Genomic DNA, 72089 nt, shown 5'->3' with positions numbered 1-72089 from the left:
TATATGGTAGGAGGTCCCTTTAGGCCCTGCTTCAGGATCGTAGAATGTCTGAAAAGATTGGTGATTGAACCCCATCTCCTTTAATGGGGACACAAAGATAGCCTCTGACTGGTCCAGGTTGGTAACAAATGTATGGTAGATGAGAGAGATCATTTTTGGGGAAAATAAAAAAGTACTTAGGAAAAGATCGAAAATTTGAAGTGCTATTCTTTGGCTTCCTGGTTAGAAACTGGTGTTGATTATATTAAAGTTTATTTATTAGAAGATAAATCATATATGAGTTCTTTTTGGTGTAAGAAAGAAAAAGCTGACCACCTTTTAGGACTTGATGTCATTAGGGAATTTTGACTTGCACTTATTGAATATTTTAAGGCAGGGTAGAGCCTTGTATTTTAAAATGGAAATGGCTGATGAGAGCTGCCGCAAATTACTCTTGTACAGGTGGTACAAGACGTAAGATCTGAGGCCTCATAATAATAATAATGTTGGTATTTGTTAAGCGCTTACTATGGGCAGAGCACTGTTCTAAGCGCTGGGGTAGATACAGGGTAATCAGATTGTCCGACATGAGGCTCACAGTCTTAATCCACATTTTACAGATGAGGTAACTGAGGCCCAGAGAAGTTAAGTGACTTGCCCACAGTCACACAGCTGACAAGTGGCAGAGTTAGGATTCGAACCCATGACCTGTGACTCCCAAGCCCGTGCTCTTTCCACTGAGCCAAGCTGCTTCCCTCATCCAGTGTCCTTTACCCAACATGCACAACACTGGAAAGAAATATTTGTGAACCTGGCCCATTTCTTCTTTCTCTTGATCAACCTAGTTTACTTCCCTTATTGTGGAAGGTAAATAGGACGCATGGCTTCTCTGTTGTGATTGTAGCAGGATAAGCAGGAAATACTTTGCTATCTCTGATTGATTGCAATACCCAGGCAAGGCCCCACTGTACTGTGACCGTGAAATGTGAGTCAACAGCCTCATGGTGGCGCTTGGGCACGTCATGTAATTTTTTGCTGCATCCAATGAGGTCAAGTCATGATTTTCCTTCATCCATAGATCAACCGGTCCTCCACCAAGGACAATCCTTTGATATTTCACGGGCCCTTAGAGATGGAGCAATCAGTTTACAGTGCATCCTGGAAGCCACTGACTTGTAGAAAGTGTATATGCCTTTCACCTAATTGGGCTGAAATGCAAAAATTAAAGGTATATTTCTCTCTCTGGATCAAAGAGAAGCTGCTTCTGCTACATTTAAACACACATAGCCCACTGTTTATTATTCACAGCAGTTCATTTTATTCTAAGTCACACTTAATGAGCCATGCATAATTCTTTGATTGGTTTCCACTTCCCACTTAATGATACCCGCAAAGCCTTGGACATAATGGCTTTCTTATTTAACAAAAGAGTAATCATCCCACTTTACTGGTTTATTCACCATTTTTTAAAATGGGGTTTTTTAAGCACTTACTATGTGACAGGCACTGTACTAAGTGCTGTGGTAGAAACAAGATAATCAGGTTGGACACAGTCTTTGGGCCTAAGTCTAATTTCCACCTGTCTATGCTTTCTCAGCATTTAGTACAGTGCTCTGCACACATTAGGTGCTCAATAAATAAGATTGGTTATTTGATAGTGAATATATTACTCCTACTCCTACTATTGAGAAGCAGCGTGGCTCAGTGGAAAGAGCACGGGCTTTGGAGTCAGGGCTCATGAGTTCGAATCCCAGCTCTGCCACTTGTCGGCTGTGTGACTGTGGGCAAGTCACTTCACTTCTCTGCGCCTCAGTTCCCTCATCTGTAAAATGGGGATGAAGACTGTGAGCCCCACGTGGGACAACCTGATTCCCCTATGTCTACCCCAGTGCTTAGAACAGTGCTCGGCACATAGTAAGCGCTTAACAAATACCAACATTATTATTATTATTATTATTGCCCAGATACCGGGCTGTACCAGAGCTAGCTCCTCTTGGTTGACAGTAAGAGTTTCAAAACATGGCTGGTTAATGCATTTCTGAAAACTCTAGAAACTCCCATCACTAGTCTGGAAAGGCCACGGCAGCTCAGTGGTTCTCTCTCACCACCTTGGTCCAAGTTAGAGAACACTTTTCTGATCCCACCTTAAGGCTTCTGGGCATCAACAAAAGCTCAAAAAGCATGACTTTCCAACCCAAGTCCAGATGTCTGGTCACCATAGCCTTGGTTGGGACCCATTGGTATGGAGAGAGTGAGGATCAATACTGATATGACTGATGGTGGTCACTTTCCCACAAGTTAACTGATAATTTTCTCTTGTTCATGTGGGAATTTAGGAATTTTGAATCCATTGAATTAAAAGGATATTTTCTATATACCTACCCATACCCAGGGGTAGGAATGGAAATTATGGAATTTGAAATGCCTCCGTTCATAAATTTGTGTGCTGTTGGGCCTGGGAGGACCTAGAACCTCACTGCCATATATTCTTCCCCATTTATAGCCTGCTTCCACACTGTCCCCAGTTCAGTTCTCAGACGTTTATAATTACACTATGGGGATGGAGTTCCTGCAACAACAGCTAGTTTTGAAGTCCACATTTTGGCTACTTTAAGGAGAAAAACATACTTGCAGGATCAGTTTAAGGTTCTGGTTGGCCTAGATTCTGCTGAGGAGTGAGGTGATGGAGAGAAGGCTCAGACTAAAATTAACCCCTTCCTATATGGTAAGACTTACACTCCTCCACGCACTTCAGGACAATTTTCGACCAAACTGTGTGTTCAGTGGAGATGAGATCATGGGGACAGGAAGTGGCCTGTTTGTTAGACGATCTGCTACAAATCACTTTATCTTCTGTGACTCAGCTGTAAAACTGGAAAAATATCCCTGCCTTTGTTCGATGGTGGGGATGTTGTGAGCCTGAAATTAGAAATGGCTGAAGTGCTCTGAATAATAAATAACTACAAATTGAAGCTATTATTATTATTATTACTAGTGCTACTATTCGGCTGCCAAAGGCCCATTATGAGTTGCAAAGTTCTCTGAAGGACACAGGCCTTGGAAATTTCCAGTTTCTCCAGCATTTAAAGTGACACTGCTTACATTTAACAAAATGTATATTTGCCTATACATGTCCCTAGTCATGCATGCATCTATTCTACAAAATGGAATTTATTTGTTTTGCCGAAGAAAATTAAAGAGGTGTTTTTGAAATAATTTAATTATTGACTGTGGAATTTCTGATTATCTTCACTTTTGGGGCACTCATACAGAGAAGTGAAGTTCTTGGCCAGGAAGATGTGGAAACATATGACATTTGAGCCTGATTACCTCTTCCCCTTGTGCTCATGCCCACCATGGAGAGAAGAGCCTGTAATAAACTGACCAAGAAGCACTCCCACCCCCCACCTATTTACATCCGGGCAAGGGGATTGAATGTCTCTTTCCATCCTGCATGGTTGCTATATGCGGACATTGGGTTTGCTGATCTATTTGCTTTGGGGTGTGGCTGGGGTTCGGGAAGAGAAAGTAGGCAAAGAGTACACAGGAAAGCACAAGGTGCTGCTGTGATTCTATTCTAGTACCCCTGACTCCTTAGGTTGTCTCTGAGCTGGGTTTTCAGAATCGCTCCTCAGAGTGTGGCTGTGATGGGTTGAGGAACTCTCCAGGGGAGAACAGAGCTGTCTCCCCCCAAAACCTGAAGATAGAATAGTATTTGTTAAGCACTTACTGGGAATGCATCTGCCAAACTCATAGTGTACTTCTCAAGCACTTACGTGTCAATTCAGTTGATTGATTACTATGTTCAAGTGCTGTTACTAAGCATGCGGTTAGATCCATGATAATCAGGTTGGGCACAACCCCCTGTCCCACATAGGGTTCATAGCCTACGCAGATGACACGCAGATCTACATCTCCGCCCCTGTCCTCTCCCCCTCCCTTCAGGCTCGCATCTCTCCTGCCTCCAGGTTGTCTCACCTGGATGTCGGCCCGCCACCTAAAACTCAACATGAGCAAGACGAGCTCCTCATCTCCCTCCCAACCCGGTCCTCTCCCGACTTCTCTATCACCGTGGATGGCATGACCATCCTTCCCGTCTCTCGGGCCCGCATCTCGGTGTCATCCTTGGACTCGTCCCTCTCGTTCACCCCACACATCCTATCCGTTTCCGAGACCTGCCGGTTTCACTCTACAATATCGCCAAGATCCGCCCTTTCCTCTCCACCCAAACGCCTACCTTACTGTTACGGGCTCTCGTTATATCCCGGCTAGACTACTGTGTCAGCCTTCTCTCTGACCTCCCTTCCTCCTCTCTCGCCCCCGCTCCGGTCTATTCTTCACTCCGCTGCCCGGCTCATCTTCCTGCAGAAATGATCTGGCATGTCACTCCCCTTCTTAACAACTCCAAGTGTTGCCTTATCGACCTCCGCTCCAAACAAAAACTCCTCACTCTAGGCTTCAAGGCTCTCCATCACCTTGCCCCTTCCTACCTCTCCCTCCCTTCTCTTTCTACCCCCCACCCCGCACGCTCCGCTCCTCTGCCGCCCACCTCCTCACGCGTCCCTCGGTCTCGCCTATCCCGCCGTCGACCCCTGGGTCACGTCCTCCCCGCGGGTCCTGGAACGCCCTCCCTCCTCACCTCCGCCAAACTGATTCTCTTTCCCTCTTCAAAACCCTACTTAAAATCACCTCCTCCAAGAGGCGTTCCCAGACTGAGCTCCTCTTCCCCCTCTACTCCCTCTGCCATCCCCCCTTTACCTCTCCACAGCTAAAGCCTCATTTTCCCCTTTTTCTCTCTGCTCCTCCACCTCTCCCTTCCCATCCCCCAAGCACTGTACTCGTCCGCTCAACTGTATATATTTTCGTTACCCTATTATTTTGTTAATGAATTGTACATCGCCTTGATTCTTATTTAGTTGCCATTGTTTTTACGAGATGTTCTTCCCCTTGACGCTGTTTATTGCCATTGTTCTTGTCTGTCCGTCTCCCCCGATTAGACTGTAAGCCCGTCAAACGGCAGGGACCGTCTCTATCTGTTGCTGACTTGTTCATCCCAAGCGCTTAGTACAGTGCTCTGCACATAGTAACGCGCTCAATAAATACTATTGAATGAATGAATGAATAAGTAGGGAGAAAAAACAGGTTTAAATTCCCATTTTACACAGAGGAGAGAATTGAAGTAGAGAGAAGTTAGGTGACTGGCCTAAGGTCACACAACAGGCAAGTGGTGGAGCCAGTATAAGAACCCAGGTTCTCTCACGCCAAGGCTCATGCTCTCACTACTAGACCACAGTGCTTTTTCCATTCTGTAGCTGTCAAATTCCAAAGTGAACACAGAAGGGAAATCCCAATGTCCAGTAATAAACTTTGTGTGACTGACAAGTATTTTTTAAATCTAATTCATACTGCAATGATTTCTAATGAATAGATTGGGTTCTGTCACAGCTGTGTAAATGAGACCAGTGCTTTACAGTGGTTTCTGAATCTCCTCATCTTCCCATCTAAACCCTGCCTTTCCCATCACTGTAAGACAATGCCACTATCCTCCATATTTCACAAATCTGCAACTTTATGCATTCAATCAGCTCACCCCATCCTACCTCAACTGACTGATCCCCTACTACAGTCCAGCTTGCTCACACCACTACTCTAGCCAGCTTACTCACTGTACCCAGTCTCATCTATCTCACTGAAGACCCCTTTTCCCATGTCCATAATGTTGGTATTTGTTAAGTGCTTACTATGTACCGAGCACTGTTCTAAGCGCTGGGGTAGACACTGGGGAATCAGGATGGTCCCACGTGGGGCTCACCAGTCTTAATCCCCATTTTACAGATGAGGTAACTGAGGCACAGAGAAGTTAAGTGACTTGCCCACAGTCACACAGCTGACAAGTGGCAGAGCTGGGATTCAAACTCATGACCTCTGACTCCAAAGCCCGTGCTCTTTCCACTGAGCCACGCTGCTTCTCTTAGATCTGAGCACTGTACTAAGTGCTCAGTACATAGTAAACAGTAAGTACAATTGATTATGATTTTCCTTTCTTAGGACAGCTTCCCTCACTTGCTTTGTCGAGAAGTTTCTGTGCCTCTACTCCATTTCTTATCTGCGGTTTTCCTGTGAGATATCCAGGGTTTTTCCAGTGGAGGCTGATGACATGCCGATTTTTATTTGGAAAAGATGGATAAGACAATCTAGCTGGGTGATAGCTGATCACTATGTCTGCCCAGACTTCCTGTTAAGCAGGTAGAGGAAAAGGGAGGGAGACTGCAGACAGTGAAAGAAAGAGACAGAGAGAAAGAGACAGAGTGATGGATGCAAAGAGAGAAGTTCTTTCCTTAACCTCCTTCATAAATCTTGCAGGCCTGTTGCTTCATCACTGAGTGCACTATCACCTCTCTGGCACTCCATTCCTGTGGAAATTCTGGCTTTTGTAAGCCATCTCATGGCTGTGACAGTGAAACAATAGCAACCGTAATGACAAGAATCTCCTGAATATGCTTTGGGTAGCTTGTGGAGCACGGGCCCCCCCCCCCCCCCCCCCCCACCCCCCCGGCCATTGGATTGGAGAATATGCTCCCCCAATCTGTTCCCTCTAAAAGTGATGATTTTGGAACATTTTGAAAGGATGACCCACTGCCAAGACTGGGCCTCTCAAGCATTTGTTACCTCACTTCTTAGATATTTCAGCAAGTTATTAAGCAATTTCATTTTATTTTTTGCAAGAAAATTTGTGTTTTCCACTCCTGTGTCTGTTTACACATGTTACTGGATAACAGCATTTTTCACTTAATAACTTGAGTGCCACTGCATTTTATGCTGCGCTTTAGCGAGGAGAAGCCTGACGGAAAAAAAGAAGAAATGAAACAAGACCTTATTAATCTGAATCGATGACCTACCTAACCAAGCATTTGTTCTATTCATTTCTCCAAAGGCCCCTGGAGGAATGGGGTGATGACTGCCTTCCTTCACTTTCAGCCTCCTCTTAGGAGACACAGCTTCTAATTAACAATCCTTCACTTCCTCTACTAACCATGGTAACTCACAGCTGAATTGAGCTGACCTGTGTCCTCAGGTCTATGGAACATACTCCTGACATTGGTTCCAAGTTTAGTTTGCTTAGGGATTAGTGACTGCCTCTTCGACTTGCTAATATTGGAGAGATTTGTGGTTTCCTTCTGTCACTTTCTGGACTGGTAGATAATATCCAGAAGGATGGCCCCAAAAGATCATATGCCACAGAGTGTTTGTGATCTTCATTGGCTCCCAGCTATTCTCTGTGCCCCTGGAAGTAGCTTGCCGAGGAACTGGTTATAGATGGAATAATAGAGATTACTGATCCCTGCATCCTCAGCTGAGAGAGACCTCTGTCATAAATGTAGCTAATCTGGCCTTCCCTGACTAAGCCCTCCTTTCCTCTTCTTCCACTGGCTTCTGTGTCGCCCTGACTGGTTCCCTTTATTCATCCCCTCCCAGCCCCACGACACTTATGTATATATCTATAATTTATTTATATTAATCTCTGTCTCCCACTCTAGACTGTAGCTCATTGTGGGCAGGGAATGTGTCTGTTTATTGTTATACTGTACTCTCCCAAGTGATTAGTTGGGTGCTGTGCACACAGTAAGCTCTCATTAATACGACTGAATGAATGATGTGAAATCCAGCATTTGAAATCCATAACATCACCTTCAAGATCTTCTTTCCATAAAGAAATGCCTGATAACCTAAATATATTTGATATAAGGTGTCCTTTTCCCTTGTGGTAGGTACACGCCTTATTCCAATATATTTCACACCTCGCATAATACAAAAAGGACATCATAATGGAAATCTTCAGAAATCCTTAATAGATTTGGTTTGGGAACTGTCTAAATCCACTGCTGGGCAGAATTTGTACGAGAATTCATAAGTAGTATTAATAGGATATGAAAAATGAGACTCTAAGTATGCTTTGCATTTCCTGATAATGCACATATTGTTTTTAACCCAGCACTTGAGCAGAAGGCATTCTTGATAAGATGTTTAATACATTTCCTTGGTCTTAGCTCTTAGGATCATGCCACTGTAGATGAACATTTTTGCTTCTTTTGGAAATACTTTACCAGTTTGTAAAATTTGGTCCAATGGTGGCTACCAAGCTCAGATAGATGAGATGTTTATGGGAGTGTTTTGAATTATGGTAGGCAATCCAGGATACTTTATTGTTACTTTTCATTTCCCTCTAATTGACTGGAAACACCACGTTCTGACAAAACCACATCTCCCCCACCTCCAAAAAAACTGTACATAGGTTTTAGGTGGTATTAGTATTAAAAAGAATAGGGACAGCACTCTTTTTTGACATAATAATAATTGTGGTATTTTTTATGGTATTAAGCACTTACTAGAGGTTAGGCATTGTACTAGGAGCCAGAGTAGATACAAGATAATTAGATTCCACATGAGGCTCACAGTCTAAGTAGGAGCAAACTGTAGATGAGAAAATTGAGGCACAGAGATTTTAAGTGACTTGCCCAAGGTCACACAGCAGACAAGAGGCATAGCCGGAATGAGGACCCAGGTCATCTGTCTCCCAGGCCTGTGCTCTTTACACTAGATCACACTGCTCCTCATATGTGAATCAAATACTTGCAAGAGCAGGGTAGGAGGTGTGTAGGAGAAGGTTGAGAGGTGTAGTAAACTATCAGATTAGAGTACTGTTTAGCTCTTACAGCATCTTTCTTCTTCTCTGGAAAGGACTGGGGGTTGAATTTTCTATTACTGATTAACAAAATTAATCTTGACAATGTTGCCAGAAGAGAGGTGGTGAGAGATATGTAGTGAAAAGAAAAACAAGCCCTTCTACGAACTCTTTGCTTTCTGATGTCTTTTTCATGAACTTTGAAATGGGACTTTCTCTATTTTATCTTCAGTGCTTTCCTTGCACTTCTCACATGTCACACAAGTTTATACAAATTTCAGCAAGCAGAACGATTACTTTGGAAACCCTTTCAATGGGAATGTGAGCCCAGATCTATATATATACACACACGCCCATGGGAGGTTTCCTGACCTCACCAAATTTCTCTGTGACCCAGAGAATATGGTCTCCAAATGTGATCCTCAGGAAGGGTGAGGATTATACATAATTCTCCTCCTGGTTGTACTTTCATTTCATTTTTGAGGTGTAAAAGGGTGGAGTGCTACTCTTGAGAGAATGAGGAAAGCCTTGATTTTGACCTGAGCCTGTTAGAAAAGATAGCATTCCTATGCCCAGTGGGTAATTTATACTGTGTCTATATCTGGTGTGCAACATTGCCTACTGAATGCACACTGCAAGCAAAGCCCTGTAGGGAGACAGAAAGAAATCAGAAGGTGACAATCCCCTCCTTAAAGCTTTAATCAAATGGACTGATACTCAGAAATCTTGGTGCCTTCAGGTGGGAATCCAGTCTGAAGATTCACCTAAACTAGTTAGGATCACTTCACTTGTTCTAACAGAATGGCAGCTGCAAGTCAAAGGGCAGTCTTTATATACAAGCCATGTGTAAAGGACCAGGGTCCACTCATGGTCTTTGCAGCCATACTTATGCACTCAAGTAGTCATCATTTAGTAGTCACCAGTGGTCCTTGATCGTTGAACACCCAAGGGGGTAACAGTGTTTGCCTTGGCTCTGCATTCTCAATCATCTCTCACTATTAGCTTGTCTTGGACTAACATGGGGTATAAATTAATGAGTACTTTTAGACTGGTTTTCTTTCCCAGGATGCAGAGGATTTTTCTTCAGTTGCTCCACTGGTAATCTTCAATTATGTGTATGATTATGTATTATCCAGTATACATGCAGTTATGTATTCCAGGCTTATCAAGTCCAAAAGAAACAGATAGAAGCAAACTATGTATTGCATTTTTAAAATTGGTATTTGTTAAGCATTTGCTTTGTTCCAGGGACCTTACTAAACACTGGGCAGATATCCAAAAACAGTCAGGGTGGACACAACCCCTGTCCCACGTGGGGTTTACAGTCTTAATCTCATTTTATAGATGAGGAACTAAGGCACAGAAGCCAAGTGACTTGCCCAGGGTCAGAGAGCAGACAAGTGGTAAGATGGGATTAGAATACAGATCCTTTGATTTCCAGGCCTATGCTCAATTCTGTCCTTGGTGCTGGATAATATGTATTTCCTAGGTGAGGAGGGAAGCCCCTTCCACTAGGTTTACTATCTTTCTAAGAGAATGAATTAGTCTTCAGTTGCTGATGGTCTGAAAGGTGAGGGTAGGAGATCGTCTAAGATTCCCTTCTAAAAGGAATCAGCAAACTGTTTTCAGGGAGTGCACTGGCACTGCCACTGCTCTTCAACCTCCCAGCCACACTTCTGTGAGCCACCCTCCCTCACCCCTGGCAGATAAGGTGGAATGTCCATTGGTACTGCAGGTGAGCAGATTTGTCCTGATGCAGAATCTCTCTCTATTTGTGTTGGAAAGGGAGGTTATTCTCCTAACCCTCCAGGTTTGGTGAACCACCTGGTAATCCAGCTCATCTCCCCAGTTAAGCCCAGATGAGGTAACTGAGGCACAGAGAGAAGTCAAGGGTAACACAGCCAAGTGGCAGAGCCAGAATTAGAACCGAACTTCTCTGACTCCCAGGCCTGTGCTCTTTCCACTAGGCCATGCTTCTTCTTTAATTGACTGATGCCAGTGCCTTCATTTAATTCTAGATGATTGTCTTCAGCTGAAAACTAGCAGCTATATGCCCAGAGGGTCTCCTAAGTGCCGCTGGCTGTCACTATGCAACTGGTCAAGTTGTCTTTTACTATCTGCTTCTCCAAAATGTCTTTCAAGACTAGGATGAGTTTGAAGTTGAGGCATGACTATTATCAATCAATCATATTTATTGAGCATGAGCACTGTACTAGGTACTTGGGAGAGTACAGTATAACAGAGTTGGTAGATATGTTTCCTGCCCTTAAGGAGCTTACAGTCTAGAGGGAAAGACAGGCATGAAAATAAATCATAGATACATGCGTACTGTGAAGCTGAGGGTGCGGTGAATATTGAACCTTTTCCTATTTTTGGAGAAATAGAGGTTTAGCACCATGGTGGGCATTTGGATGAAAGCAGCTGAAGCTGGTCAGCCTGGCATATGGAAATCAGAAATGGGATAATTTGTCTTGGAAAATTGGCTTTGGGAAGATTGTGACCCAAAGAGGGAAGAAGAAAAAACGGTGCCTGGAACTGACGGTAAAAAGTGCAACAGTGCATCAAGTGGGAAGTCGGGGTTCATGTAGCAGGAGGGATTGTACGTCAGGCTCTGATCCTTTTTCACCATAGTACAGTGATTGTTAGATTTGATCCTAGAAGGGAGATAGATCTCTCTCTCTCTCTCTCTCTCTCTCTGTTGCTCTCTCCCTTTTGTGCACTCTCTCACTGTCACACTCCTTTACTCACTCTCCTCTAAAGTATCGTTTTTATTCTTTGGCAAAATTTTAGCAGTTACTCATTTTTCATGTTTTGGTTCAGAAGTGACCTCTCCTCCCTCTCATGATCCAAAAGTAGTTGACCCTGCTGGAAAGAGACGTGCAAGAACATTCTCTCTTGATGAAGACCAGTATCTTTAACATTAGGGGTGACTCTCGGACTTAAATGGTTTGTACTTCAGAATTTAAATGTGTTTGTTGTATTTAATGTGGCATTTTGGGACCCTCATGGTCTGGCTCTCTCTCTCACACTGGCACATGTCTCAGTGAAAGGACTGGGCTCATAAAGGAGTGTCTCAGCCAGATTTAGTGCATACTGGACGGTTGGGGCCCTCCTGAACTCCTGGAACTCAGGTTGGTTCTTGGATTTGGAGGCCTCCAAGGAGGAGAGGCTTTGAATGAAGGGGACCCTGCCCAGCGGGCCTGGGATGACCCTATTTTAGTCACAATCCAAGGGTGCTAGGGGAGCTTGGCTTGGCTCTGTATTAATATATGTCTCAGCTGCATTAGATGCCAAATATAATAATAATTCTGGTATTTGTTAAGTGCACACTATGTGCCAGGCACTATACTAAGTCCTAGAGTGGGTACAAGCAAATTGGGTTGGACACAGTCCCTGTCCCACATGGGGCTCACAGTCTTAATCCCCATTTTACAGATGAGGGAACTGAGGCACAGAGAAGTGAAGCAACTTGCCCAAGGTCACACAGCAGACAGGTGGCAGAGCCAGGATTAGAACCTATGAACTTCTGACTCCCAGATCTATGCTCTAACCACTATACCATGTTCAAAACGTGTATGTTCAAGTCTGTGATGTGATTCCCATCCTCTGTGGTTATATAATAAGGGTATTTATTATGCACTTAATCACCGTCCCGCATGGGGCTCACAGTCTAAGAGGTAGGCGGAGCACGTAACTGATGTCCAATCTACGGTTAAGAAAAGTGAGGCCCAGAGAGTTAAATGAGGTCACAAAGCGGGCTAGTACAGAGCTGGGCCTAGAACTCTGGACCTCTTGACTTCCAGGCCAGTGGTCTTTCCACTAGGTCACACTAACTCTGACATTTTATACATGGCACTATTCTGGTAACATCCACAGGAAATAACACTGAAATGGCTTTTCACAGAACAGTGTACTAGCTCTCTTTTTAAATTTATGTGTGAGTGCAATAGCTTATAAACTACTAAAGGGAAGGGACCATGCTTTTTACTCTGGGGTTAGAGAAGCAGCGTGGCTCAGTGTAAAGAGCATGGGCTTTGGAGTCAGAGTTCATGGGTTCGAATCCCAGCTCGGCCACTTGTCAGCTGTGTGACTTTGGGCAAGTCACTTAACTTCTCTGTGCCTCAGTTACCTCATCTGTAAAATGGGGATTAAGACTGTGAGCCCCATGTGGGACAACCTGATTCTCCTGTGACTACCCCAGCGCTTAGAACAGTGCTCGGCACATAGTAAGCGCTTAACAAATACCAACATTATTGTTCCCAAGTGAATAGTTGAGTGTCCTGCCCACAGGAGGTGCTCAGTAAACTCTACTGATGATCTGTGCATCCCTTGCAAGAGTAAGATTTTTCTACTCTCAAGAACAGAATATAAGAATTGGGCCATCACTTAGGAATCATAGCTGCTCAAGAAGTAACTACTTGAACTCTTCATTCTTGACCTGGCACTGCTGTCAGTTCTTTGTTCAAGGGTAAAGACAGGGAAATTTATTCACTTTCATGTTCAACCACAGAGCATTTACACCCTCTTCTCTTCCATCCCAGAGAGCTATTTTGCAGGCTGGAGGCCATGTGAATTTGTATGTATTTCCCTTTAAAATCCTCTCATTTATAATAGTACTGGAGTGTAGCTCTTTTATTTGTGAAATATTTATGAGCTCCATAACATTTGAAATTAATTTCTATCTAAATATTTTGTAAACATTAAGCAAAATTGCTGCTTGTGAAATGGACCCCATCTAAGAAGAGGCGAGGTTTCCCAGTTCTAAGCATCACTGATCTAGCTGTTTATCCTCTGAGTCTGGAAGTGATCCAGCAGAATTTAGTTTTATGAGGCTTAATGTAAAGGTGTTGTATTTCATGAGATGAAATCATAACACAGTGGGTTTGCAAGAATTTTGAAAGATTATTTTTTCTGAGTGTTGGCAAGCACCGTTCTCTGGAGAATTATTCTTCTAAAAGAGAAATATAGATCTTCTTTCATTGGACTGAAATGATAACTAATCCTTAAGGCTACCTAGATGGCCCGGTGACTGGGTTGATTTGGAATGTTTGCAGCAGGTACAAATAGGACTTATCTTGTTTAACATGTATATATAGTTTTTGGTTTTCAAAGTGTTTCCCATCAGTTTGGGGGTATCTGGATTTGAGTTTCTCTTAGACTCCACTCTTCTAGAAGGATCGGCACTTTGATAAAAGGTCTCTTCTGACCACTTTATCAATAGTGGGCTCACCGGCATTTCCATTTCCTGTGTACAGAATGATGAAAATCGAAGAGGAGGGAAATGTGACCAAGCTGTATCTCAAGTTTCTCTCTTCCTCTGATCAAGTTATACTTTAAGCAGACCAGTTTCCCTGCCCGAGTTTTGCAGAAAGCAGATCCATTTCACTCACTGTTGTTGAACATTTTTCTTTGTCCTGAGAGATATATAACTATCCTCAGGCTAAAAGTCTCTCTGCTCTTGTGACCACTTCCTCTACATTGATTCCACAATGCAAAATCTTGGATCAGGTCTGTTGTGACACGTAGGCAGCAAATAGTTGAAAGTTGAATAGTTCAAAGAATCTGACATTCCTTCTGCTTTCAGCTTCTGCCCTAAATTATATGTATATTCCATTAAGATGACCAAAATTGCCAAATTCAGAGGGACTGTCTTAGTCTGGTAGTCTAGCCCACTGTCTCCCAGGGCTTGGAAGGCAGGCTCTCCCTGTCACATGTGGGAGTCAGTCTGATCTTCCTTATCTGTTGCGTGCCTGATGGGCAGAGAGTTTCAAAGATGATATGGTGTGTGAGTGCTCTCCTAGTCCTTCCCTGAAGAGGGAGAAATCCAAATTGTCACTCCCTGGAACAGGGATGGCAGGAACAACTGGTGCATAAGGAGTTGTGGAGCAGGGGCCGGGGAGTAGGTAAGGCGGTCTGGTCATGGGGGGATGTAGGGTAACAGAGCTGGGAAGACAGTTGGGTGACATGAATGTGCTAGGGCCATGAAGTGGGGAAAGAGAGCTGAGGAACATGGGGAGCATCTGAACCTATGGGCCTCCTCTTTCCTCATTCCCCCTGCTTATATTTGGACAATTGAACCCTGACCTTTGAAACTCTTCCCTGTGAGGAAGCGGTTCTATCTTTGATGTGGAGCAAATGCGTTCCCTATTATATTATCTTTCAAAGATTAATGCTCTCGAAAGTGGTTGTTACCAGGGGATGGTTGGAAAGACTAATGTTTGATCAACCACTGTTTCTATATCATGATGGATTGAGAGTGATGGATGAGCCCCGATCCTGAGAATTCAGGACTGAGAACCAACGGAGAGGAATTGATTTTAGCGCTAGTGGTTTATGCGGTGTCACTAACATTGTCTTGTCTCTGCTGGCAGTGTTCCCTCTGGGGACTGGAGTGCAACAAGTGACCTGGCAGGCAGGAGTGCCACCTATAATAATAATTATAATAATATGGTACTTATTAAGGACTTACTACATGCCAAGCACTGTTCTCAGCACTGGTGTTGTTAGAAAATAATCAGGTTGGACACAGTCCCTGTCCCACATGGAACTCCGTCTTAATCCCCATTTTGCAGATGAGGCCATTGAGGCCCAGAGAAGTTAAGTGACTTGCCCAAGGTCAAACAGCAGACATGTAGCAGAGCCTAGATTAGAACCCAGGTCCTTCTGACTCCCAACCCTTGCTCTATCCACTAAGCCATGCTGCTTCTTGCTCTATCCAGTAAGCCATGCTTCCTATTTGTGCTGTTTGTGACTCTGCCTGTCTGAAGCAGTTTATTCCCCAGACTCCCTTTAAAAAATGAGTCCCCCATTTCTGATTGATGCACACCAAAACTCTAAATTACTGCAAAGAAAAGGCTAACTTACTTCTGGTTCCTAGGCCTGAGTCTCTTCTCCACAAGCAGCGGGAGAGTGGAAATCCTTTAGATGCTCAGTGTGGAAAGGTGGCAGTTTTTCCAGGGGTAGTGAGAGAGTGGACAAGACAGGCAATGGCCTTGGGCACCCCCAGCCAGGCTTCTGGCCTAGAAACTTTCTGGTTTAGAAGCAGCATGGCCTCACGGCAAGAGAATGAGTTTGGGAGTCAGAGATTGTGGTTTCTAATCTTGACCCCGCCGCTTCTCTGCTGTGTGACCTTGGGTGATGATGGCATTTGTTAAGCGCTTATTATGTACAAAGCACTGTTTTAAGCACTGGGGAGGATACAAGGTGAGCAGGTTGTCCCTCGTAGGGCTCACAGTCTTAATCCCAATTTTACAGATGAGGTAACTGAGGGCCAGATAAGTTAAGTGACTTGCCCAAAGTCACACAGCTGACAAGCGGCGGAGCCGGGATTTGAATCCGTGACCTCTGACTCCCAAGCCCGTGCTCTTTCCACTGAGCCTCGCTGCTTCTCTAGGCTTCAGTTACCTCATCTGTAAAGTGAGGATTAAGACTGTGAGTCCAGCCTGATTACCTTGTATCTACTCCAGTGCATAGAACAGTGTTTGGCACATAGTAAGCACTTAACAAATACCATAGTAGTAGTTGTTGTTATCATCATTTTATTATTCTCGGGAAGCTCCCCCCTGCTAGCAGCCTCTCACCCTCATGCTGTAGTGGGAGCTGACCGTAAGAGGCCTCTGCCATTCAGTCAACCATATTTACTGAGCACTTACTGTGTGCAGAGCACTGTGCCAAGTGCTTGGGAGAGTACAATACAACAATAAACAGATCCCCTGCCCACAACAAGCTTACAGTCCAGAGGTTTGTGAGCCCCCTCACGTAGGGGTTCCATGCCTAATTCCTCCTTGTGTATTCTTTCCTAGTGCTTAGTACAATGCTCTGCACACAGTAAGTGCTTAATAAATATTATTACTATGCTACTTTGCAGTACTGCAAGGGTACTGGGAGGGACAGAGCTCCTTGAGGCAGCTAGTTGGGGCTGACCTTGCCTGGAGCACAGGAGCCCTTTCTGCTGACATGGTCAGGGTGGCCTCTTTTCTCTCCCAGGAGAATCATTCCCCTTTTACACCCCCACACCTAGCTCAGGTCTCCAACCCCTAGTACTGGCCCCAAATGACTCATTAATCCTATTGTTTGAGTTTCTCCCACGCCAAGGAGGTTTCTTTTCCTTTTCTCTGTGTTTTGGGGTAATGGATACAAATGGAAATCTTAACAAAAAGCCCTACAGCAGCTAGGGCTTCAGCGCTAATGATAAAAAGATGTATATACGAGCGCAGATGTGTTTGTATCAGACGGTGTGTTTGATAGGTCTCATTTGGAAGCCCAAATGAACCTTGCGGCAGCATTGATGAGAGCAGTGCTACAGAGGCAGGGCAGGAACGGTCAGGAATTGTGACCACAGAATTGCAGACATCAACTGTCAGTCATTCAGTAATATTTATTGGGCTTTTACTCTGTATGGTACACTAAGCACTTGGGAGAATACAATAGAGTTAATAGACGTTAATTCCTGTCCTGAAGGAACATGAAGTTTAGGAGGGGAGGCAGAGCAAAAATAAATTAAAGGTAGGGCTATTGGAGGGAGTGTGTGTATCCAAGTGCTTGGATGATGTGGAAATGCTGAAATGGCATTAGGGGGGATAAAGGGTGGGGAGTTGAGATTAATCAGGAAAGTCTTCCTGGAGGAGATGAGATTTCAGAAGGGTCTTGAAGATGGGGAGAGCCATGTTCTGCTGGATGTGATGGGGGAGGTAGATCCTGGCAGGAGGGTGGTTGTGAGCAAGAGGTTGGAGGCTGGAGAGATGAGAACAAAGCACAGTGAAGAGGTTGACTTGTGAGAAACAAAGTTTGTAGATTTGGATGTAGTGTGAGAAGAGTCAGTGGGAAGATTGTTGATCGAGTTCCTTAAAGCTGGTGGTTAGGGGTGTCTGTTCCATGCCCTGATGAGGTCATCTGACTTGAGGATGCAGAGTGGCAGGGCCAGGACTCTACAAGCACACTCTCCATCCAGGGCTAGATGTAATTGCCATTTTCATGCCCCTCCTGTCCTCTAGCCTTTCAATCACTTGAATCTCTACACAGCACACAACAGCAATCTTATCTCACTGCCCTACTAAAAGGTGGAGCAATGGGCCAGTGAGAATAGAAAGGAGAGTAGGGTGAAGAGAAAGTGAATAAAAAAGTTCAAAGGATGGCTATGTGTGTGTGTCTCTGTGTTGGGAATGGGGCTTCAAGTTGTGACTTGCAGACATTGTGTTTGTGTCCACAGGTTTTTGGGCTGGGCTTCTGGACTTAGCTCTGCACACACTAAGTGCTCAATAAATGCCTTTGACAGCATTTGGGTGTGATTGATTACAGCTGGAAATACCCCAGAACCATAAACTCTTCTAATCCTGCCTGTCACTCCCAACCCCATCCTGATTGCTCCTTATAGTAATAATGATGGCATTTGTTAAGCGGTTACTGTGTGCAAAGCACTGTTCTAAGCACCGGGGAGGATACAAGGTGATCAGGTTGTCCCACGTGGGGCTCACAGTCTTAATCCCCATTTTACAGTTGAGGGAACTGAAGCACAGGGAAGTTAAGTGACTTGCCCAAAGTCACACAGCTGACAAGCGGTGGAGCTAGGATTTGAACCCATGACCTCTGACTCCCCAGCCTCTGACTCTTTGCGTTCATTCATTCATTAAATAGTATTTATTGAGCGCTTACTATGTGCAGAGCACTGTACTAAGCGCCTGGAATGAACAAGTCAGCAACAGATAGAGACAATCCCTGCCATTTGACGGGCTTACAGTCTATTGAGCCATGCTGCTTCTCTATAAAAGCTCAGCCTCCACTTTGCTCTTGACCTTTTTTTTCATGGTACTTGTTAAACACTTACTATGTATCAAACATTTTTCTAAGCTCTGGGGTAGATATGAGTTTATCAGGGTGGAGTAGTCCTCATCCCCCATGGGGCTCAAACTCTAAGTAGGAGTCAGTCAGTCACATTTATGGGGTGCTTACTGTGTGCAGAGCTATACTAAGTGCTTGGGGGAGTAGAACAGACACATTCCCTGCCCACAATGAGCTAGAATAGATATTGCATTCCCATTTTGCAGTTGAGGAGACCAAGGCTCTGGGAAGTTGCCCATGAGCTGATGTTAGAAACTAGGACTTCTAACTCCCAGGCCCGTGCTCTTTCCACTAGGTCATGCTGCTTCCCTGTTTAAGAGATTGCAACCTCAGGTGCAGTTGGAATGGGACCATCAGCTCTATGTCTGTTAATTTTTGTCCAACCTAGAATGAAATCCAAACGTGTGACTAAAAATACCATTTCAGAAAATTAAGATTGTTTTATTTCCTGGCCTTTAGACAAAGCTTCATTTGTTATTTGTGGAGCCAACAATATCATACCATGAACTAGGTGTCCAAACTCCCTGCATCCCAGGTCCCATTTCTAAATGAAATAAAATATTATCCTTTTCTTGCATTTGGGGTTCAGAAACCCAAACTGAGGAAGGTCTTCATTGTGCTTTGGGAGATAGGAAAGAAAAATGAAATCTTTTCATTTACATTCTGGGGATTTATATTTCCCTGAATTTTTTTTTAAATGCAACAGCTATTGTAAACCAGGGCCTGCAAACAGTGCTTGGGAAAAAATGGATTCAGAGATCTTCTGCTCTATCAAGCACACACACAAACACACACACACGGCTTATTTCTCTTTCCTGAGAATCTTAATGGCAGAGGTCTATAATTTCTTTACAGTTGGCTGTATTCTAGGACTTTTCTGATAGGATCTTGTATTGGCCTGTCAAAGTCTAGTTAACATACACTTAGTGTCTAGCTCAAAACTGAAAATTCTTTTTAATTAAATCTGACAACAGGTAAAATATGGTCATATACAGGCGCATAATACCATAATTACTGTAATATATAACAATAATAATTACAATAAGCAGCAGCATGGCCTATTGGATGGAGCGTGGGCCAGAGAGTTAGAAGGACCTGAGTCCTAATCCTGACCCCGCCACTTGTCTGCTGGTTGACCTTGGACAAGTCACTTCTCTTCCCCATGTCTAAATTCTCATCTGTAAAATGGGGATTAAAACTGAATCCAATGTAATAATAATGTTGGTATTTGTTAAGCGCTTACTATGTGCCGAGCACTGTTCTAAGCGCTGGGGTAGACATAGGGGAATCAGGTTGTCCCACGTGGGGCTCACAGTCTTAATCCCCATTTTACAGATGAGGGAACTGAGGCACAGAGAAGCTAAGTGACTTGCCCACAGTCACACAGCCGACAAGTGGCAGAGCTAGTATTCGAACTCATGAGCCCTGACTCCAAAGCCCGTGCTCTTTCCACTGAGCCACGCTGCTTCTTCTTCCAATGTGAGACATGGACTCTGTCCAACTTGATTAACTTGTATCTACCCCACAGTTTAAATAAGGGCCTGACAATAGTAAGTGCTTAACAAATCATTTATTGATCAGGATCTGTGGTTCACCTGCTGGGATGGAGTGGGGGACCAAGTGCTTAGACACAGGCCCTGCCCTCAAACAGCTTGTGGTCTAAGCATAAATTGCCAGACACAGTAGAAAGCAGTATAAAAAAATAAATGCTATTACACATGGGTGCTAAATTGGTTGATGACTAGACATGGCCAGGTGGGTGATGGGTTGGTCATCACCCTCCTCTAGAAGGAAGTAACACTCGAGAGCTTGGAAGGTGTGGATGGGTAGGGTTTAGTGGACTGGAGAGGAAGTTGTATGTAGGGGTGAACAATGGGTCAGAGAAGGAACAGTTGCGAATAAAGTAGGTTTCTTCATAAAAGTAAAGATTGCAATCTAGAATTGTAATCTGCAATCTGGGGGCGGGGTGGGGGTGGTGAGAAAAAGAGAGAGAGAAAGAAGAGAGAAAAAAGATAAGGAGGCAGTTGGTGGAAATTTCTGGAGCTGACAGGAATTTTTATTTCATGTGAGAGGAATCGGTAGCCAGTGGAGGTTTCTGAAGAAGGGAGATGTTTTGGGAAGAGGATTTTCAAAGCTGACATAGGCAGGTGGTGGGATAGACTAAGGCATGGAGAGATTTGAAGCAGGAAAACCAGTCTGGAGACCTTTAGAGTAATTCAACTAAGGAAGGATAAAAGCTTAAGTTAGGGTGCTGATAATGAAGAGGAACTTGAAGGGGCAGTTTCCTTCTTACCAGTATTGAGCTTGGAGAAAGGGAGAGTGGAAGGAAATGGGAGAAAGTGAAGCTTTTCATGTCGTTTCTAGAGAGTTTTCCCCTCAGACTTGTCCCCCTAAGGAACATCTTTTGCTTTACAAACAGTAAGTGGAAATTGTCTACTTGGGTTCTACCTCTCTTTGCTCTGTCCTCCCTACCCAATGCAATTTTGCCCTTTCCCAGAGATGACAGGGCATGACAGGGCACAGGATACGTTCAGCAGTATCCATATCGAGTAGTTGACTGAGATACTCATGCACTCACTCAAAAGTGCAAACAATTAGGGATTTGGTTCTTATGGCCTAGGCTTAGCCTGGAAACAGTTGTGAAGTTATTCAATAGTAGCCTAGCTGTCCCTTTGAGGAAAGGCCTATAGAAATACCTGTGAATTCTGATAACAAATAATCTCAGAGTTGGCTTCTAATAGAGACAAAACACAATTCTGATAACAGCTTCTTCCAGCTTAGTATTCTTTATAAGGTGTAATTTCCCTTATTGAAATGGAATTTTACCCTTTGGGGGAGCCCAAGGGACTATTATTTCTTCTAAGCCCTGCCCCAGACTTCCCAGTCTTAGATGGCTTTGAGATACTGTCTAGTTTCTGGAATAGGCAGAAACTATTTCAATATCAGAAAATGAAAGGATATGCAGGAACTAAACGCCTCATGGCTTGTCTTAACTGTTCAAGGACCTTCTTTTGATTTTCAAACGTAATTTATTTGGTCAGCTATTTGCACCTCTGAAGAAATTCGCTGAGTGTTCTGCTTTGTTGACAGAGCTGCAGTGTGACTAGCCAGGCATTTTCATAGCACTTTATACTTTCAAGTGGTTTAGCAGTCATTTGTTTATTCTCACAGCACACCCGAGGCCTCGGCAGCTGACTATCATTATCATCCATCATTTTACAGATGAGGAACCTGAGGGAAAATTACTTGCCCAAAGAACCGATGGGAACATGCAAGTTATTCATGAGACCTGTGTCATCTGTGCTTTGTGACGGTGTCAGGGAGCTTCCTGTGTTGGAGACTGTTCTTTTCCCGCAGCTGGTCCTTTGGTAAGTGCTAGCTGGTCTATTCATTCATTCATATTTATTGAACGCTTACTGTGTGCAGAGCACGGTACTAAGCGCTTGGTCTGAGAGTGAGTTGGAGAGCTAAAGAATGTGGAAATGCTGTTTCTCTTCTGGGGTCCCATCACCAGGGTTCCAAATACTATAAACATCAGCAAACTGTTGTGTTGTTATTTTTTGAAGACTGCTTGAGAGACTAAGCTGCTGCCTCTGCTCCTGAGAAATGCTGGTGTTTAGTATTCCTAGCTAGATGAACCTGAGGAAATCACACAGGACCCCTGAAGCCCAGGGATAGCTAAACCCATAATAGGGCTCAGGACTGCAGCCCTGAGCCCTGGTGTTTTCTGAACCTGGAAGCATTTTCAAAGGAACAATAAGGAATGCTGCTCATATATCCTTGCTTGTATTTTCAAAATCCTCAATGTTGTGCTTAACTTCTTTCCCTGTCTTCAAAACTCCTTCTGCCCGCCTTGACCCCACTCAAGTCCAGGGGAGGATTTTCTAATGGACCCTAGCTTTGTCTAAGTGTGGCAAAAAATTTTCAGGAAGGTGGGGGGAAAAACCCATATTTCTATTAATATAGGGTACCTGCATTTAATTTTTAAATTGCAGTTTGTGTTCTGCAAACTATACGTGTCTATTACAAAACAGTAACTACAGAGTGAAATTCACTGTGTGAGCTTACTCCAAGGACAGCATGGTCACATAGATGTAAGAGTGTGTTAAATATTTTTCACTAAGGGGTAGGTAGCTGTGACTTTCGTGACAATGGGGCAGCAAAATGCCAACCCCACCCCCACTCCTACCTCACAAGTCCACAATCACACAGGCCATGCATTTGGGATACCCGAAGCCACGTTAAACCCTCCTGGACTTAGACCCATATGTAAATGCTGCATGGCACTTGTGCATACATTCAGAAGGGTTTTCTTTATTGTCCTAAAATTCCTAAATCTCAAGTGAGTAGACACTTCAGTTTTCAACATTTGCTCAAGGAAAACAACCATCAAGTGTAATGTCTTTAACTAGGATTTCCTCCCCTGACCCAATACAGAGGCTAATCTGAAAAATCTAAGTACACGATTTTATGAATTTTTAAAAAATTTAGGCAGTGCTTTGCTGTTTGTGCATTCCTTTGTCTTGTGATCTTTCTCCTAATGAAAACCAGTGTCAAAATCAAAACAAAGCAAGAAAATCAGGAGACACATGAACTCTTTTTACTGTACTTTTCCCAACAGTTCATCTAAATTGCAGAGTTTGTCTTTGCTCAGTAACCCTTGATGCCTGGTGGGCTTGGTGGGGATGATAGTGGTGTTGGATATTGTCACTTTTGAACTGCTCAAGAGGACAGTGAGAAGAGAAGCCCATAGCTGAAGAGATTCTATGCTTTCAGTCTGTTAATGAATGCATGATCCCATTTTCAACCTTGTTGGTTTCAATGATTTCATTTTCAGTGGCCTCCAGAGGCTTCATGGCAGGGACATGATTCTGTTGAGTTAGAGAGTATGTTTCAACAGGCAGATTTATGAAGTCATCTTCTGAATTTAAAGAGTCTCCTGCCTGTCTCTTTGAATGATATGTTGCGTATCATTTTCTCCTCTTCTGCACATAAATCACATGTTTAGATGAGTCACAAGCAGAACCTTTGCCCCAACCTTTGTCCTCTATCATAAAGTTAGGCATTGAAGTGGAACGATGGGGCTCCGTAGTTGTAAAGTTATGGGGCATGGGGTCGGGGGCAGAGGGAGAAAAGGCTAATGCCTTAAAATTAATCTTGACTCCTAAAGCGACTTCAATGGAAGGAAAATGGTCATGTTGACCTTCCCTGGTGACTACCTGGCGCTACCCTGCACAGTGCTTAATTTTCATTATTATTGTTGCCAGTTGCAACTCCTCCCTGTCTCCCAGGACCTCTGCAGCCATGTTGAGACAGACTTGTTGGGTTTAAGGGAAAAGGCCTGGGAGGGCCCCGGTCATGTTTTCCCCTTTCCTGTCTTCCCTTGCCTTTGGCCTCTACAGCTATCTGGGTCCGGGAGTTGAGTGTTGGGAAGGTAGGGTAGGTGACATTGGGGTCCCTCCTGGGCTGGCTTTTCTGACCCACTCAGGGTTTGTCCCTGGTGTTGGAGCCATTCTGGAGGGTGGCAGAACTGGGTTTTACAGCCAGAGAAGCGACCGGCCTACCTGTGAAACAAGTGAGAACTGCCATAAAATAAGTTCCAAAATATGGCACTGGGAAGGAGAGGAGAAGAAGGCTCCTGGGGGATAGATTTGGGGATGCATGTTATGGGGTGCATAAGTGTGATTGGGTGCCATGTGGAAACCGTGAAATGATTGGAGGGGAAGAGGGATGGAAAGTTTAAAAAAGGAATGAAACAGAAGAGGCTGGATGAGGGCGGTGGAGTTGCTGGGGAGAGTGGATGTGTCCATTTTTATCGCTGATGAAGCACTGTTCTGTAGGTGGTAAGTGGAGGTAGCGCCATCAAGGAAGATGATGGTATAAAGCCAAAATAGATGTAAGGCTGGAATAGAGTAATTATAGAAAGGTTTGAGGTGCTATTCATCATAATTCAAGACATCATAAATCAAAGGTGCTGGTAAGAACTTGGAAAAAAGGAAAACAGAGTAAAGAAAAGACATTAGAGGAAAGGAAAGAAATTCCTCTTTCAAAATATTCAGTTTAGTTTCATGAACTTTCCAAAGGAAGTGGCAAATCAATTATAAGTAACCTGTCAAAAATCGAATTTAAAATATCCTAGAAAAATGAAAGGGAAATGAGAGAGGATGAAATATGAAGAGTCACTGTCTGCATTTGAAATACTTAGGAATGAAAATGAACTATGTTAAGAAAGCAATTCTGGCTGTGATTATTCTATCACTCCCAAAGTCTGTATTCATCCTTCAGGATTTTGACCTGAACAGAGCTGTTTCTTATTCCCATCTCAACAGGTGGATTGGGTGTGCCTCTTGTGAACTCTGAAAATGTGCCAATCATGGTATCAAATTTAACTGGTTGAGCTCCCCATTTGGTCATTATTTCTCAGTTCCACCTGAATTCTTGGTAGCTTGTGACCTACCTCTGATTCGGGTGTTTTTTTTACCTTAGGAATCTCCCCATCCGTTCCTCAGCGCATCCATCCGTCTATCCTCCATCTGATCTGTCTGTATCTCTGTCCGTCTGTCTAACCATCCATTTGATCGCCCATCCAACCGTCTATCTGTCCATCCATCCGTCTGTCCATCCATCCATTCGACCGTCTGTCAGTTGTCCATCCGTCTGTCTGCCCATCTGTTTGTCCATCCATCTGCCTGTCCATCTATTTGTCCGTGTGTCCATCTGTTTGTCCTTCCATCTGTCTCTCTGTCCTTCCTTCCTTCCTTCCTTCCTTCCTTCCTTCCTTCCTTCCTTCCTTCCTTCCTTCCTTCCTTCCTTCCTTCCTTCCTTCCTTCCTTCCTTCCTTCCTTCCTTCCTTCCTTCCTTCCTTCCTTCCTTCCTTCCTTCCTTCCTTCCTTCCTTCCTTCCTTCCTTCCTTCCTTCCTTCCTCCCGTCTCTCTGGCCATTCTTCTTTCCCTCCATCAGCCTGTCTATCTGTCTGAACCTGGGCAGAGATGGTCCGCCCCTACTCTGGGTGTCCTCAGACAGCCGAACAGACATATGTCCACAGGCTCCTGGCTCCTGCTGCTCGGCCTCCAGGGGAGCAGGCAGGCTCCCCTTACAGGGAGTCTCCCACCCTGTTCCACGGCGGCTCTCATCTCCCCGGGGAAGGAGGGGGAAAGCAGGGCATAGGGCACAGGAATTGATAGCAGCAACAGCTGCATTCATACAATCATATTTAGTGAGCGCTTACTGTGTGCGGAGCACTGTGTTGGGCGCTTGGGAGAGTACAGTACTGCAATGAATAGTGACATTCCTTGTGCGCAATGAGCTCACAGTCTAGAGTGGGGGAGACAGACATCAGTACAAGTAAATAAAATTAAAAATATGTACACGATTTCAGCTTTGGGGCTGGGAGCAAGTCACTCAACTTCTCTGTGCCTCAGTTACCTCATCTGTAAAATGGGGATTGAGACTGTGAACCCCACAAGGGACAGGGACTTTGTCCAACTCGATTTGCTTGTATCTACCCTAGAGCTTAGGACAGTGCCTAGCGCATAGTAAGCACTTAACAAATGTCATCATTATTATTATAAATAAAATTACAGATACATACACAGTAATCATAACAATGATAATAATAACAGCAATAATAATCACAACAACAATTCAAGTGGTAACCACTGCCACCTCACCTTGCCCCCTCCTACCTCACCTCCCTTCTCTCCTTCTACAGCCCAGCCTGCACACTCCGCTCCTCTGCCGCCGCTAACCTCTCACTGGGCCTCGTTCTCGCCTCTCCCTCCATCGACCTCTGGCCCATGTCCTACCTCTGGCCTGGAATGCCCTCCCTCCTCACATCTGCCAAATTAGCTCTCTTCCCCACTGCAAAGCCCTACTGAAGGCTCACCTCCTCCAGGAGGCCTTCCCAGACTGAATCCCCCTTTTATAATGTTGGTATTTGTTAAGCGCTTACTATGTGCAGAACACTGTTCTAAGCGCTGGGGTAGATACAGGGTAATCAGGTTGTCCCACATGAGGCTCACAGTCTTAATCCCCATTTTATAGATGAGGTAACTGAGGCACAGAGAAGTTAAGTGACTTGCCCAAAGTCACACAGCTGACAAGTGGCAGAGCCAGGATTCAAACCCATGACCGCTGACTCCCAAGCCCGTGCTCCTTCTATTGAGCTACGCTGTTTATTCCTCAGATGCCCCTCCCCTCCCCATCACCCAGTCTCACTCCCTTTGATCTACCCTCCCCCCCAGCCCCACAGCACTTGTGTATATATGTATATATCTATAATTCTATTTATTTATATAAATACCTGTTTTACTTGTTCTGATGTGAATATATTTCCCTAATTCTTCATTCATTCAATAGTATTTACTGAACACTTACTATGTGCCTGGCACTGTACTAAGTGCCTGGAATGTACAATTCAGCAACAGATAGAGACAATCCCTGCCCAGTGACGGGCTTACCATCTAATTGGGAGAGTCAGACGGACAAAAACAAGGCAACATAATTCTATTTATATTAATGCTACTGATGCCTGTTTACTTGTTTTGATGTCTGTCTCCCCCATTCTAGACTGCGAGGCCATTGTAGGCAGGGATTGTCTTTCTTTGCTGCTGATCTGTACTTTCCAGCTGTTTAATACAGTGCTTTGCACACAGTAAGCACTCAATAAATATGATAGAATGAATGAATAAAATGATCACAGTGCTGTTTTATTTTCTTAATCTTGAATCTCGAGTTCCCCATGCAGCCTGTACTAGTGACTCAGACCGAAGAATGCTGCAGACCCTTTGAAAGACACAAGCCTTTTGTGGGCTTCTGTTTTAATTTATTACACTTGTATGCAGATTTTTTTGAGCTAGTCACAGTGGTCTCTTATAAATCATGAGAAATAGTCCTCCCTCCCTCCGTTTTCCAGCCCCACACAATGAGTCAAAGCTTGTCAAAGGCCATTTTAGAAATCTTGAATAAATCTGACATTATGTTGAGACAGCTGTTAAATATATTCCCTTTCCCCCCAGGTTTTCTTTCCCTGGCCATGAACAAGGCAATTGGTGTAGAGCTATTTTTAGCTTTGCTTTCAATTTGAGTTATACCTACCTTCCATGCACACTGAAATTAATTTCTTCCAACACGAACCTGGGCCCTTCGCTACCCCACACAAAAAAGACTTTACAAGCCCAGTCGGAATGGAGTTACAGTGCCCATAAACTAGATGTCAAGGCCCACTTACATGGGAGTAAAACTGAATTTATGGATTTGAGAGGAAAGTCCAACTTTTACATGCCCCTACCCTAAAAGCCAACAAAAGTCTATGAACAAGAAAAAATAAGTCTGAGCAGGTTTGGGAAGGATCTAATCCTGGCCACCCCGTCTCCCTTTAGCCCTTCAACCCTCCCCCCTGCAAAAATCTCCACCCAAGGATTTGGTCAGGGAAGGATAGGAATTGGCTAGATGGGTAGATGGTCACTTTCCTATCTGCAGTAATTGGTCTTTCATTTTTAAGTTATAGCTAACAAGATGTTAATCTGTCCCTTGTTCTCAAATAGAAAAAAGACAAAAAAGCCATTGTCTTTTTTCCATATTCTTAATTCTCTTTCCTGGATGAGTCATTTGATTTTTATTGTTGATTCTCTTCTCCTCACCACTTCCCCTGCTGAGGTCCATGTTTTACCACAGGACTAAGGAGTCATGGCATTTGGTGGAGTCCTGATTCCAAAATGCTGGTGAGCCATCCATTGTCATTTCCTATTTCCCCCCATTTTACTATGCTGTATAATCTTGTATAATTAGGAGTACTGGGGAGTAGGGAAAAAACTCTCCTTCAATCTGAAAGTTCTCTTATTGAGTACAAGGCCCCAGAATTTCTTTAGGGGAAAGCAAATTGATAATCTATTTTCTTAGGCTTTCCAAGCCAAACATTCTCAGTTTGTATTTTCTTGCAGTTGGTTGTCTGTTGGCAATCCAGCTGCTCAACTGGTAACCCAGTTTGAGCCAAAATGACTTGAAACCTAAAACACCTTAACAGAAACACTGTTCTGGTTTTGGGGAGTGGAAAAATAAGGTTGGGAGCATGTGGAGTTCTGTCCTCCCTTTCAGAGAGAGATCTCCAGAAGATGATACCAAGGAGAGTCTTGGGGATCTTGGACAGGAGAGTTCAATTTCAGGCTTTCCATATACTAATACAGATGTTGTCAGTGAGGGGGGGGAAAGAATCAGGTCCCTTTTTGCTATAACCAAATGGGCTTGGCTCTCTTCACATATAGAGAACATATATTTATGGGTTTAATTTCCTGTCTCATCTCTTTGTTGTTGCACTCCCACTCTTCTCCTTGTTTGAAACCCTCCCCGGACCACTTTTCTACTGAGTGGAGGCTTGTGAATTAAAATTTATTGTAAATGGCATTCCAAGTCATTTCTATTTAATCTGGTTTCTAACATGAGCAGCTGTCCAAGGTAGATGTGAACAGGAGAACTTTAGTGAAGACCAGAGCTGCTCTTGATTAATGTAGTGTCCGTCCTCTTCTTGGTGGAATCCTTGAGAAACACTTTTTAGCTGAGCCAAATTAATTTTAGAGGAAAGCCTATATTATTTTGTGTCATTAGTTCCTTCACATCAGTGTGCTTATTCAAGAATCTGGGAACCAAATGAAGCATTAAATTATATAGTCTGTGTAAGTTTCTAAACTGTAGGCTCCCGCAGAAGATGAAAAGACATTTTTCTTGATGAGCAGCAATTACAATCATGTAAAGAAATTCTGCTTTTGTACTTTCATCTCCAGAATTATCTAGTCATTCAGACATTGCAGTGGAGGGTTAAATGCAGATTTTTCTCTCTCTCTCTCCTCCTGCCCTCCCCAGGAACTCATGTCAAGATGGAGTCTCTTGTCATGAAAGACAGAGGAGGCCAAGTGCACACACCATGACTTTGAGACTGAGTACATGCATGAAGACTCTGATTATGGTGTGAGTGGTTTAGGCAGTACCATTTCATCCCTGTCAGTCATATTCCCAATGGGGTAGTCAATAGGACACCTGAGCAGGTAGGAAGGAGGATAACATGTTACAGTATGACCTAGTGGAAAGAGCAAGGACCTGGGAGTCAGATGACCTGGGTTCTAATACGAGCTCTGATACTTGGGTCCTGTGTGACCTGGGGCAAATCACTTAACTTTTCTGTGCTTCGGGTACCTCATCTGTAAAAATGGGGATTCAATCTTCTGCCTTACTACTTAGCCTATGATCGTCATATGGGACAGGGATTGTGTCCAACCTACTTATCTTGTATTTACTCCAATGCTTAGGGCTTAATAAGAATCATTAAAAAATTATATTGCATAAATCATTTATATCCCAAGGGACCACAGCATGGTGTCAATGCTTTTTTTTTAACATTTGTTACACACTTATGTGCCAAGCAGAGTACTAAACACTGGGATAGATTCAAGATATCAGGTTGGACATAGTCTGTATCCCACAAGGAGCTCACAGTCTTAATCCTCATTTTACAGATAAGAGAACTAAGGCATAGAGAGGTGAGAAGTTTCTGTTTGATGCTGAGATGGATTTAAGAAAGAAAGACATACAGATATATGGCAGTCACCCAAATTTCTTGAACAAAATATGACTCCCAAGATATAGGAAAGCTTTTCTTTATTGTCTATTAAACTGAAATGGGACACAGGCTCAATCTTGACTTCCCTCTCATGTTACCACGCTTGCAGATGTAGTGTTGAGTTCCGTCCTCTATCTTTTCCCCCCTCTTGCTTAAACTAACTCCCATCATCCCATCTCATAATTGCATTTCACATGCTGATTTCATCCTTGGCACTAGCTAGATTGGGTGCAACAGAGAGGAGGATAATAGAGTGAGGTTTTGAGGATAATCTCTGCCTTGGTTAACACCACCTTTTCTGACCGGCACTGAGGTTGGAAGTTCTGTGACGGTGATTCTTTCCACCCCAACAGAAGTCCACAAACCCCTCTAGGTTGTGGGCTGCCATCCCTTGTATGTCAATCAATGGTATTTTACTGGGTGCTTACTGGAGGTGGAAGGAATAAATTGTACCAGTAGAATGCAGCACTCTTACTTACCATCTCATGGGATTAAGATTCATGATGCTTTTGTGCACCGTGTACATAAGTAAGTTGGACCCAGAAACTAAGGAGAGAGGATTACAGTACAACAGTGTAGATCTACTGGCCTGGAGTCACCATGATCATCATCAGCAATAGGAACAACATGTGCAGGTCTAAAGCAGTATACAGGACTTAGATTTGAAATTCCAGACAGCTACAAACATATCAACTTAAATTTAAAGTGGCACTACTAACAGCACATCTATAATTACATCTCATTTTATTAGTTGCAAAGGGTAATTGCAACCAGAAATTCCTGATGCAAATTTTCTGAAGGGAGATAATGTACATGGTGCTTAGAGAAAACAATGTGGTAGTGAAGCTTCGATGATGCTAAACTGATTTTCTAGCACTCATCACTAATTAAGTTCCATCTGGGTTGTAGGAAAATAGGGCAAGGAGAACTGCCAAAGTGTGCTTATGTGGGTTCTAATATGTTTTAATCAAACTCTCGTGCTCTCTGCCTCTCCTAGCCCATAAGGCTGCCTGCCTCACTGTTCCCTCTTTGTCATCTAACCCCTCACTTATCTCACTGGGTCTTTTTCTCTCTCTGTCTCTGCTTGTCTCCTTCTCTGCTCTTTCTCTCACTGCTTCTTGTCTCTCTCTGTCTCACCCCACCTCTCCAGTTGAGTCACTCTCACTGGTTGATCTCTGTATGCCTTGACTCCTTGGTCTCTGTATCCCTTCTGTCTTTCTGGTTCTTTCCCTTTTTTATTTCTCTTTTTCACTTTCACTCTCCTTAAGTTTCTCAAGCAAAGTAAAATGACATGGGTAAACAAAAGGCAGTCAGTGACATTCTCAGAGTTTGATTTTTACACAGCTGGTTTTGGTATAGCTGAAGCTTATGCCAGGCCGCAGCAAGTACCAACGGCAAACTGACAATAATAAAATGTTATTACCCTTATGAGAGAAACTACCAGAGACTAGGGACTATTTAAGTGCTGGTTGGTTTTTTTTGTTATTTTTTTTTTACATTTAAATCTTATGTGGATCACTTAATGCTCTGCTGAAGTTTCAAGAGGGTGAATCTTACAACAGAAGCATGGCACACATGCCTCTGTGCCTGTAAGACTATGTGCAAAATGCCCTGTTCATAATTTCTGTGCTAGAAGTTTGCTGAGAGTATTGAGTATTTTTTCTTAGTCAAGAAGCAGCCAGAGTTAGTCATTCATTATCTGAGAGGAGCTTGAAGAGGGAAATTTCAGTCAAGAGGTTTTCACTCATGGAAGTCTTTTTAGATCAATCTTATGGGCTTAATTTTTCTGTTCTATTAAAAATGGGTTTTAGCTAAAATTATGATTTGGGTATTCTTAGCAGTTAAGATGGTGGAATTGCTGAAGGTTAGCTATTTTATAAATTGATCATTGTTTTAGAAACTGTATCTGTAAAGCAGTGCCTAGCATTGAGTAAGTATTTAGCAAAATCCAAAAAAAGAGCAATTCCTAAAAAATTATGATTTCTGTGTGAATCCTTTTCATGTCCCTACTGTGCAGAGAGTCTAGGCATAGCTCAATATCATCTATTAACTGACAGGAAGAGAATGGTAGAGGGGAATAGGAGAGGCAGAGCTCACTGTCTGACCTTAATTCCTGTTCCTGTATGACCTTTCATTTCTTCAGTCCTCCCAAACTTTTCCATTCCCCAGTATGTGTGTAGGTGTAAATTGCAGTACTTTCACTAGCAAGTGCCTCTGTTAACAGTGTGTGTAAAGAGTCCGAACTCTCTCCTGTTAGTCCTAGAGAAGGATATGACTTTAAGGACTGTATCTTAATTTCCTCATTTGTAAAATGGGGATTCAATCAATCATTTAATGAGCACTAACTATCTACAGAGCACTGTACTAAGTGCTCGGGGGAGTACAGTATTACGGAGTTGGTAGACACGTTCCCTGCCCACAACAAGTTTACAGTCTAGCTGATTGTAAATGCCTGTTCTTTCTCTTCCTTAGACTGCGAGCCCCATGTGGGCCAAGGACTGTCCCAGATTTGATTGTATTGCTTTAATGCCTATTCTTAGCATGGCTGTAGTGAGGGTTTAACAATTATTATTGCTAAGGGCTAATTGTGAATATAAGGTGAAACTGGTTTGCCGATTCAAATCTTATTGGACCTATTTGAATTCTGATGTGTAGAATTAAGCCCAAATCCCTGCACAAATTGCTTTTCTCTAGGCTTTTGGAAGTAATTGTTTTTAACTAACTAGTGCTTATTCCAGATCACAAGGGAAGGAGGACAGTGTGAGTTGGCCAAGGAGGCATTTATCTGATGGATCCTCTTGGGTGGTATGAGCTTCTTGTCTTCTGATGGATGTTCAGGATTTTTTGTGACCCCCGACTGACCTTGAAGGATCGACAATAACACGGACAATAATAGGGATGGTTAGAGGAGGGAAAGAAGCAAACTAGAGTGTTTTGTCCTCCTTAAAAACAGCTTATTTGGCATGACTTTCTGGCCACGGTTCGGATCAGTACCTAATTTATGCCGACCCTGTTAAATGAATTTTCTTTGACTTTTCGAGACCTTTAAAGTAAGCAAACAGTACAAAGTACCAAGGACGACTAAGTACTTTAGTTTTACTGTAAACAAAATCATTTCCTTTATGGAAAACCAGCACATTCTTTTATTGGGCCTTTTAGACTACGGGATAAGTTTAGAAAGCGGGGTTCTAAGACAGCAAGATACCCCTCTACGCCAAAAGACATAAACAGAGCTCTTCTACTGTGCTTGACGTACCATTTTTAAGCTTTTGACTGGTATTAGTTAAAATGATCTACATGTGGCACTAAAAGTAGTGTGGGTAGTACAGAATAATGTCTGATAATAAATACAATGAACAGACTATATAACTGGGCAGTAATGAGCTGTGTTAAATTGGTGAAATCAGTTATGCACATTTTTCAGGCCATTAACATGAGCTGCCAACAGCACATACCTTACAGCCTTTGATTTCACACCTGCACAGCCTCTGTTTTCTTACTGGGAAACCAGAGGAAAGTTCAAACTATTTTTGTCTCAGAAAAATGAAGGACTATTTTTGGTTTCAACGTTTGAAACACTGCAGGTAGCAGAAAAAAGAATGCTTCTCCCCTCTCCTCTTCCTGGTCCCCAGTATACTTTTGTACCATGAAAACCTTGACCCCTTAAAGAGGCACTGGTTCTTTGCCTTCAGGATGGCTTTCATCTTCTGCTTTTGGCTCCGCCACTGAGCAAGCCTCCCTGGGCCAGAGGATACTTTGAAGTCCCAGACACAGCAATAAGACAGGGAGCAGTCAGCTCTGCCTTGCCCCAGGGGCTACAACAGTTCTATGTCTTTTATTCCCATCCCCGGCTTGGAGTTGAGCATCCTGGCCTGTGAAGGTGTCAGGAGTCTAGGATGCCCCAGGAAAGCTAGACTGATAAACTGCCTCTACTACCAGGGCTGTTCCTAGGAAGAGGGCAAGGCAGGAAGTGAGAGAAAACAGGTGTTTTGAGGGTGTTTTGAGGAAAACACAGTGTTGAGGATGTGTGTGTGTATGTATGTCCACTCTCTGAGTTGACAGGCTGACTTTCATTGGTAATACAGTACCCACAAGTCCCTACCTAATCAGTCAATCATCGGTATTTATTTATTGGTATTTATTGGAACACCCTCCCTCTTCATATCTGACAGATATTTTCATATCTCACCTTTAAAGCCTTATTGAGGGCACATCCTCTCCAAGAGCCCTTCCATGACTAGGCCCTCATCTCCTTTTCTCCCACTCCCTTCTGCATCACCCTTACACTTTCTTCACCTCTCCCTCAGCCCCACAGCACTTATGTACATATTTGTAATTTATTGATTTATATTAATACCTGTCTCCCTCCCTAGAGTATAAGCTCACTTGGTGTAGGGAATGGGTCTATCAACTCTGTTGTATTGTACTCTCCCAAGCACTTAATACAGTATTCTGCACTCAGTAAGCTCTCAATAAATGCAATTTATTGTTTGAGCACTTACTAGGGGAAGAACACTGTAGGTACTAAGGGCTTGGGAGAGTACAATGCAGTAGAGTTTGGTAGACAACCCTGCCCACTAAGCACTTACAGTCTAGCGTGTGGAAAGAAATAGGGTTTAACTGATGAGTAAATAAGTGCTGTGGGATGAGTACCCAAGTGCCTAGGAGTGAGGACTCATATGCTTGAGTGATGCAACAGAGGGAAAATAGGCTGGAGAGTTAATGGGACTTCCTGGAGATGTGTTTTGATCAAGGCTTTGAAGATAGGGGAGAGAGATCCTCTCTTGTTGTTGCCTTATTCCGTGTCTGTTTTCCTGCTTCTCGTCACACTCTTCCCGAACCCTCTGTTCCAAGACAGTCACCTTGTTCTGATCGTTGCATTCCAGACTGATCTGACTGCTGCTTCCTTTCTCCCAGCTGTCCACTGACTGCTATGCCACAGCACTTGAGGTTTTTCTTTCATCCTGTCTTTAATTTCATCTGTCCTCTTTTAAATGTTTAGAGTTCCTCACTGCAGCTCACTTCAGAGCAGTTCTCTGGGCATCCAGCTTTCCTCTGTTTTCTTCACTTTCCATCTCCAGTGAAGGTGTGATGTGACGAGCCTCAGTTTGTGGCTGGTGGAGTAATTGCATTTCAGGATCTCATTGTTTGCCATCTTGTCTTCCTTGCTTGTCACCGGTGGAAGTAAGATGAAGAGGAACAGAGCGGGTCATCAGTTGAAGGCTGAGTGGTGCTGCTGCCTTCTGGTTTGAATTACATTTTAGGACCTTTTTACTTTTTGAGAAGCAGCATGGTCCAGTGAATAGAGCACAGGCCTTGGAGTCAGAAGGACCTGGGTCCTATCCCAGCTCTGCCACTTGTCTGCTGTTGTGAACTTAGTCAAGTCACTTAACTTCTCTGTGCCTCAGGTACCTCATCTGTTAAATGGGGATTAAAACTGTGAGTCCCATGTGGTACTGGGACTGTGTACCTCATTCACTCTAATCTATCCCAGTGCTTAGTATAGTGACTGGTGCACACTAAGTACTTAACAAATAGCATTAATAAATAAAAAAAGACCCCCATCTGAGCCTCTGCCCGGGGACTCCACAGCAGCAAGGGAGTTGTGCTGCCCCCTGCTATGTGCCTGGCATTGTGCTGGCCCTCCACCCAAGGCAATGGCATGGGCTTGAACTGCCCTGTGCCAATCAGCCCCACCAGTGTCCGGGCCTCCCGGGGTGGCTAGTCTGGCCGTCTGGACCCTCCTTTTTATGGTATTTGTTAAGTGCTTGGTATATGCCAGGCACTGTACTAAGTGCTGGGGTAGATTCAAGCTAATCAGGTTACTCCTGCACTGAGCATACAGTACGCGCCCAATAAGTACGAATGATTGACTGATATTTGCAGGTTGACAAATAAGAGATGGCACCCGAAGATTTAGTCCCATTGTTGCCAATGGGACTCTGGAAATCAATTGTTCAGTGGTCTGAATCGACACTTATTGTACGTAGAGCGCATACTGTGTGGTTGGGTAGTTGCAAAAACATTCATTCATTCAGTTGTATTTATTGAGAGCTTACTGTGTGCAAAACACTGTACTAAGCCCTTAGGAGAGTACAATACAACAAACAGACACATTCCCTGCCCACAACGAGCTCACAGTCTTGAGTTGGTATCAATCATATTTAATGAATGCTTACTGTGTGCAGAGCACTATATTAAGCGCTAAGGGGAGCACAGTATAATAGAGTTGGTAGGCATGTTCCCTGCCCACAAGAAGCTTATAGTCTAGAAACAATCTTCTGAAAGACATTCTGAGACTGGACTGTGTCTAGTTAAATAATTGCTGACCCTGTGTAACTCCATCATATTTCCCTGGGCTCTTCCAGAGCACAGACCCCAAAGAAGTGTCCAGGATTCTCCTCTATTTGTCCTCCAAGACTGTTTCTAAGCCAGAGTCACTTATTTTGGAACCGGGTAAGAGCCGCAGAAATTTTCCCCTCTCAGATATAAAGTCTTGGAGCTCAGCTTTCATCAGTCTTTCCTCTCTTTGGGAATGGCCTTATTCCTAGGGAAATGATAGCTATTTTCTTAAAGAGAAATAACTTTTAGTTCTGATGCCACATAACCGAATGTTTAGATAGCCTCTTTGTTTCCTTTTGGCTCCTTTTTAGCTAACTTCTAGTCATCTGAGAACAAATTTTAATCACCATATATAATAAAATTACAGCAATAGTGATTCTTTTTGATAGTATGGCATTTCTCTGCGAATGTCATAGCTAGTAAATACTAAATGCCAAGTTTCTCATAAGAAACAGATTTTTAAACCGATCCCTAAGGAATGCATTACATATTTCATGCACAGATAATAAAGGGGTAAAGTAAACAATTATCTAGGGAAATACATGTATCCTGTTATAAATAAGATTCTCTGACATCCTAAAACAAATTTCCAAGTTACTTGATTTCATTTCAAAAATGCGTCTTTAGGAGACAGCATTTAAGCCACATTTCAACTGTTCATGTTAATTAACCTGAGAGTGAAATTTAGTATCTATTATTTATGCATTACTAAAATAACACTTAGAGAGCTCTCGCTTCGTAAATCTTTTTTAAATCATAGCATATATAAGAGAATGAAGCCAAGTCCTACAACGTAGTCAAATCTCTAGATTTGTCTGTTTCTCAAGGCATCGCATGATGAAGATCCTGGGACTGACTCAAATCCCGAAACGTTTATTTTAATCAGTTTGCAAAATCTTGCCAGCAGTATGGTAAAAGCAGTGCTTTTTTCCATCCAGGAATTTTTCAGATTGGTGTTTGAGAAACGTTTGCATTCAGTAACCCGATCATTATCCCCAAAGACCATCTGACGGTTCTTGTGTTTTTATTTTATTCCACTAAGATTTTCTTGGAGAGACAGCCAGGTGTATGGCTTGCTTGATCGGACTACTAGTGTATTTACATGTGTGCAGTCTGCTATTGGACAGTGTTAAAGTTAAAAATGTTATTACTGCTTTCCTGATTTTTCTCTTCTGTATTCTTCTCCCAAACCCACCTGTTATCACTAATTCCCATCCTCTATCTCAGAGGTGGGAGAGTGGCTCAGAGCCAAAGGTGAGGTCAGGGAGATGGCAAGAACTCTTTGCCAGTTTGAGGCCTCAGTTGACGCCAAACTGAGGCCTCACTTTGGAGCATCCTGTGTTAAACTCTTTTCCTTGCATTTAATTAGAAATATCTAAGGGTGCTAAACATTTTCCGACCTTCCTTTCCTGCATGGATGGCTTTTGCATTTCTTAAACACTTCATGCTAGGCACTGGGGTAGATGAAACAAATAGTTCCTGTTTACTGGAGGCAGAATTCCCAGCTCCTCCAGCTTGGTCCCATCTCAAAGTTCAATCAATCAGTGCTATTTATCGATTGCTTATTGTGTGTGCAGAGCGCTGTAGTAAGTTCAATACAATAACGTTGACAGGTATGTTCCCTGCCCACATCTGAGCTTACAGTCTAAAGGGGGAGGTGGGCATTAATACAAATAAATCGTGCCTATTTACATAAGTGCTGGGGGCCTGAATACCAACTATCCAATGATCACAGAACAGAAGAGACAGGGAGTTGGGGAAAGAGATCTTAATCTTGAGGGTTTCCTGGAAATGTGCTCAGATTAGAGAGTTTCTATGATTTCCATCTAGGCAATGATATCCCCGGGGTTCTTACTGGTTGGGAAAAGCTTACTGGGAAGAGTCTACCAACTCTTTTGTGATATAGTCTCTCAAACACTTAGCAACAGTGCTCTGAACATGGTAAGTGCTCAGTAATACCATTGATTGATTGATTAAAAAGCTGGACTGTTTCTGTCCCTGGCTTAACTCTGTCATGGAGATGTCGACCTCATGGTGTCGATTCTATGAGGGAAGTTTCTCTCGGTGGTCACTTCAGAGCCTGCTTCCTTGTGATCAGTGACTCCTCAGTGTAAGATGGATGTCATTCCACACAAACAGGGCCAGATTTAAGAATCTCTCTGGGCACGGAGAGTTTTGACTACCCCTAGATTGCTCTGCTATGTAAAACTGGATTAACTGTAGATACCTGTCCTGCACAAAAAGCTGAGGGTTGGGGTCCCCAACTCACCTAGTAGTATTGTTATTTACAGTCCTCTAGATGGTAAACTCATTATGGACAGGGAGTGTGTCTGTTTTGTTGTTATATTACTCTCCCAAGCACTTAGTACAGTGCTCTGCACACAGTGAGTGCTCAATAAATATGATTGATTGACTGCCCAAGGACTTACTGTGCAGGGTACTTTACTAAATGAGGGAAAGGCTAACAGAGTAGGTATTAGACATAGTCACTGGGCTCTCAAGCTGCTCTCAATCTAAATATTAAAGAGAGGACTGACAACAGTGCATAAAGAGAGCTAAAGCAATAAAAGCATTAGCATAGCACCCTTGTTATGTTGTGTTATGTCGTGGAAGAATGCACAACATAAAGTCACAGGGCAGTGCTGGAGACTCATCTCCACCCTGGTCAATCCACAAGGTAGCTCAGGATTGAGGTGGGTACCCTGTCCCAGAATCTGCTTCTGTGCATGCCTTTCAGGGACCATGTGGGTCTTGAGGCTGGGATTAGAACCCAGATCCTTCTGACTCCCAGGCCTATGATCTAACCACTAGGTCAGGCTGCTTCTCTAATCTTCCCATAGATTGCATGCACCCCAATGTTATGTGCTTATGGTCCCTCAAAACCATAATCCAGCCCTATTAGCAACACTAGAAGCTCAGCACCTGGTAACCCCTCCCTGGTTTATGAGTATTCTGACTCTGAACTCAGGATTCCATGTTCATTCTATATATTTGACCAATTCTCAAGTAAAGAGCATCAGTAGAATCTGGATAATTAAATTTGCAAATAATCCCAAACTTTTAGGAAGACTTTAAAGCTTCCTTTTTTCAACCAAAACTTTTAAGAGAATTAATGCAAGTAAAAATAAATCTATCACATTTATTGAGCTCTTACTAAGTATTTGGGAGAGTATGGTATAATAGAGTTAAAAGACATATTCTCTGCCTCCAACGATCTTACTGTTCAAAAAAATCCCATTTGAATTTCGTCTCCTTCTATTTTTCCTTGCCTGCTTATTAGAGTGCTGATGAGTTCTAAAATTTCAGCATAGGAGGAGCAAGGGCTTGGATAGTATACAAACTGTATAATAAGAACTTAATAATTGGGGAGTTCTCTCTATTCAGCAGTATTAGAATGGACTGTTGATGGTGTTGATGTTTTTTTTATTTTGGCTAGGTTTTTTAGATTAGTATTTCAGGCCAGCTGGAGTTCACTGTGGAAAATCAGAGAACAGTGAAACTCTGAAAATTGCCCTCTGGGTCTGCTTGCAAGTGTCACGGCACAGGAACAAGTTGGTGGTTTGAGAGGTTTTGCAGAGGAAGCAAGCAGTGCAGGGCCAGAATTTAACAAGGGATTATGGGTGAAAATAATAACTTGCTGACAGATTCACAGGTTGTCGAAGGATGAGAGGAAGCAGGCATGTCCTTAGCCAGATACTGTTACCCCTTGAGTTTCTGACCAGCTTCTCTAAGCACGGACTGCCTGCTTTTTACAAAAATGACAGCGAGTCTGAAATCCGTCTATGGTCAAAATGGACAAGGGCACATATCCAAGTGCTCCTTTCACACAAGAGTAGACATTAAATGATGAAGGGACTTATTTGGGTTTCTGGAATAAGCATGGTTTTCAGCAACCCCAGAGTTTCATTCCAACGTTGGGGTTTTCAACCAGTCAAGCTAAAAAACTTGAATTGGTATTGATAAAATAGATTGCACCTGATTGGTTTTTGATAACAGTTAGATCTAGTTGAATCCCACTCCTCAAGGGCCTCATTCACTTATGTTTTCACTCTTTTCTTAACTTGGGCCCATTTCAGGATTGTTGGGTTGGAACAAGTCGCTGCAGGCAAGAGCAAGAAGGCAGGTAACCAAGAGAACTTGCCAATGGCAAATCCCTTGTAATTTTCTTAAAGAAGATATGGGAGTGACAATAAGCAGAGGCATCCAGAACACCCCTGGGGAAACAGCAAGTGCTGCTGCCACCGATCCAGGTTGAATTATTTTCTTCAGCACCGAGCCTGCCTCTGCTATGGCTCAGGGCCAAGGGTGACACATCTGACTGGTGACTCTGTAGCAGAATGGGGACTGGGTAGACTCCTGATTTGGGAGATTCCCATTGTTTTGTGTGCAGAGGGGTGGACTTGGCCCTGATGTGTGCCAGCCCCCCTGAAGCCCCAGAGCAGAGCATTGTGCCAAACAGCCAGTGGACCATAGGCCACGCCATCTGCTCCCACAACTAGCCTGCTATGTTTCTTGGAGGAAGCACATGGGGTGTGAGGCAGCTCAGGAGTGCAGAATGGTTTTTCCATCATCAATCAATCATATTTATTGAGTGCTTACTGTGTGCAGACCCTGTACCAAGCACTTAGGGGAGCACAGTATAATAGAATTGGTATACATGTCCCCTGCTCTCAACAAGCTTACAGTCTGGAGGATCAGATAAGTCATGCTTACCCCAGCTTTTCCAGGTCTGTCAACCAGAAGGATGTGGCCACTGTCCTGAAGATCTGTGACCTTCCGCCCCAACCCAAGCCCCTCCAAATCATACCATCCCACCTACGCACCACACCCCTTCTTCCATCTCCTGCAGTGACTGCTTGCCAGACTGGTAAAATAAAATTTTTACTTTGACTCCTGAGAAGATACCAAGGCCTCTGGCATCAGGGTCCTACTTCTGCCCTCTCTTTAAATGAGGGGAAGTGGAAGGAGATGGTGGGCAGCGAATCATAAGCCTTCCTCTGGTGGTGACAGGATATTTGTTTTCCTTGAGTTTAGGCTTTGGGCTGAACATTATGGTCCAATTACCTTAAAATCTTAAAAATAGAATCTAGTGCCTGGAAACTTCAGACTCTGCTTTCTCTGTTTTAGGTAGGCCCAGAGTTATCAGTTATCCTAACCAAAATGGTGGAGGTCTGGTCAGGTCCTCCAAAAGAATTCCTAGTAAGACTTTGGAAAAGCTTACTTCTAAGTCACCTGATTGTATGAATGTGTGATATCTGCTTCAGGAATGAGAAGAGAGGCTCAGATATGGAATTTCGAGTTTGACTCCTAGAGGATGGAAAATACATCTGAACAGCTAGAACCTTTCTAGAAAATCAATCAATTAATGGTATTTACTGAGCAGTTACTATGTGGACAGTACTCTTCTAAGCCCTTGGAAGAATATAATACAACAGTTGGTAGACCGTGTTACCTGCCCAGAAGGAACTTACGGTCTAGAGGAAATGGCATGAACTTTTCCACTTTTTTAGAGAACTGCTCACTGTGACTTCTGGATTTAAACCAGTCAACCAAATTCAGGGTCTTTCTCTCTCTATCTGCTTTGATGATGCTTCTCAGTCATAAACTAAAAAGTCAGTATTGTGAGGAAGGCATGCCATCAAGGTTGACTGGGAAAGGTTGTACTTTTTCACTCTGTGTCTGTTTACACTTTAGTGAATTTACTTCTACAACACATGATTCAAGATCAGTGATTCTCTGTGTATTCTAGAGACGATAGTGCTAGTGAGTTCAGGCTCTTAAGCCATTCTGCAGTCAGAATTAACCACTTGGATGAGGGCAGAAGAAAAGAATGTGATGAGGGAAACCAGTCTTATTTTTTGAACTTTTAAGAGGCTGTCACACAAATAAACAGAAGATTAAAACACATACACACACACAGAAATGTGACTATACCTTCATTATATGTCATTGAATTCACTGAAAGAAGAAGAAATACAGTAGCCATTCATTCCTGACTCATTGGCCAGCAGCATTTTGCTCAAAAGTGCCTATACGTCATAATCCTTTGATCTCGTGACTGTCATTTAGGAAAAACTTTCAGTTTTCCAAAACAGAAGGCAAATGTAATTTTCTTTGTTTCTTAGAGCAGAGGTAGGGATGAGTTGAATTATTTATAGAGATATTGCAAAACACCACATGGGACTTGGAGCAGCAGCCCAAGGAAGCAAATGGCAATTTTTGCAACCTGCTGACAACTATATAGGCAACTTGATATCCCCATTAGACTAAAAGCCAAGGATTGCAACCTGGGAAAAAAAAGGATCCTCACAAGTAGGATCATGGTGGGTGAATGAAGCATCTTGTGCCTTTGCAAGCATTGGGATATTAGAAGCCTGTGATATGCAACCAGAGCACTTTCTTTGAAGTTTACAGGCTTGTAAATGTGTTACTGAGGGTTTAATAAATTCTGTTTAATCATGATGACCAAAACTTGCCCGTGTTACTGCAATCTTCAGGATCCTAACTGCTGGTTCATCCTGGGATGTAGTCATTTTAGTCAATACTAAAATCTTGTAGAGAAGTTAGGCAATATGAGCAAGATTGTATTTCTTATACTATTACAAATGACTTCCACAGAGCCCCTTGTTTGCTAACTATGGGCCTGATTTTAGTAGATTAGCAGATTCTCCCATTTCACTTTATCCAACTGAGTGCCTGTCTCTGTCATTCATCATCAATTACAAGACACACCTCTGGAAACATGGCTGGATCTCCGTAACAAAGAGGAACCTCAAAGACATTTGCCAATTTTGCGTTTATTTTCTCCTCTTCACCCATTATCACTGTTGGGCATATCTTATATGGTGTAACTTTCCTCGGGGCCTTTAAGAAGCTTGCCCTTGGTTGACTTGTCAGTAGACCTTTCATTTTGATGCCAACTATATTTATGTTGAATGCAATAATAATAATGGTATGAGGCACTTTATGTCCAAGGTACACAAGAATTAGATAATTATAGTCCTTGTCTTAGGGGTCTCAGTCTAAAGAGAACAGACGTTTTATCCTTGTTCTACAGATGAGGAAAATGAGGCCTAGTGAAGTGCTCTGCCCAAGATCGTAGCAGGTGTGCAGCAAAGCTGGGACTTGAACCTTGGTTTCCTGACTCCCTCCTAGTCCTTGCTGTTTCCACTAGGAGATGTCATAGGTCTGGAGTAATTCTGAAACCAAGCATCAATAGCCTATCCATGTGATATTTTTATCTAAAGATCTCAATTGGTCTTATTTATTGAGGGCTTACTATGGGCAGAGCACTGTACTAAGCATTTGAGAGAGCAAAGCACAATAATATAACAGACATATTCCCTGCCCACCTCTCAACTTCCTTATCAAGGAGGGTCAGAGCAAATATTGTCTTCTGATTTCTGTAGTGGCTGGAGGAAAAAAAAAAAGCAATTTGACCCATCATGAGAGCAAGGGTCAAAGCAATTCTGCCAAGGTACTGGCTAACCGTGTGTCCGTTATGATCACTTTCAGTTCCTAATATGGAAACACTAGAGAACCAACATTATAGAGAATTTGACATCGAGCATCTTCCAAAAAATCAGAACTCGTATTTTTGGCAGATTTTTTGATTCTTAAAAAAAACCCCAAAACTTTCCAACTTAGCATCTGGACATAAAAATGAGAAGCCTAATTAGAACAAGATTTCTTACAAGTAGGAGAAGTATTTCTTGTTTACTTTAGGGTCCTGTATTTTCAAACTTGAGAGTTTCATGTAAATCATTTGAAAAAGAACCGACATACAATGGGCTAAAAGTTGAACTGTAATGTAACTATTTAGTCCCTAAATTTGAGGAGGAAAAAAAAAATTGATGCATTACTGTGTGGGGGGTATATGTTTGTGTGTGTGTATGACTCAGACTTTCTCTGCTTGCAGACTTTGTTACAGTAACTGCACTGTCTGCTGTCAGCAGTTTTTGTGGATGTGCCTACACAGTCCTTTAGCCATTTAGACTTGACTTTCTGCCCCATAACCTTGTGGTTGGAACTGACTAACTCAGGAATTAGGCTGAAGAATATTTTGGTATGAAAAGCCCACTTCTTAAAGTAGGATATTGTCTTGTTCGCACAGATAAATGATTCTGGATTGCCAGTCCCAGGAAAACTGATATGATTGCCTTTGATGCCCATAATACTCCTATAGTAGTTGTCCATACTTGAGAAAATCATTTTCCCTAGTTAGTAGCCTTAACAACCTCCACCAGCAAATGAATCTCTGTCTGAGAAGAGGGGCCATAAACTGAGAGAGGGGACTAATTAGTTCTATTTCCAATCCTATCACAGACTCTGACCTCTCTTTGGTTTGGTTTTCCAATCTGTAAAATTGAGATAGTAATGTAGGAAGTACTGAAATAAGATGTTTCCTAAGAGCTTCTAAATACCAAGTATCATATTTGGCTGTAGGAGGTTCACCCAGAAAAAGGATGTTCTTGAGGTATTAGAAGAGAGAGTAGTGGGATAAGTTGTCAAACTGTACATCTTGCTATTGGTTTCTCATAAAGAAGTTCAAAATATTTTGGTCTCCTGCATCTCCTAGAGTCACTAAAGTAGCTTGCTGTTTAGACTTTGCAGTATTTCCAAGGCATTCCCCCTTTAAAATAAGTATTCCATTCATCTCTCAGCATCTCTTATATATAAGGAAAACTCACCATTCTTGCACATCTCCTCCAGTAAGTTCATGAAACATCATTACAATATTTTTTCAACTCAATTAATATGGTGTTCAATGGGATCTGTAGAAAAGCCTGTGTTAGTTTCCATAAGTTGTACTCACTTCAAAAAACAATTTAATTTATGTCAACATACCCTATCTTTCTGCTATTATGTAATTGTGCAGTCTCTGACTTCTACAATTTTACAATAGATAGGGAATAAAATTGAACTTTTACTTTAAAAGAGAGAGGTATTTTAAGATGAAGGTAAATAAAAATGAACCTTTTCAGATGAGGGCATTAAATATTATGTGGAACATTAATTTATTCAGGGAAAACATGGAAAAGGTAAGCCTCCATTGAGATGACAAGTCAGAACAAAGCCCTGTTGTACAGAAACTGTTTATATACCCTCGACATTTTCAAGGCATCATTCAGCTCAGTATTACATCACAGTTGATTTACATTTTCTGTTTAGTATCATTTCTTTGACTGAGGCTGCCAGGAGAAGGAATGGAGAATTCTTTCCAGATTTGCAGTTTTCGAACTGCAGGAATACCCAGTGTACCCGTGAAGTACACTTTGAGGGGAATAACAGCTTTAAGGTTCCTATCTTGTTCATCATTTATCATCATTATATGTTATCTGTTAACAGAAAACAATATCCCAGAATTCCGTAAGGAGTTATTCCATATTGAAATATTGGATTCTCTAAGAAGAAAAAGGCAGGACAATAAAGAGCAATAGGAAAGGGGGGCGCTGGTTAAACAGAAGGTTTTTAGAGCCAATTCATGGTTGGCATCATCTCCTTTAGCAGTGAGATTGTTTGACATTGAGTTCAGAGCCTGTGACTGGAGGTGGTGTCCATCTGTCACTGTGATTAATGGGAAAGGTGTGAGGTAGTAATGGTTAATAATTAGTTAATAACTTATCTAAAGTATAAGGCACATGCTAATGTGCATATGAAATTGGGGAATGGAGTAGGATAAAATCAGTAAGAATCAGGGAACCTGATTCTACTCATGGTTCAACTGGGGAGAAATTTATTTTGTAGCTGGAGAAGGTATCTCAGAGTCATCTTAGCTCCCAGGCCAATTGTCTTTTTGATTTGAGGCTGCTACCTGTTTACTACAACTGAATATCAGAAGAGATAAGCTCCCTGAGGTACTCCTAACATTTCAATGGTAATGCTCAGGATCATGGGAGTTGATTGGATTATATAGGTGGAAGCCCCCTCTCCCCCGCCAAGGGATTTAGGATGCTAGTTAAAAACAAAATCAGGTGAGGATAGTAGTAATAGGAATAATCTTTTTTCTCAAGCCTGGCAGGTTATTTAAAATATAATAAATAAGTAGCCCCAAGAGTGCATGGTGTATTTGTTGACTTCATGGGGCTACTGTATGACCTTAGTAATTTTATCATTCATGCTTTGATGGCAGGGAATGTGTCTACCAACTCTGTGGTATTGTCTTCTCCCAAGCGCTTAGTACAGTGCTCTGCACACATTAAGTGCTCAAAAAATATGATTGATCACACTTAGTACAGTGCTCTGCACATAGTAAGTTCTCAAAAAATATGATTGATCAATGAGGTTTTGGAGCAGCACAATGAGACAATTCTCCCTACCTTGTGGCCCAAATGAAGCTGCAGGGGGCTGCTAGGACTTAGCCTCAAGTGATCAGGTAAATCTGATTAATTAAATCAGTGGAATTTATTGAGTATTTATAGTGTGCCGAGCACTCTTCCCCTCTCAGGGTTGCACCTGGAGAATTTCCACTACTCTACCAGTCTCGACTATGGGAGGAAGAGTCAAGCAGAGGCTTACCCATTCCATTCCTAGCTTGGGCAGTGGCTAGTGAGTGGAAGGTACCCTGCTACAAGTCAAAACTCACTCATGCTGGACAGTAGTGGCATCGGAGAGAGTCGAGGGCAGAGACTCGAGTTTACTGTGCGGAAGGCTACAGTGGTAAACCACTTTCAGATTTTTACCAACAAAACCCTATGGTTACACTACCAGAACGACTGCAGATGGAGAGCGGGGTGTTCTGGGAGAGATGTGTCTGTGGTGTCGCTATGGGTCAGAAATGACTCGACGGCATAAGACAAGAGCACTTTACAAAATGCTTGGGAAAATTCGATACTATAGAGTTGGTAGACATATTCTAACCCACAAGGAGCTCATAATCTAGAGGCGGAGACAGATATTAAAATAAAAAAAAATACAGATAGGTACATAAGTGCTATGGGGCTGAGAGGGGATGAATATCAAGGGCTTTAAGGGTACAGATCCCAAATACACAGGTGATGCAGAAAGGAGAGGAAGTAAAGGAAAAATGGGCTTAATCAGGGAAGTCCTTTTGGAGGAGTTGTGATTTTTAATAAGGCTTTGAAGGTAGTGAGAATGGTGGTCTGTGATATATGCACAGTGAGGGAGTTCCAAGCCGGAAAGAAGGTGTGGGCAAAGGGTCAGCTGTGAGATAGGTAAGATCGAGGGACATTGAGTAAATTGGGCATTAAAGAAGTGAAGTCGCGCAGACTGGGTTGTCAGGAAATCAGCGAGGTAAGGTAGAAGAATTGAGCTGCTGGAGTGCTTTCAAGTCAAGGCTAAGGAGTTTCTGTTTGACGTAGAGGTAGATGGGCAACAACCATTGGGCGTACTTGAGGAATGGGGAAACACGGACTGAATGGGTTTGTAGAAGCCTAACAAAACAGTCTTCAGCTTTGACTCAGCAGATTGCCACCAGCAGGAGAAAAACATGAATGGAAAAAGTCCCCAAATGATTAAGGATGGGTATGGGTATCAGCAGAGCTAAGGCAACATTGAATAATAATAATAATGGAACTTGTTAAGTGCTTACTATGTGCTAAGGACTCTTCTAAGCGCTGGGGTAGACACAAGTTAATCAGGTTGTACACAGTCCTTGTCCCACATGGGGCTCACATTTTTAATCCCCATTTTACAGATGAGGTAACTGAGGCCCAGAGAAGTAAAGTGACTTACCCAAGGTCACACAGCAGATACATGGCAGAGCAGGGATTAGAACGAGGTCCTTTTGACTCTAAGGCCCATGGTCTATCCACTAAGCCACTCTGCTTCTCTAATAGTGTCTTATACTAAATGATGCATTCCTAGGAAAGACTCCCATATTATTAACAAAGGTGAAGGTTGCATGTGCCACTTTCGCTTTCTTGAACTTGCGTGTAGAATGTAGATGTGAAAGAACCTACATTAAAATAATGATTAGAATAATAGTGGTATTTAAGCGCTTACTGTATACTTCACTATAGTAAAGTGCTGAGGTAGAGACAAGATAATCAGGTGCCACATGAGGCTAACAATCTAAGTAGAAGGGAGAACAGGCATTGAATCCTCATTTTGCAGATGAGGGAACTGAGGCTCAGAGATGTAAAGTGACTTGCCCAAGAGCACCAGCAGGTGACAGAGTTCATTCATTCATGTGATTGTACTTGAGTGCTTTTATGTGCAAAATAGTTTACTTAGTGCTTTGGAGAGTATAATATAGCAATAAACTGACATATTCCCTGCCCACAGCTGGGATTAGAACCCAGGGCCTCTGAGTTCAAGTCTGTGCTCTTTCCACTAGGCCACACTGCTTACACTCTCAGACAGAGGTCTCCCAAGGAATGTGTAGAAAAGGAACTGGCAAAATGTACTGGACATAATAGGTATTTCAGATTTTAACCCAAGTAGATCTGAATGTATGTGGTGTCTGACTTCCTTGAAGCAAGAGATTTCTGGCTGTAGTACTCAAGGATGTAAAAGAGAAGCTTTGTACAAAATAGATGGACTTTTTTTAATGTGTTCTGCAATTCCAAATGAATGGCCTGGGACCTTAGAGATCAGGGGAAATTCTAGTTTAGTGTACCATATTATTCTCCGAAGCATAGTGAATGAGGAAATAGGGCTTCAGTGGAAACGGGGCATTAATCTGAGTTTAGTGGGGAGAGAAAAAGACGGAACGGAGATAGGCAAAAAGGGCCTGATGTGTGTGTGTGTGAGAGAGAGAGAGATTGGTGTGATGGTTACGTGGGAGCAGAACTGGAAGAATGTCACTGTGAGAGTGAAACACAGGGGATGAGCTTCCCCCCGCCCCACACCCACCCATCTCTCGTCCCCCCTTCCCTTGCCCCTGGTGGTTGGCCTTGATTTCTGAAGTCAACATTTATGATCCCGGGTTGTGCAGTGAGGGTTGAGTGCAAATAATCTCTGAAGTAAAGACTGGACGCTGGGTTAAGCTGGCTGATTCATTCATTCAGTCATATTTATTGAGCGCTTACTGTGTGCAGAACACTGTACTAAGTGCTTGGAAAGTACAATTCAGCAACAGAGAAAATCCTTGCCCAACAGTGGGTTCACCATCTAGAAGGGGGGAGAACGACATCAAAACAAGTAAATGGGCATCAACAGCATCACTATAAATAAATAGAATTCAGATATATAAACATCATTAATAAAATAAATAGAATAATAATTATGTCCATATATACACAGAAATGCTGTGATGCAGGGAGGGGAGTAGAGCAGAGGGGGCGAGTTGGGTGATGGGGAGGGGAGGAGGAGCAGAGGAAAAGTGGCGCTTAGTCTGGAAAGGCTTCCTGGAGGAGGTGAGCTTTCAGTAGGGCTTTGAAGGGGGTGAAGTGCTGTGAAGTGCTAACTGCAACTTCAGGCCATGGCTTCAGCTGTTATCACTGCTCCTGCCTTACCTCACTAATCTACTACAACCCAGCCTGCACATTTTGGTCCCCTAATACCAACCTACTCATTGTACCTCAAGCTCATCTATCTTGCTGCTGATTCCTTGCCTATGTCCTCCCTCTGTCTTGGAACTCCCACTCCCTTTATATCTAAGAGACCGCCACTCTCCCACCCTCAAAATTACATTACATTACATTTCTTCCAAGAGACCTTCCCTGACTAAGCCCTCCTTTCTCCAATTCACCCTCCTTTCTGCATCACCTGTGCAGTCAGATCTGTACCCCTTAAACCCTTGATATCACTCACCTTCAGCCCTGCAGCACTTATGTCCATATCCTTATTCTCTCCCACTTCCCCTATCTTTAATTTATTTTTAATGTGTGTCTCCCTCTGTAGACTATAAACTCCTTGTGGGCAGAGATTGTATCTACCTACTATATTGTATTGCATTTTCCCATGTGCTTAGTGTAGTGCTCTGCATTCAGCCCACAATAAATACCATTAATTGATTTTACTGACTACAAAAAGCACTCTGAAGTGAAAATAGCAACAATGTTAGTCTAATGGATGGGAACACATAAGGACAATAATTCACTGGCAAAACCAGGAATAAAACCTTGAATCTTTGAATCTGACAAAAACCTTGGCCTTGTGGAGAGAACACAGGCCTGGGAATCAAGGAAATTGAGTATTCATCCTAGCTTTGCCTCTTGGTTGCAGTGTGGACTTGGCCAAGTCACCCAGCTTATCTGGTCCTCAGTTTCCCCATTTTTAAAATGGGGATGAAATACTTGTTCTTCCTCCTCCTTAGATTGTGATTCCCATGGTATTCATGAGAAACAGTTGGACTGTTCCCAACTTGATTATCTTGTATCTATCTACCCTAGTGCTTAGAACAGTGTTTGATACTTGGTAAGTGATTAACAGACATCACAATTAATCAACTGCCAACCTGCTGCTATATATTAAAATATGACTTTTCACATGACTTTTTTCTAACCTAGTAAGGCTAATGTTGTAAGCATCTTACTTGACAGGATTGAATTTATTAAACTGGAGAGTCTCAGGATTTCAGGGGCAGGTACACCTTACTGCTGAAGTGGGTATGTTAGGGCACAGTGCTAGAATGAATGAATGAATCAATCAATAGCATTACTGAGTGCTTACTGTGTGCAGAGCACTGTACTAAGTGCTTGGGAGAGTACAGTTCAACAAAGTTGGTAGACATATTTTCTCCCCTTATTGAGATTACAGACCAGAGGGAGAGACAGACATTAATATAAATAAGCTCTGGGTTGGCCTGGTGGACAGGATCTGGCTACTCCCTATAAACACCCTTCTCCTTCTAAAATAAAGGGGAAGCCTGAATGGAAGAAGAATTGTTGAATATTAAAGTTATGAAGGATTAAATTTATGGTACTGGACATGCCCAGAATAACATTTTTGGTTTGTTGATTTTTGGTTTTATTTTGACCACGATTAAATTTGCCTTAGGTTAGATCGCCTTTGATTAAGATTATCTCAGCTCAGACAAAGCCATGCAATACTTGTCTTGGGCCTTAGCTAAAGTATTTTCTTTTTCCTCCCTACAACAAGCTAATTCATGTGCAAAGATTTGCAAGTTTATCCCCAAACTACACATATTCTTCTTGTTTTCCTTGTTAAATGTACTCCCCAAATACTATTATGCATAATAAAGGCCCACCATAAAATATAGTGTGTTCAACCTGGCCCAGTCAATGCTGCTTTAAAAACATTCACCAGTGTTGCTTTTGCGTTCTGTTTATCTTCGCATGCTCTGTGAAAAGAACTTTGCCTTGTTAGCATTGCCCCCAGATGGGCCCAAGCTAGTACACTGATCTGCAATGCTGTGCTTTTTCAGTGCTAAGTGCATTCAGCTACTCATTTTTATAACCTGGTGAGGAATTAAACAACCCCCAAATTTGGCAGGTCTCTGGATGCCATTAAGAACTTGTTTAACTCCTTTCCCCACGTCGAGACTGGATTTTAAATACCCCGTGTGGATTTTAATTAAGATAGTTATAGAATTGTGTGAGAATGGAAATCAGATTAAAGCTGGAAAGTGGGCAAAAGGATAGAGTGTTAGATAATTTACTATTCACACATTCGGCTTTTATTGTAGTAATCAAATTCTTAATAATGCAGTAATGTATTATTAACCTGATAAAGTATGTCACAAATGATGGAATTAGTGCATACTTTGGAAAACTCTAGTAACAATAAAAACATGGATAGTTTTATGACTATGTAACAAATTGGCTGCATCACCTGCATATAGGTTTAGTTAAAATAACAACCTAATTAGATAACAAGGAATAACGTTTGAGCACACAAATAAATATAAAGGTCTAGGTCAGGTGAAGATATGCTGCTCTGCATATAAAAACTGTGCCATGTATTTGAATTAAAAAAGGAAATTGAAAATTAAATCCACCTCTTACATTAATTTAAGACAAACTCTACATTCCTAGTTCAAGGAAGTATCTCTTTATAATTCTCACAGACACAATCATCTTGGTGATTGTTCCACCTGAGCAATGGGAAGAGCAACACTTACTGCCCTTGGAGGATTGCCATGAAAATATTGATTATTTTCAAAATATTGGTTAGGTCATCAGATTTTTTATCTCCACTTAGTCATTAGGATTAGGGGTGAAATTGCAACCTGAAATCTGATTAGTCTAGCAAATTTGGGTTATGCAGTGTTAAACTGCAAACTGGAAGCTGTGGCATTAGACTATAAGTTCTTCGTGGGCAGGGAATGTGTCTACCAACTCTGTTGTACTCTCCCAAGTGCTTAGTTCAGTAGTTTGCAGCCAGTGAACACTAATAAATGCCACTGATGATGATTAAAATGTGCCACTTGTAGAAGAAGAGTAGATTGTCCTTGAGCTTTGGGAACAATGGGAATCCCTCGGCCACTGGGAGAGCCTACCCAAGGTTCTGGCCTTTGCTGCTGAAGCAGTGGAAAACTCCCTTGCTCCTCTGGGATTCGGCTTTGCTAGGGTTGATGGAGCCAGTGCAACAGGAACCTTCCTTCCTCCCAAAAATCGGAGTGCAGGGGGGAGGGGAAAGGAGAACCTGACTTGTGGGAGCCAAAGTCCTTCCTTCTTCAGCAACAAGGAGACTTAGAGTTAGAACCCAGCAGGTTGATGGTATTTCTTATGATTCCACGATATTAGCAGAATCAACAACAATCATTTGCACACTCACCTGTGAGGAGACAAGAGCCTGATCTTAGTACAGCATTCTGCATACAATAAGTGCTCAAAACCATTGATTGATTGGATCAGATCATAATTATGACATTTATTAAACACTTACTGACTCAAGCACTGTTCTAAGTGCTGGGCTGGATTCAAGTTAATTAGGTTGGACACAATTCCTGTCTCATATGACATCTTGATGCCCCTTCCAGGTCTTTGATTCTGTAATTTTTTAATGGCTCAGAGAGGATATGTCCCTTGTTACGTAAAAGTATTTTCTCACCAGAATGTTTCAGTGGCAGTCAGATGGGATTTCTAGACTGTGAGCCTGTTGTTGGCTAGGGATTATCTCTATTTGTTGCTGAATTGTACTTTTCAAACACTTAGTACAGTGCTCTGCACAAAGTAAGAGCTTAATAACTGTGATTGAAGGAATAAATGAATTGTGGAGAGGGAGATAAGGAATGGACACAAGTTCAGCCCACCCTCAGGGAGGGGGTTAGATTGCCCCCACAGCTGGTGTAGCACAGTCCTCCCTGGTGATGGCTGGGAAAAATAATATTTGGACTGAAACACCACTTCTGCGATTTTTTTCCCTTTTACCTGAATTGAATTCTGGCCCATTCTGGGTTATTTCTACTTCTACCTAAGGGTCTTCCCTCAAAGTGCAGAATCATGATCCTGATCGGGAAGAGAAAGTCCCCATCTCATGACCAGCATGTCTTTAACCCCAGAAGAATGGGTACATGATGACCCATTGTGCTTAGAAACTTGGGTCTAGTTTTGTCACTGGGAGTAAGCGTTCAGCATGTGCACAGTTTCACTCCCAGGAAGGTCTAATTGATTGCTATGAATTTGTGGATACTGGTTAGGTGAAGATTTACCCAAATCTGTTCATCTTCTGGTGATCTGCCCCTGGCTAAATCACCCACTGAAATTGATTAATGGGAATTTGTGCTTGTGATTGGGTGAGAAATGTGGCCTCCTAACCTTGTTCTCAGGGTGATGCAAAAAATGGCGAATCATGAAACCCGTGTCTGTGGCACATTTTAGTAGGTCTTTTAAATCTTTCTTCTTCTGGCTCCTTGCTCCTTGGTCATCTAGAGTTATGTAGATGCCTACAGGATTTCATTGGTTCCATTGTTATTGATTCACTGTATCCCAGAAGCCAAGAAAGAAGTTTGCCTTTGTAATTAAAAGGTCCGAGTTACCTGATTTCACGTTCTTAAATTAAGAATGTCACTCTGATGAATTAATAGTGCCCATTTCAAATAGACATTAAATTCCAAAATGGGGTTTGCTATTAGGCCATGGTGACAGTAGGTGAAATATGAGAGTTTTATGAACTGACACCCCAGCAAAAACAGATCTTTCTGGAGAGCAAGACATCAAGAGATGCTGAAGAATGTGGAAAGACACCACAAAATAAGATTCCCTTTTGGGACAAGAAAAACAGTTGACCTTTGTGGGCACACTGAGGGGATTTGGTTTCAAGAAATCTGGGAAACATATGCCCCCTCCCCCCCAATGTATCAAAGACCCTGCCACTAAAAGAGGAGCTGAGGTAAATAAGCCTCATGTCAGTTAGAGAAGGGGAAATAATAGGCTGGCTAATTAGGACCTATCTAGTTTCTTAAGAAAGACATTCTAGAGGCTTCAAAACTTTTGCTATTTCTTTGTTTGATTTGTAATGGCATTAAAAGAATCTTGGTTTAATCAAGGTTTTCTTTCTCTCTGGAAATTAAACATGTCGTGGATTTTGGTAGTGGTGGTACTTCAGACATTGTGCTAGTTGAAGAGTTCAAGGTACAGTTTGCAGCTTGGGGAACCATATTTTGAAACTATTTCCTTGCTGTGTTTGGGACTGGGGAAGAAGGATGAATGCTGTGGATGTCATTGCCTGAATGCCTGATTCCACTGCAGTGCCATCTCAAAATGAACTATAGCAAAATATAGTTTTATAGCAGTCAGATATACCCAGGGAGAAAATAGAGAGAGCAAAAGAGAGCTGAGGGCAGGCAAGGAGTAGAAGTGAGTTAGCATTGCAAGCCTTATGCAGCAAATGTAAAGTTTGTACTACCTAACATTGGATTCCACAATAAGAGGTCTGTTTTCTGCCACTGTACAGCTATGGTGCCTGCAAATATGCTAAGCTCCTTTCCCTGCTCTTTCAAACTTCTGACCCTGATTCTCTGTCCTTTAACACTCAAGTTTTCTCCCACACTCAAAATGAAAGGTTGGAAGTCTGGACTGACCATTTATTAAATAAAAAAGGACATTTTTAGGGGGCAGATATAGCTTCAAGTAGCATGTTCCACCTAGGGTAGCTTTAATCTGAATTGCATCCTACATTTCCCTGGAGAATGGACAATCTGGGCATGAACATTCCTACAAATCCCTTCTTGCTGCAGGTCTGAGCAACCCCCTTCCGAAATTCTTTAGGAATTTTTTTTTTAATTCTGGAAAGCTTGGGGAATTGAAGGTATCAGTTAGCTAAGTTTTAGGGCTTCCCAGAGCCCCACATAACACTTGAGTAAAATTCCTTTGGAAATTGCAGGAAGGTTTACAAGGGCAGAAGAGTGGCTCTATCACTTGTCTGCTGTGTGACCTGGGTTAGTCACTTAACTTCTCTGTGCCTCAGTTACTTCATCTGTAAAATGGGGATTGTGAGCACCATGTGGGACTTGAACTGTGGCCAACCTGATAAGCTTGTATTTACCCTAGAACTTAATAAATATCATTTTTTTAAAAAAGAGAGAGGACTGTTACTAATCACACGGAAAGAAGGAGTTTTCACTGACTGTTTTAGAGAGAATGCTAGTAGGCAGTTTGAGAATTTTCTTCCAGCAATCAGTCAATGGTATTTATTGAGAACTTACTTTGTGCAGAGAAATGTACTAAGTGGTTGGAAAGTACAATACAAATGAGTTGGTAGATGCAATCCCTGACCAGAAAGAGTATACTGCACGAAGTGGGTGCTTAAATTCTGCTATTACTGACTTCATTCATTCAGTAGTATTTATTGAGCATTTACTATGTGCAGAGCACTGTACTAAGTGCTTGGAATGTACAATTGGGCAACAGATAGAGACAATCCCTGCCCATTGACGGGCTTACAGTCTAGTCGGGGGAGACAGACGGACAAAAACAAGACAACTTAATAGCAATAAATAGAATCAAGGATATGTACACCTCATTAACAAAATATATAGGGTAATGAAAATATTTACAAATGAGCACAGTGCTGAGGGGAGGGGAGGGGAAGGGAGAGGGGGAGGAGCAGAGGGAAAGGGGGGAAAGGGGCTTAGCTGAGGGGAGGTGAAGCGGGGGCAGAGGCAGCAGAGGGAGCAGAGGGAAAAGGGGAAGCTCAGTCTGGGAAGGCCTCTTGGAGGAGGTGAGCTCTTAGTAGGGCTTTGAAGAGGGGAAGAGAGTTTGGCGGAGGTGAGGAGGGAGGGCATTTCAGGACAGCAGGAGGATGTGGGCCAGGGGTCTGGGGAAAGAGTAAATGCAATAGTGGCAGAACTAGGGTAGGACAAGGTGGAACTTCGGTCTCTGATGCAGAATGAGAAAACAAATCTTTCCAAAATTAGGTTTACAGTCAAACTGCCTAGGGGAGCCCCATCAGCACAACCCTAGAGCCGCTTCTGAGTTGACCTATGGAAAAAGCTAGAGCAAAAACTCAGAGTTTGTTATCTTTGAAGGGCCCTCAGATAGGAGTGGTTAAGTCCATCAGGTGAGTCTGTAACCTGCTTTGAGATCCAGACATCGGAAGCAGAGCCTACTTGAATTCTTCCTCCCTAGATAAGAATGCTAGATCGGACGGCAGGCGAGCTTGTGTAAATGTGCCCTGGTGCCTTGTATTGAGTTAAGCCTTTGCTCATACTGCTAGATGTATGCCTACATACATGTATGTATGTATGTATCAGTACTGCTCATACTGTATGTAAGAATAGGATATAGTGCTCATACACAAAAAGTCCTCATTACAGTACGAGGAGTACAGGACAACCAGCATGGCCTAGTGGGATAGAGCATGGGCCAAGAAATCAGAAGACCTGGATTCTAATACCTGCTCTACTACTTTCCTGCTGGGTAATCTTGGGCAAGTCACTTAATGTCTGGTACCCAAGTTTTCCCAACTGTAAAATGGGGATTCAATACCTGTTCTACCTCTGACTTAGACTGTGAGCCTCACTGGGGACAGAGATTGGGTCCTATCTGATCACCTTGTATCTACCCCAGTGCTTAGAACAGTGCTTGACACATTCTAAATGCTTAACAAATACCATTAAGAAACAAAAAATTTACAGAATGACCGTGGATCTATTCATACATAAATACATGTGTGTTTATATACACATACATAAGCTGGCAGAGTCTTACTGGCAAAAATAAGATTTTCATCAAGACAAAATTCTTGTTTCACTGAACTAGCATCTGACCATCTGGAACGGATAGAAGAACGTTTTGTATAGCAGAATAGTGTAAGGATCAGTTAAATTTATGTACCCTTTCTAGCAGAAGAAGCATTTAAAAATTGTGAACTTGGGGGTTTATTTTATGCATCACCTTATTTTTTAAACTTTGGGTGACATATTAATTCAGCACATACTCTTGAGAAATAAGACTCCATCTGCCAAGGCTAACTTTTCATGGAGATGTCTGTGTTGCACATGTAATGCAAGTCATTCAATGTCTGCCTGAAAGAGCACGCAAAGATGGCTGTAATATATGCTTGAGTGTTTTCTACAGGTGGCGCTCAGTAGCAGGGAAATTCTTGAAAAACCTAGAGTAAGAATTGCTAGGCTAGGAAGCCACTAAGCAGCCAGTTGAGTTGCAGCACAATTGCACGGACCCAATTATGGCTCCAATTTAGTTAAGCCATTTGCATTTTATAAGTTCAGTAATTATGGCAACACTACGCTCTTTGTTATACATTTGTTCCATTGCAAATCAGTTGGATTTTGAAATCAGTTTTAAAGATGTTTTACTCTGTTTGCTTTTAGAAATGTTCTTTTGTGCTCCTTTAGGTTGTTGAAGTCAAAATGGAATTTATAAATCACAAAAATCCTCTGAGAGCAAATTAAGTCTAATGCTTCCACCCTCATGCTGTTTAGGACAATGTAGAACAATGTAACTTCTGGAGTCAAGCATACCCGTCATAGTCTAAATGGTATGCCTGATAGCAAATAGCTCTTGGCTCTTTTCCATCTTTCCTCCATTTTTAGTTTAAATGGCGAGAGGATTGGAAGAATGAGAGAGCGGACTGAAGGAAGGAGGGCCACCTAATTGAAGCAATATCAGGGGGCATGTGCTAGCCCAAGAACCCAGGGGTCCCATCCTCCCTGGCCACTTCAAGTTCATCCAAATACTGTCAGTTCTTCCTCCACGGTGTTTCCAGAATCCGCACCTTCCCCTCCATCTCATTGGCGACTACACTGTTTATCCCACTTGTAATATTCTGCTTGACGGTTGCATCAGCCTCTTCACTGATATCTTTGCTTCCAGTCTCTCCCCTCTCCAGTCCATACTTGACTCTGCTGCCTGGATTATTTCTCTAAAATGATATTCAGCACATATCTCCCCACCCTTCAAATCCCTTTAATGGCTGTCCATCTCTTCTCTCATTTTCTTCCCCTCTTACTCTACTGATTTCTTGTTCTCTGTCTTCAGATCTTTCCTCTACTATGAAAGCTATTCTTTAACCCCACTATCTCCTCCACCTGTTGTCCCCATCTCCTTCCAAGGTCCTGTGAGGGCCCTCTTCCTCCATTTCCACTGTACCATCTTTCTTCCTTTACACCTCTAGTGTAACCCTCCCCCAATCCTTCACTCTAGATTTTTGCCCTATTCAGTGTTCTGGGATCTTGCTAACCCTTTCATTCATTCATTCAATAGTATTCATTGAGGGCTTACTATGTGCAGAGCACTGTACTAAGCGTTTGGAATGAACAAGTCGGCAACAGATAGAGACAGTCCCTGCCGTTTGACGGGCTTACAGTCTAATCGGGGGAGACGGACAGACAAGAACAATGGCAATAAATAGAGTCAAGGGGAAGAACATCTCATAAAAACAATGGCAACTAAATAGAATCAAGGCGATGTACATTTCATTAACAAAATAAATAGGGTAATGAAAATATATACAGTTGAGCAGACGAATACAGTGCTGAGGGGATAGGAAGGTAGAGGGGGAGGAGCAGAGGGAAATGGGGGGAAAAGAGGGTTAAGCTGCGGAGAGGTGAAGGGGGCCGGTAGAGGGAGTAGAGGGAGAAGGGGAGCTCTGTCTGGGAAGGCCTCTTGGAGGAGGTGAGTTTTAAGTAGGGTTTTGGAGAGGGGAAGAGAATCAGTTTGGCGGAGGTGAGGAGGGAGGGCGTTCCAGGACCGCGGGAGGACGTGGCCCAGGGGTCAACGGCGGGATAGGCGAGACCGAGGGACGGTGAGGAGGTGGGCGGCAGAGGAGCAGAGCGTGCGGGGTGGGCAGTAGAAAGAGAGAAGGGAGGAGAGGTAAGAAGGGGCAAGGTGATATAGAGCCTTGAAGCCTAGAGTGAGGAGTTTTTGTTTAGAGTGGAGGTTGATAGGCAACCACTGGGGGTGTTTAAGAAGGGGAGTGACATGTCCAGATCGTTTCTGCAGGAAGATGAGCCGGGCAGCGGAGTGAAGAATAGACTGGAGCGGGGTGAGAGAGGAGGAAGGGAGATCAGAGAGAATCCAACTTTTTTTTAGTGAAACCTAATGTGATTTTCTGTGTTCTAAGATTATTTTGGTCTCATGGTTATTCCACACTGTTAATGACCCTTGCTTTCTAGAACTCTCTCCAGCCTTGGTTTTATCTATCTGCTTCTCTCCTACCTCTCCAATAATTTTTTATCTGTTTTCCCCTGAAGGCTCTTCTTCCTCCCCTCCCTTCTTTAACTTTGGGTGTCCCAAAAGTCACAGTTCTGAGTTGCCTACTGTTTTCTGTCCACACCCATTTTTTTCATGGTATTTGTGCCAGGCACTGTATAATGCTCTGGGGTAGATTCAAGATAATCAGAATTGTCATGGCCTGTGCCCCGCATGGGGCTCACAGTCATAATCTGCATTTTACAGATGAGGTAACTGAGACATAGAGAAGTGAATGACTTACCCAAGGTCACACAGCAGACAAGTAGCAATGCAGAATTAAAGCCCTGGTCCTCTGCCAATGAAGCCTGTGCTCTTTCCACTAGGCAATGCTGCTTCTCCTAGAAACTACCTCAGTACAATTTTGATTATGATCTCCTATTTTTATGGATATTAAAATTACCCCTGTTGTCCCAGTGTCAGAGATTTAATTTAGGATACTCACAGTGTTTAAAAAGAAGTGCCAAAGGCATTCAGTGTCTCTCCTCTCTTTTCTGGGGTGGGAACACTTTTTGGCCTCTTCTCTTCTTGCCCAGCCCTCCATAAATTAAAAAAGAGAAAAAATCTGAGCCTGTGAGGGATTCTGATACAAGATAAGGTGACCGTTATCATCTCCCTGACAGAGACAATGTTATTCTTTGACCATCAACCTAAATGACATTGCCCCTTTTCTGCTGTGATATTCAAGCTTAATTAGCTCTTCATTGGCCAATTTATGGCTCTTCTGGCATAGCTGATATTAAGGTTTTTCTCCCTTGGACAGACTTCCTTCCTAAATTTGGTTCCCTGGCCACTTCTTTTCCCCAGCCCCCTCCCCCAGACATATTGGCTCACCATTTTCAAATTTGACTTTTTGTTTCTATTTAGTGTCCAAATGCTGGACTGCTCCCAATTTAGTATCGTCTGAAAGCATCACCACGTTTGACCTCTGAGGAGTCCATGGTTGACGGTGATACCCTCTCACTGCAGGAGACATTGCCTTCAGCTCTTACCCTTTGTTCCTAGTCCCTAGTCCTGTTTCAGTCCATGTGGCAGCGCTCATATCTGAGCCAGATTGAATTAATTTTCCAAATAAATGTTGTGAGTCACTGCATCAAATGTTTTCTCTCAAGTTCAAAATTATAGCATCTTCTGAGAGAGCCATCATTGATTTCATGCCTCTCTTCGCCTATTACACATCTAAATTCTTCTTATTTTTCTCCAATGGGCATTCAGGGAAAGGTTTAGGAAAGAGACTCGTCTTCTGGTTAACCTCGTTTGCCACATTTTTGGGAGGCTTGCCTCAAGCATGGGGAGGCAGGGCGCCCAAGGCCGAGCAAGGGGGTATGAGGTTGCCAGAATGTTAGTCCAGGTATTTCCAAGCCAGATGTACTCATCAAAATCATTATTAGGCTTAATAGCTTACCTTTTCCTTGCCAATCTTACTCTGCTTCGTCTTCTTGGGTTGTTTGGTTCCCTGCCCTCTTCTCCGTGTTTACAAGAGAAACACATAGTGTTTTGATTGTGGCAAACAGCGCTCAGTGCCTGCTGACATGTTGGCTAAAGTAGTATTGCCTTCCAAGTGAGAGCTCCTTTATTGCTTGTGCCAGTACAGCAGAACACCAAAGCAACTGCTCTATGGAGAGCTTGGTAGTGGGAAAGTGAAAGCAGGACAGAAAAAGAAAACACTTTGAATACCCAGGAAAGTAAATCCATAGACAGTGCTACATCTTAGCAAAACAATTGGAGTTGTTTGCTCTGATTGAACAACATGACAAGCTGCCATCAAGAAAGGTGCTATGCTTTTTATGCAAAAGTTTCTTAAGGAATGATCAGTCACTGGTGTTTAATGAGTGCTTGTTGTGTGCAGAGCACTGTACTTGGAACAGGACAGTATAAGAGTTGACAGATACTTTCCCTGCCCGAAAGGAGCTTACAGTCTAGAGGAGAAACAAAGAGGCAAAAGAGGAAATAGTGCCAGGTGCTGCAAACATGAAATAAGATGATTGAACAAGGGTCAGCCTTAATCTACACACAATATGACCAGGACGTGGGGTCCCACATTGGCTTATTTAGTCATAATCATCATACATGCATTCATAGTTGAATTGCACCATCAGTGGTGTCTTCAAATATGAACAGCTATATTTATATTCGCTCTCTCTCTCTCTCTCTCTCTCTCTCACACACACACACACACACACACACACACATATGAGAGTCCTGTGCCCAAGCACACAAGTCATAATCTCATTTAAATGTATCTAAAGAATCTCATCTTGGGAATGTCTTCTTTCCCACTAGGGGATCCCATTCCCATCCCTATCTTTACTGAAGTTGTACTTGATTTGCGTGTAAATCTAAGAAATGGAGGGATCTTGAGTTAACTTTGCAAATGTTCTTTTCCTGGACTGTCTTGTAATCTCAATTTTCTGGTAAATTGTGATGAGACCCAGTTTATTAAATTGTATTTATTGAGCTCTTACTCTATACAGAGCACTGTACTAAGTGCTTGGGTGAGTACCGTATAACTATGAACAGATATATCCCCTGTCCAGTGCTTCAAAGCTCTCCATTACCTTGCCCCCTCCTTACCTCACCTCCCTTCTCTCCTCTACAGCCCAGCCCACACAGTCTGCTCCTCTGCTCCTAACCTCCTCTCTGTGCCCTGTTCTCTCCTGTCCCACTGTCTACCCCTGGCCCATGTCCTACCTCTGGCCTGGAATGCCCTCCCTCCTCACATCTGCCAAACTAGCACACTTTGTCCTTTCAAAGCCCTATAGAAAGCTCACCTACTCCAGAAGGCCTTCCCAGAATGAGCCCTCTTTTCTTCTGCTCCTCTTCCCCCTCTCCATCACCCCTACTGCCTCCCTGCACTCAACCGCCCTCCCTGCCCCACAGCACTTGTGTATATTTATACGTATTTATTATTCTATTTATTTTATTAATGATGTGTATATATCTATAATTCTAGTTATTTATATTGATGCTGTTGATGCCTGTTTAATTGTTTTGATGTCGGTATCCCCCCTTCTAGACTGTGAGCCCGTTGTTGGGTAGGGATTTTCTCTATTTGTTGCTGAATTGTACTTTCCAAGCGCTTAGTATAGTGCTCTGCACACAGTAGGCACTCAATAAATATGATTGAATGAATGAATGGATGAAATCCAAGTGGTGTGGAAGGTTGGGTGAGTCCATGCCAATTCAAGTTAAAATTGCATAACTGTGCTCAAGGCAGTATGAGCAGGGGGTCACACCGAGTGAAGATCAAAATAACTGAAAATAATGGTTGGGGACACAAGTACTCTTTCTTGTCCCTGTGCTAAAGAACTTAGCACAGTGCTGTAAAATCCAACAGTCTACTGGAGCTCCTTCTGACCTTCATTTTTTTTTATGGAATTCATTAAGCATTAACTATGTGTCAAGTACTCTTCTAAGCACTGGAGTAGATAAATGTTAATCAAGTTGGACACTGACCCTGTCCCACAGTGGGCTAAGTGGGAGGGAGGACAGGTATTGAACTCCCTTTTTCAGTTGAAGAAAGTGAGGCATAGAAAAGTTCAGTGACTTACCCAAGGTCACCCAGCAGGCAAGTGGCGGAGCTTTGAATAGACCCCAGATTCTCTGGCTTCCAGGGCTATGCCTTATGCACTTGGTCATGTGGCTGCCCATTTATTTTGACTTTTGATCAGTGGCCATCTATGCTTGTGTGAATACTCAGATGTTTGTGTCATATGAGCCCTGAGTTCCAGGCTCTTGCAGGCTCTCCAAGACCTATAAATGTCATCATTGTGAAGTTGAGTTCATTTATCTCATCAAAAAGAATTGGTCACATTCTTTAGAAATACATATTTATACATTCAGAATATAGAGCAATTTCTACAGAGAATTAGTGAATTTTTCAATCCTGACTGATTTTACTATATCTAAGAAGTCCTTTTCATATGTTCAGAAATGGTTCATTTCTTCTGGAATTCCATTTCAAAAAGGTACATTAACTTTTCTCCTATTTGGCAGTTTTAGCTTTCAATTTAATCCCATTTGGTTCCCTGGATCAGTTACTTGAATCTTCCTTAACATTCGTTTGTCAACTTTCTCACTTTCTTTCTCTTACCTTGTTAACAGTCAACTTATGAGAGGTTGTTTTCTTAGAAACTCAAGAATTGATCAATTCTTCCTTAGCTAGCTCCATTCACTCAGTAAAGTTCCACAATTAAATTAATTCAAATGCAAAATTATCTCCAAATTCCAATGCATGGATCCAGTAATAGATATTGGAAAGAACACTGGGTTCTTCAGGATAAACCTTTTTTTGGGGGGTAATTAAAAATTCTTTCCAAGATCTGACAAACTAAGAGCTTGGAAGTTCTCCCAGAACTTATGCTAAAACAAAATAATAATAATGGTATTTATTAAGGGCTTACTATAAGCCAAAATGCTGGGCTAGATACAAGATAATCTGATTGGATTCAGTCCCAAGTCATATAAACCCATCAGCCATCTCTAGTGTTTTAAATCCACTTATACTCATCCTCAGAACTTATGCTTGTATTTATTCGATTGCACACTGTTGTTTATTTGGATTACTCTGTAAATACTTTTATACTTGTCTCCTTCATTTGAGTGTAAACTCTCATTAGTGGGAAATGTGCTACTTCCTTGTTTTTGTACTTTCAAAGTGCTGGGTGCCTTGTACCCAGTGGATATTACTACTGCCATTTCTCCCTGTTTCACATGAGGCTCACGTTATAAGAGGCACAAAAATCTTTATTTTATCACCATCTTTTAGATGCAGGAACTAAGGCCCAGGAAGATTAAATGACTTGTTCAAGGTCACAGAGCAGGCCATAATCTTCAGCTGTGACTAAAACCTGGACTTCCTAACACCTAGACCAGGTTGTCACCCTAAAAAAGACTTTAAGACTGAAGCTAAATAACATTTTTGTTTGAACTAATCAAGCGGTAGTATTTACTGAGGGCTAACTGTGTGCAGAACATGGTACTAAACACTTGGGAAAGTACAAGAGACTTGGTAGACACCTTCAAGAAGCTTACAGTCTAGTTTTGAATTGATGTTGTTCGTTATAGGGAGCATTTATTGAACAGAAAAATATCGTGTAGATCATTTATGCTGGTGGAATGAATAACAGAATCTTCATCAGTGTTCAGTTGTATAACCAAAGTTTTTATTTCACCTCTTGCAAGCCTGGATACGAAGATGAGATTACTTTGCTTATCCCAATTTCTGATTTCAAGTGGGGACATTTCTCCTATTTGTATTGTATTTTTGGCTCACATTTCTGCTCTGAAAAAGATTTTAGGCAGTGGATTAGACAGAACACTTCTCACAGGAAAGGAAAAGAGCTTATGATCGAATAGATATCTTTTCATTTCTAGTTTTATGGTCAACTTCATTTGTTTGCTCTAAATAGGCTTGAATGCATTTTTAAATAAATACCTTTTAATTACTTTCCAAGAGACCTGATGTATTTATGTCCCCTTCTCAGTTTTCAATTTGAATATGACAGATCATCAGTCTTGACAGCACAGGGTTAATTTCTGTGTTTTTAACTGCTTAAATTAGAGAATTAAGAAAGTTTAAGAATGTTGTTTTTTAAAAAATATATATTGTATGTTCTCATTTTTAAAATGCATTGAAAACCATAACCCCTGGTCCTGGTACTCTTTCAAACACATAGTACAGTGCTCTGCTCCCATTGAGCACTCAGTAAATACCATTGATTGATTGATAGGTACCAACAGTAGTAATACTAATCTGGCTAATATATTCTATAACCTAAAAGACTAGTACCACTATTTGAATAGAGACTATTTTAGCAGGCTGGATATACATTTTAAATGCATCGACTAGAATTGTATGTTCAGTGGTAGAAGATTGTTAAAAATGCTTGGGTTCCACTACAAGATCCTATTTTATTTTTTGCATCTGTTCCCTTTAATACTTTTTGTTGTTGTTGTTCAGGGAACAGGCAAGAGAACTTGAGAAAAGTAAAGAGTCAGAGGCCAGAATCGAGATTAGCATATAAAAAGCGCCATTTACCTATTTGATAACAGAAAAAGGAAAAATGGGTTTATTTGAAAAGATTAGAGAAGATTAAAAAAGGGAAATCCAAGACTTTCCCTACAGTACCCCTAGTTCTCTTTTAACATGGGAGTTATATTCTCACAAAATTGAGTTAGGGAAAAATTGGGTTGCAGGCATCCAAGCACATTCTTTGATAACACCAAATACTGCTTGTTTTGCCCAATGAACATTCCTTAATTTCTGATTTGCCACCTAACAATCACACATAGTGAAAACATGCATTATGGCAGAACTGAGTGTTTTCAGAAAGTGTAATCCCAGTCAAACCTGGTTATGATGGAATCTTTCCCTTACAAACTTACAAGAGCTTTCAGTTATTTGCAGCAAAGTAAAACACCTGAAATGTGCTTCAGGGTTCTTCCCCAAACTTTCAGCACAGTGCTGTGCACATGGTAGGCACTCGCAAACAGTTGATTGGTTTCTTAGCCTTTAATGAACTGTCATCAACATTCCTAACTGTGGCAACCCCATCCAATCCCTCCCCAGTATATGGCTTAGTGGAAAGAGCCTGGGCTTGGGAGTCAGAGGTCGTGGGTTCTAATTCCGGCTCCGACATTTGTCCACGATGTGACTCTGGGCAAGTCACTTAATTTCTCTGTGCCTCAGTTATCTCATCTGTGAAATGGGGTTGAAGACTGTGAACCCCTCGTGGGACAACCTGATTACCTTATATCTACCTCAGTACTTGGTAAGTGCTTAACAAATGCCATCATTATTATTATTATTACATCGCTATCTGATTCAGCCATTTCCTAGTACTGAAACACTCTGCAAAACAACCACTCTGCAGCCATTCTGCAAAGTCATATCCCGACCCCCACTATACAAAGAAGTGTTCTCAGAATGGTCATTCTGTCCTTGAGGAGTTTGGGGTATGGTGGGGGAGACAGACGTGCAAGCTACGATTACTGTTAATCATAGCTGGATTATGCCAGTGATAGCTCGTTGTTTGTAAATGATAGCTCTCGAAGGGAGGATGGGGGACTCCATTCAGTTTCTGTTTGGAGTAGGAAATAATAAGACGAGAAAAATAGTGATCTCATAATAAAATGGTGTGTGCGTGTATGTCGTCATGTGAGTGTGGATGATCAGTTCCCTCAGATAAATGTAAAATTGATGGCCTTGTCTTTTATGCCATCAAGTCATCTCCGATGAATAGAGATGCCATAAACGTGTCTCTCCCCGAATGCCTCACCTCCGACTACAATCGTTCTGGTAGTGTATCCATATAGTTTTCTTGGTAAAAATAAGAAGTGGTTTACCATTGCTTTCTTCCATGCAGTAAACGTGAGTCTCCACCCTTGACTCTCTTCCCATGCTGCTCTGCCCGGCACAGGTGAGTTTTGGCTACTGCTCGCTAGCCACTGTCCAAGCTAGGAATGGAATGGGTATGCCTCTGCTTGACTCTCCCTTCCTTAGTCAAAACTGGTAAAGTTCTGGAAACTCTCCAGGTGCGACCCTGAGAGGAGTAAAATTAAGGGTACAGTAGTGATAATCACATTTATTAAGTGCTTACTCGGTGCCGAACACTGTATATTGAAGTCCTTCTTATTTGCCCTTGTGATATAGACTCAGAGGAGTAGAAACAAACATCAGCAAAAATGGAGCCACCCTCACTTCAAAAAGCATGAGACCTGTGGGTCTCAGGTTTTATTTAGGTCCTGAAGATTTAGGAGAGGAATCCAAGCCAGATTATCCTGCCTCAGAATAGATTTACTGGTGTGAAGATCTATGAACTTCAGTGCTATTGCTGTTTTGGTTTCCTGTAGATGTTGCTGTATTCATCCATTCAGTCATATTTATTGAGCGCTTACTGTGTGCAGAGCACTGTACAAAGTGCTTGGAAAGTACAATTGGGCAACAGATGGAGACAGTCTCTACCCAACGACAGGCTCACAGTCTAGAAGAGGGAGACAGACAACAAAACAAAACAAGTAGACAGACATCAGTAACATCAAACAAATAGAATTATAGATATGTATACATCACTAATAAAAGAGTGATAAATATTTACAAATATACACAAGTGTTGTGGGACAGGGAAAGGGGAAGAGCAGAGGGCGGGAGTAGGGGCAATGGGGTGGGGAGGAGGAGTAGAGGAAAAGGGGAAGCTCAGTCTGGGAAGGCCTCCTGCAGGAGGTGAGCTCTCAGTAGGGCTTTGGCTGTATGGCTGATGATAGTCTCTTAGTTCATCTTGTCTCAGCAAGAATAGGTACCTGCTAACAATAATAACGATAACAATAATAATAAATAATCAGCATGCCCTAGTGGAAAGAACAAGGTTCTAGGTGTTAGAGGAGCTGAGTTCTACTCCTGACTCTGCCACTTGCCTGTGGGCCCTTAGCCAAGTCATTTAACTTCTCTGTTAAATTTCCTTATCAGGAAAATGGGGATACATGCTCTACTTAGACTTTGAGTCCCATATGGGACAGAGGCTGCGTCAACCTGATTATTTGGTAGCTATTCTAGCCCTTAGGAATTAGGAATTAGTAAATGCTTAACAACAAACACAATTATTATTCAGTAAATGCTATTGATTGTAGGTTCTGTGAACCAAGCATCTGCACACAGAAAGCACCAGCAGCATGGCGGAGTGGGTAGAGCACTGGCCTGGAGGTCAGAAAGTCATGGGTTCTTATTCTGGCTTTGCCACCTGTCTGTTGTGTGACACTGAGCAAGTCACTTCACTTCTCTGTGCCTCAGTTATCTCATCTGTAAAATGGGGATTGAGACTATGAACCCCACTTGGGGCAGGGACTGTGTCACACTGGGACACAGTCCCTGTCCAACCCTATTTGATTATATCCTCCCCAGTGCTTAGTACAATGTCTGGCACATAATAAGAGCCTAACACATACCATCATCATCATCAGATACTACTTATTGAATCATCTTCATGCTTCTTGTGTTTGCCTTCAGGGCACACTCATTCATATATAATAATAATAATAATGTTGGTATTTGTTGAGCGCTTACTATGTGCAGAGCACTGTTCTAAGTGCTGGGGGAGATACAGGGTAATCAGGTTGCCCCACGTGAGGCTCACAGTCTTCATCCCCATTTTACAGATGAGGGAACTGAGGCGCAGAGAAGTGAAGTGACTTGCCCACAGTCACACAGCTGACAAGGGGCAGATCTGGGGTTTGAACCCATGACCTCTGGCTCCCAAGCCCGTGCTCTTTCCACTGAGCCACGCTGCTTCTCTAGCAACACCAAAATGACACTCAAGAACTTCTAATGATCCACATAGCCAAACTGTTAAGTCCAGTTTTATTCATTGCTTTTTGGTGCAAAATAGACCCTTTCCATTGTTCCCTATCCCCATTCTCTTCACTGAGGTCTGAGGATTTGGAAGAAGTGGCCTTTCACAACCAACTGCACCCTCCATCTTGACCAAGTTGATAGAAAGCAACTTTAAGAAACATCTGTTTCTATATCACAGTGCAAACCAGTTACAGATGTTACTGCATCATCATGTAAGAAATATCAATAAAGACCTTTTTACAGGCGATTTTGTAGGCCTTTTTTGTTTGGTTCCTGCTCTAAACATACATGGTTCCCTGGTCAGTCTTTCAGACATGTCTTCCTTCAGAACTTTGCCTATTTTAAGTCATTGGCCAGTCATGCAGTGGATTAAAGGAGGAAGCCCATTTTGTTTATGGTACTCTCTAGAAGTTTCAGAGTTCTGTATCAGGAAGGAAAGGCAGTGGCTAAGCAGGAATTTGCTGTGGCTTTGAGCTGAAATTGCAAACCATTGCTGTAGATTTTTTTATTGTTTCATTGTGGGCCTTGGGTGTTTTTCTGCTCTTTTAATCACGTTCTCTTTACTCTCAGTTTGCGGGGGGAAAAACATTGGAAATCTTTGTGAAACCTTTCCTTCTAACGATGCTTGAGCTATTGTTTCTTCACTTTGTTGGGGTTATTTATTCCACTGTTTTCCTGTGGTTTTGAGGCTGAATTCTCTTTCAGAGTCTTCTCAGGTTGAAGCCTGTTCTTGTGGTTTCTGAGGCCTTCCACTCATATTAGAAGCCCAGCTGGGTACACAAGGTTTCTGACTCTTTATACCTGAGTCCACATCTGCTATTTTTACATTTTCTCTGGTTGCAAAGAATTTTTTTCCAGAACGATTGTGATTCGACAATTACGGAAATTTAAAATGCAAGAATTTTGGGTCAGTTGACAGAGTTGTGGATGTTCATTTAGAAGCTTTATCCCATTTGGACCTCAGCTTAAGGAAACTAACCTCGCATCATATTTCTTTCTGCACTCAGACAAACAATAACAACAACATTAGGGACACATCATTCTGGAGAGTGAATTATTCCTTGAGCTGAGCACCATGAAACCCACTAGAATGGGGATTTATTGAATGCTGCCTTCAAGGTCTTCTTAGACCTGATTAATTTATATCCAGGAATTTGCTGTACCTGGTGTCAAATTTTCCATACACTCTTCTTGCAAGAGCTTAAAGTACCTTTCTGGAAGTCCATATTACCATATTGCACTGCTATCATATGGCATCTCTGACCCACATAACCAAGCTGGTGTTCCTCTTCCCTAAAGAAAAAAATGGAGAAAGAAAGAAAATGAAAGGAACAGAACTGTCTGGTTGAGGAACTGGGTAACTTAGCTTCAGGAGAAAATGAGACACATCTTTGAGTTCCTCCAGTTTATTAACCCCAGACTTAGGAATATGAGCACAGCTCACTTGGGCCTTTCAGAAAAAAATCAGCCACCTCAAGAGAAGAGTAGGCACAGCAAGCAAAGACTCAAATCTATGGTTCAAGAAGGTAAGCCTTGATCCCTCTAGATGTTAGCCTGTCTGGACAGGGAACTTATCCCTAATTCTGTTATTTTATACTCTTCCAAGTACCTAGTACACTGCTTTCTACATAGTAAGTGCTTAATGAATACTACTGATTGACCTAACTCCTGGACATGAATAAGAGAACCTGAAACTGTGCTGATCGAGGACGCCAAGAGTCACGGAGTCATTCTCTTACACACTCCATTTAAGCTATGTGCTCCATGTCTGAGTCTCCTTTCTACACAGTTTGCATGGAGAAGGCTTTTTTTCAGACACTAGTTTGCAAATAACCCTTATATGTGTAATTTTTTACATGGCTGGAAATACATTTGTTCTTAAAAAGAGGCGCTATCCTGCCTGCTAGGTCTAATCTCTCTAATTGCACCTCTGATCCTGTCCCCTTTCACCTCTTTAAATAACTTTCTCCTCCTCGGAGAGGAGATACAGAGCTGGGAAGGGTCCCCTACCTTGGAAGTCCCTCCCCAAAATCCTACCGACCATGACTATCCCCTCATTGAAATTGAAAGCCCTCCTAAAATTCCACTCTCTTCCTCAATTAATGATTAGTTTCCAACATCTTAAGTCATATAAGCCCATCACTCATCTCTATAACTTACATCCACCATCACATTTTTGTATATACGTTTATTCAGTTGTTCATTTAATTACCTTGAGTACTTTATAAATACTTTGATCTCTGTTCCTTCCTTAGAGTGTAAGCCCCTTGAGGTCTGAGGACTGTTGACAATCCCTATAGATTGCTGAATTGTACTTTCCAAGCTCTTAGTACAGTGCTCTGCACACAGTAAGCACTCAATAAATACAATTGAATGAGTGAATGATATGCCACATCTTTGTTTTGTACTTTCCAAATGTTTAGTGCACTGTACCAAGTGGGTGCTGAATAAATACCAGTAGTCACTCAATGGTATTGGTTGAGCACTTACTGTGTGAAGAACACTGTATTAAGCACTTGGGATAGTACAATAGTACTTGGGTAGACACATTCCCTGCCCTCAAGAAGTTTAGAGTCTGGAGGAAGAGACAGACTTAAATATAAATAAATTCTTATGTTGTATCTTTTTGATTGTAAAGGGATGATATTTTACCCTGCAAGCCTCAACTAGCGTCTCAGTCAATAATATTTATTGAACTGCCATTGTAAGCAGAACACTGAATTATATTTTATGAAGAGTTACAATGGCAAAATGACTGGTAGTTCT

General features: G+C 42.4%; 1 non-coding gene across 1 annotated transcript; it reads left to right on the top strand.

Annotated features, from left to right (window-relative positions):
• Positions 1–46889: 46889 nt before the first annotated feature.
• Positions 46890–47027, top strand: LOC114815864. The gene has a single exon (XR_003763665.1). It is a non-coding gene; the product is annotated as a small nucleolar RNA SNORA7 (small nucleolar RNA).
• The last annotated feature ends 25062 nt before the right edge of the window (positions 47028–72089 follow it).

This window comes from Ornithorhynchus anatinus, chromosome 12 (genome assembly GCF_004115215.2).
Source record: "Ornithorhynchus anatinus isolate Pmale09 chromosome 12, mOrnAna1.pri.v4, whole genome shotgun sequence".
NCBI lineage: Eukaryota > Metazoa > Chordata > Mammalia > Monotremata > Ornithorhynchidae > Ornithorhynchus > Ornithorhynchus anatinus.
This window is presented reverse-complemented; position numbering and strand designations above follow the sequence as displayed.